The sequence below is a fragment of the Podarcis tiliguerta genome (genome assembly GCF_965153285.1).
Source record: "Podarcis tiliguerta genome assembly, chromosome: 7".
Classification (NCBI taxonomy): domain Eukaryota; kingdom Metazoa; phylum Chordata; class Lepidosauria; order Squamata; family Lacertidae; genus Podarcis; species Podarcis tiliguerta.
The window spans coordinates 35873702-35945790 of NC_139540.1; the positions used below are offsets into that span (position 1 = coordinate 35873702).

At 41.8% G+C, this 72089-nt stretch overlaps 1 protein-coding gene and 1 long non-coding RNA gene across 5 annotated transcripts; one reads left to right on the plus strand and one right to left on the minus strand.

Annotated features, from left to right (window-relative positions):
* The first annotated feature begins 8395 nt into the window (after positions 1-8395).
* Positions 8396-52267, plus strand: CA8 (carbonic anhydrase 8). 3 transcript variants are annotated; one of them, XM_083451380.1, is made up of 9 exons: positions 8398-8647; positions 11533-11724; positions 15447-15571; positions 39168-39263; positions 43791-43853; positions 44134-44182; positions 44838-44950; positions 48228-48395; positions 50324-52267. In XM_083451380.1, the coding sequence occupies exons 1-8, from the start codon at positions 8572-8574 to the stop codon at positions 48360-48362; spliced, it is 849 nt and encodes a 282-aa protein (XP_083307506.1). In that variant the 5' UTR covers positions 8398-8571; the 3' UTR covers positions 48363-48395; positions 50324-52267. The 3 variants fall into 3 exon arrangements, with proteins under 3 accessions (XP_083307508.1, XP_083307506.1, XP_083307507.1); XM_083451381.1 differs by having other exon boundaries at positions 8400-8647; positions 51906-52267; XM_083451382.1 differs by lacking the exons at positions 44134-44182; positions 44838-44950 and having other exon boundaries at positions 8396-8647.
* LOC310682531 lies at positions 9165-50390 on the minus strand. 2 transcript variants are annotated; one of them, XR_014513945.1, is made up of 4 exons: positions 50300-50390; positions 46656-46820; positions 35388-35528; positions 9165-9284 (listed from the first exon to the last, which is right to left on the minus strand). It is a non-coding gene; the product is annotated as an uncharacterized lncRNA (long non-coding RNA). The 2 variants fall into 2 exon arrangements; XR_014513946.1 differs by lacking the exon at positions 9165-9284 and adding an exon at positions 28902-31748.
* Positions 52268-72089: the final 19822 nt, after the last annotated feature.

Consider the following 72089-nt stretch of genomic DNA (forward strand, 5'->3'; position numbering starts at 1 on the left):
GGCTGGATGGCTACGTGGGAGCCGGTTGAAGTTAAATCCTTCGAAGACAGAGGTCCTGTGGCTGGGACGGGACGATATGGGATTGAGGGGGCAACTCCCATCTCTTGCGGGGGTGCAATTAGTGCCAGCACCGTCCATTAAGAGTTTGGGTGTAATCTTCGACACCTCCCTTTCAATGGAGGCGCAGATTGCAGCTACAACAAAGGCGGCATTTTTCCATCTCCGCCAAGCTAAGCAGTTGGCTCCTTACCTCTCTCGCCCTGACCTAGCCACTGTGATCCACGCGACGGTCACCTCCAGACTGGATTATTGTAACTCGCTCTACGTGGGGCTGCCCTTGAGACTGACCCAGAAACTCCAGCGGGTGCAGAATGCTGCAGCGAGACTCCTTACGGGGTCTTCGCTGCGAGATCACATTCACCCGGTGCTATACCAGCTGCACTGGCTCCCGGTGGAGTACAGGATCAGGTTTAAGGTGCTGGTTTTAACCTTTAAAGCCCTATACGGCCTAGGACCCTCGTACCTACGGGACCGCCTCTCCTGGTATGCCCCACAGAGAAACTTACGGTCTTCAAATAAAAACATCTTGAAGGTCCCAGGCCACAGAGAAGTTAGGCTGGCCTCAACTAGAGCCAGGGCTTTTTCGGCCGTGGCTCCGATCTGGTGGAACACTCTGTCACAAGAGACCAGGGCCCTGCGGGACTTAACATCTTTCCGCAGGGCCTGCAAGACAGAACTGTTCCACCAGGCCTTTGGCCAGGGCACAGCCTGACTCCCTCCATTGGCAATCTTCGCAGCGCTCTGGCCCAATGGTTGCCAGTGGCTTGAATTAATTAATTTTATAATGAATGATTTTAAAGTGTTGTTTGTGCTGTTTTACTGTTGTTAGCCGCCCTGAGCCCGGCTCCGGCTGGGGAGGGCGGGATATAAATAAAATTTATTATTATTATTATTATTATTGGTCTGTAAGGTGCCCCTGGAAAAGAAATCTGCCAAATTGTAGGCAGATAGGTCCACAAGCATTTGAACTCAGTTTATTTGGGGTTAAGAGGAACTCAAAGAAATTCACAGTCTGGGTGAAGTCATCCCTCCTTGACTACAAGCCAGGGCTATTAGTTGCAAAGGAGTTCCCCCTCCTGCCTGCTAGTTCTTGTGTTTTCCTTAAACTCCAGATGTAGGTATTAATTTTGCAAAGTTGCTTCCTCCTCCACCCCATCCACACTCTGGTCTTTTCCTCACACAATAAGCTTATAATCTTAGAGACATAGTTTCCCTTTTAGTAGACAGTTGTCTGTAGCTTTTTGAAAAAACAAAAACAAAAAACGGATTGTCTAAATCACCACAAAGTGCTTCAGGACTTTTCCTGCTTCAACTAGTGAAAAAGCATAAAGATCCTGCTTTGTCTTGGGCCAGCCCAAAATCCCTCTGCCTCAGTGCAGGATTTATTTGAATCCTCTACACATCCCTAGTAAACAACATACCCTTGGATCTCCTCAGGCTTCTCCTTGATAGATAGTTGTAAAACACCCCGTTTCCTCCATCTTTGCTTTCAGAAACTGCAAATTGTATTTCTCCAGCTTCCACTCAAGCAGCTAAGGTGTGCTTGGTAGCTATAAGCTAAAAGAAACCCACTATTGCTTGTTTAGCCAAGCTTTTTGTAGTTGTCAGTTCCCCATGAACTGACTCTTTTAGCCAGTCAGATCTGCAGAAAGCCCAGAGAAAAGGTAATAGCCTCACTTCAGATGGCCATAGTAATCAAAGTCTTGAGCCTGGCTGAGAACAATGTGACCCTAGTGGACAGACAGTGTATAGCAGGAAGATCATCAGCCCTCGTCCTTGTCCCCATTTGCATTTTAAGCCACCTGTCTTACATTCCAGCCCTCCCGCCCCGCCTGCCTGCCTATGACTGGGGCAAAGCTGCATTTAGAGACATGGGTCTGCCACTGTCATGTGTCCCCTAACAACAACTCAGGGTGGGGGAGGGCAAGTACCGACAAAAATAAAGCAGGTCATTCACATGCCTATTCATTCCTAGAAATACAGTAACAGATTCGTGGTATCGTGTTCTGCACTGCTCACACAGATGCTAACAACAATTAAACTATGTTTCCATTAGTAGGTATCTTTGCTTTGTTTTACAGATAAAGAAATTTTACAGACTAACTCTTCACCCATTCGTAATCTTGGCTAGCCTGGCAAAGTCTATCAGCACTATGATTACCCCACCCTCCATTAAAGTTTGTTTGGGTTTTTTTAAAGAAAATATGTGTATGTGTGTGTGTGTGTGTGTGTGAGAGAGAGAGAGAGAGAGAGAGAGAGAGAACGCAGCAGAAAGAACACTGCTTCAGTGAACATTGCCATTTGTTATATTTGTGGCACATGGCTCTTTCTGCCTTTATAGGGGTGATTTTCGGCATTGCCCTTCAGAAAGATAAGATTTCATTTCAAATTTGTCAACAAGAAGGTTTAATGTCACTTTGGAACTCTGTTCATTAGAGTTTTTTATATTACTTATAAATGCTGAGTACATTAATGTTTTGGAATATAACATCTCATAATCACACAGGCAAATGAAAAGAACCCAAGTACTCTCAGTACTTGCAGTTGCTCTAAATTTAAAGCCAGTTAACAAGCTAGAACATGAACAATTAATTATAAATGTTAGCAATAATATCCAGCACTTTAGTATTTTAGAGTGCTCAGAGGTACCCAACTAAAATGGAATTTTAACTGCTATACCAATTTACATTACACTGTTAAAAATCCAAGAATTGAGGACTGAAGTATGAAGAAATGGTGTGCCAGACCAGCTGCAGGATATTCTGCCTCCCTGTTCTACAATCTTCTGTTTAGCATTTTGAGTTGTGCAAAAGCAATTTGTGTTTCACTGATGAAGCAGATGGTCCTCTATAAAGATGATCAGGTTCAGAAGTAACACTAAAACATGAATAGGAAACCTGTGGCTTTTCAGAAGTTGGTTTATTACAGCTGCCATCATCATTGACTATTGGGAATAACAAGAATGAGAGTCTGTTAACACTTGGGACGGGCGGACTTGGTTAATCTTTAGTAATATGGGGCCCCAAAAAGGTAAAGTACCCCTGACAGTTAAGTCCAGTCATGAACAACTCTGGGGTTGCGGCGCTTATCTTGCTTTACTGGCCGAGGGAGCTGACGTTTATCCGCGGTTTTTCCAGGCCATGTGGCCAGCATGACTAAGCCGCTTCTGGCGAAACCAGAGCAGCGCACGAAAATGCCGTTTACCTTTCCGCTGGAGTGGTACCTATTTATCTCCTTGCACTTTGACGTGCTTTCGAACTGCTAGGTTGGCAGGAGCTGGGACAGAGCAATGGGAGCTCATCCTGTTGTGGGGATTCGAACTGCTGACCTTCTGATTGGCAAGCCCAAGGCTCAGTGGTTTAGACCACAGCGCCACCCGCGTCCCTAATATGGGGCCCTATGTGAGGCCAAAATTTGGTGCCCGCAAATGGATCTTCTCAGTTTTGTTCAGCATCCTGTGTGGGGGAACCGCCTGCACTGCCCTAAATCTGGCACTGTACCTTAAGAACCACAGGTTCCCCAGCACTGAGCTATTCCATAGTTTAATGCTATATGTATGAGCCTGCTCCCCGGTCCCATCTCCTTCAGTGTAGATGCAAAGAGGAGATGGGAAGCATCCACTTCTGTTTTAAACTAACCATTTTGTTGTTGTGTTCAAACTAAAAGCCGTGGTTAGTTTTAATTGAGGTTTATCTGAACAAGGCAGGATCTTGGTTTGGTCTTGGCTTGTTCTAGCAAACCATAGTTCAGATGAAACAACGTTTGCTAGCTTAAAATGGGAGCAGATGGTTCTGATCTCCTACACGCAGAGGAGGAAAAGAGTAGTGGGGGAAACAGATGAGATTGAGGGTCATGTACATAACATTAAACTGGCTTATCACTGCATATCACTATATGTCCAAGGGCAACTTTTGCACATTAGCAAACAGCCCGATGAGGCAGAAAATTGCTTCATTTCAGCTAGGTGGGCCTGATCAGCTTTATACATTACTGTGAAGCACATCATATCTCTATGCTCCCAAGTAACGTCTGAGGAAGCAGGCACCACTGTGAGCTAAATGTCTCCCAATGGAGAAGTGCAAGCCACAACCGGTTCTTACTCGGAAGCATGAAAAGTTGCGTCGCTTTTTGATGCTTCTGTGTTATGTCCTAATAAGCAATATTTACTTGATGGGGCATCTCACCCTTGTTCTCACTATCTGTGTTATACCCAAAGTATTTTGCTCTCTTAATATGTTCAACAAGTGGGTTTCCTTCATTAAAAATGGCCAGAGACCATGGCTGTTAAATAAGTATTATGTAAACAGACAAAACAGGAGGCAGGCTAGGCAATAATTAATTCTAATATTTGAAATTCATTATTTCTTTGGTTTTCAAAACTGCACTTATATTATGTGACCTTTTACTCCAGCCCTTGTTTGTTCACATGAATTTTTAGCTTCTCCCAGCTCACTCAGTTACTTTAGGTAATATTTAATTTCTGACACCACCACAATAAATAAAAAGACCAACTGAAGCCAAGAGTGTCCCAAATGACCTGATTAGTCTCCCTAATTCTTTCAGGAATCCCTTCTGGCTTTCAACCTGATTAAGATTAGGCAAATGATCTTTCAGGACCTCATGACGGCAGTTTTTGTTTAGAAAATCTCATTCTATTCCTTTTATTGAGTTTGAGTTATGGTAAAGGCCATAGCTTAGTGATAAAGCACATACTTTTATTGCAAAAAGATCTCCAGGCAGGACTGGTGACTCCTGTCTGAAACCCAGGGCAGGTGCTACCTCCAGACAGCATAGACAAGCTACGTGGACCAAAGGTCTGATCTGGTACAAGGCAACTTTCTGCATCCTATGTTGCTGTGCATTTTGTATCCTGCATCTTTCCTACAAAGACATCATGGATGAAATTCAGCATCATGCTATGACAGACATTCCATCTGCATCAGCATTTCAGTTTTCCAAACAGAATGATCCTCGCTCTCCTCCCCCTGTGCATTGTTCTGTGGTTTCTACTGACCCCCTGAGCCAATTAAGTGGAAGTCTCTGCACTAGTCTACTGCTTGGTTAATCTTGCTCCATATTGCCATTTCATACCCCTTGTTGTGTGTCATCCCCTTCGCTTGCTCTGCATTACAAAGTTCTTGTTTCCACTTTTGTTTTCCTCTTTGGCTAAACATTTTAGAAAGTCTTTCAACTATCTTGCCAAACTGAATTTTGTTGTAGCTTTCCCCCTCCCATAGTGTTCTTCAGATTTAGCATTGCCTTGTTAAACATGGAACTGAATTACTGCTTGTATATATGCATATTGGTAGGTCATCACACACACACTATAAAGCAATGGATGTATCCTTCATATTTGATAGTCACCAGGGTTACTAGCCTGAGTCTACTAACCAGCAATCAAATAATGTAAAGATAGCCTAGGGGTGTGTAACAGATGCCCCCTTTCCCCCTTTAGAAAAGTAGCTTTGATCGACTGGGATCATGTGGGTCAAGCAGGGAAGATTCACAACCATATGTCTATTCCAAAACTTCCCCTAGTGACTCCCTACCCTTAATGTTCAAAATGAGTGCTTTGTGCAGGCAGTAACACTTCTGAAACCTCTTGGGAGAGCAAAAAAGGGCAATTTGGAGAAGGGTGTTGAGATGATTAAACACTGTTTCCCTCACATAATTCCTCCACTCCCAACCATCTCCTCTCAGAGCTGCTTTTCTTAAAAACAAGTAAAAGTGATGGGTATCTACTATACATAAGTGTACACAATGTGTAACCCATGCTGGTGGGCAGTACAATAAAATTTCCCCTGAGTTCTGGCCCAGAGACAACCCTGAATAAGCAATGTTACCTTCTTTATTGTGGAAAACCCCTATTATATAAGGTATGCATTTCTGTTTTTGTTTTTCTGAAAAGTTAATCTTTCCCCCAAGCTTTGTTTACACAGCCTCACTGCCCTTGTGGCCATGTAGACTTATAGTTGGGCACATCCTTGTTTAAAGCAAATGTAGAAAGAGGAATAACCTTCTGGTCCCCAAAGGGTCACATTAGATTCAGCACATTGACTCACTTCAGAGTCCTGCTCGTTGATCAAAGAACAAACAACAAAGGTCCTGCAAAAAGAAGCTCGTGTTGACATTTCTGTTTCAGGGTTTGGTGTTCTTTGTCTTCTTCCTCTTTGCACCTTCCTCTAATAAAAATGTACAAGCACAAAATGTAGTTCATAATTTGTTCTCATGTTTCTGAGCACCTTCTGCAGCTGTGTATAATGTGTCTACAATTTTCACTGCCAAGATGCACGCTAAGGGAAATTTTGGAAGTCACTCAGGACACCATGCATCACTGCTACGAAACAGCCATGTTGAAATCCATTTTTAAATGATGTTTGTGGCATGTGTAAAGAACTACAGGCAGGGCTTTTTGAAGGGTTCAGCTGGGCTTGTTCAGTACATCGGATTGTGTATGGAAAGCAATGTTGATCTGTTCCACAATAGGATGACGAATCAGTGGCTTCAGGATAGGCCCACTACCTGCATAGCTTGATGTGAAGAGGCCCTGCAGCACTATATTTTATTTATTATTGCTACTAGGAACTTCTCCTAAATTTCCAGTTTGGTTCCAAGGCATGCACAGCCTAATATATGGTTATTAAGGTGTTTTCTTATAAAATTAACCCGGGAAGTCATCCTGCTCTCCACAGTGATCATTATAGGCTGGAGGTTTAGGATAATTGATACCTAAGTAAAGTCCTGTCTAATTGGACATGCATATGAGTGTGGCAGGGGACGCGGGTGGCGCTGTGGGTAAAACCTCAGCGCCTAGGACTTGCCGATCGCATGGTCGGCGGTTCGAATCCCCGTGGCGGGGTGTGCTCCTGTCGTTCGGTCCCAGTGCCTGCCAACCTAGCAGTTCGAAAGCACCTCCGGGTGCAAGTAGATAAATAGGGACCGCTTACCAGTGGGAAGGTAAATGGCATTCCGTGTGCTGCACTGGCTCGCCAGATGCAGCTTGTCATGCTGGCCACGTGACCCGGAAGTGTCTGCGGACAGCGCTGGCTCCCGGCCTATAGAGTGAGATGAGTGCACAACCCTAGAGTCTGGCAAGACTGGCCCGTACGGGCAGGGGTACCTTTACCTTTACCTATGAGTGTGGCAATTGAGTTATAAGACAATGAGCATTTGTCTTGTTCATTCATCCTGATATGCTTGTAGGGCCTTTACACATGTCTTCCCACTAGTCGTTCATTCACCCCACACTTTTTAGTGCATTTTCACATCACTTTCGAAATGGCAAAAGTCATGTTTTTTAAAAAATGAATTTGTTGCAGCAGGGTTTTAATCTGTTTTTATTACACAAACATAAACTTCAGATATGTACTTGAACTCCTCCCTCAAAACAATGAGAGTCTGGAATGCTTAGTAATAGCATTCTAGGGCATGAAAAGAAGAGTCTTCCTTTCTTAAAATGCAAGTGAGTCTAACTCAAGACAGATTGCTAGAGGCTCTCCAGCATACAGAGTAAACTTGCTACTCTGGAGTCATGTGGTCAGTGCTTTGGTCATTGTGCCCCGGGATTTTGCAACATATCTTTCACCAGCCTTTCCACATAGCAATACAGTGGTACCTCGGGTTACATATGCTTCAGGTTACACACTCCGCTAACCCAGAAATAGTGCTTCAGGTTAAGAACTTTGCTTCAGGATAAGAACAGAAATCCGGCTCCGGTGGCACGGTGGCATCAGGAGGCCCCATTAGCTAAAGTGGTGCTTCAGGTTAAAAACAGTTTCAGGTTAAGAATGGACCTCCGGAATTAATTAGGTACTTAACCTGAGGTACCACTGCACTTTGTTCTTTGAACAGATGCATTCTAACATGGGACAGTTCCTGCTCAAATGTTGTCGGCTTAGCTACAAGTCTAGACACAGCTGGACACAGACGTCACAGTTCTCCAGTGAGTTGGTTTCAAACAGGGAAGTTGTGGCCCTTCAGATGTTGTTGGCTACAACTCCCATCCTCCGTCTCCATTGGCCATGCAGGCAGGGGCTGATGTGAGTTGTACTCCAACAACATTTGGGTCCTTTTAGAGGCTCCTGGAGGCAAACAAATCCCTTCACCTTGTAGAGCATCTATCTTTCTTCACAGCCTAATTGTTTGCCTTAAATGCCTGGATTTGATTGCTCCACCTACCCACCCATCCCTGTACTGTATTATATTTTATTAACCCATATCATACACTGACTAATAATGCCATCACATTTCAGGATTCTCTAGAAACGTATATAAAAGTGACAGGGGCCAAACAAACATCAACCAAGCTTCCTGACTCTCGTATGTGTTTGTCACACGCAGTCATAGACAAACTGTTCTCCAGTGCAAGTCTCCAGCTCCTGCTTTGCGCGCGCAAGCACACACACACACACACAGAGCCTGGCTGCCTGCGGAGAACAGACTTCCGCAAGGCAGCCTTCCAGAGACAGCCAGAGTGCTCAGAGGGACGGAGCTGCTGGAGAGCGCCTGGGAATGGCTGACAGCTACATTGAGGAATCAGATCTCTTTCCTGAGAAAGAGGAGACTCTGGAGTGGGGTTATGAAGAAGGTAAGGAGGTTGGGGCTTGAAACTGTGAGCTGCTAGGTGGGCTGAGCGAGTGAAGCCTTTTCATTGTGTGCCTGAGTGTGCATGTGTGTGAGAGAAAACTTAAATATAAAGTTCACATTTACTCTTGTCACCAATACGCCTTGGAAATACTGTTTGAAGATCAGGTGTCATTTTAGCACATTGAAAAAGGGTGTGTGTGCAAACTATCGAGTTAAGAAAAGCATGTTATTTAATTTTAGGTTAAAAAAAAAACAACCAACACAAAACAGAAACTCTAGAACTGCTTCAGCAGTAAGCCCTTCTCTTTCCGAAGGCAAAGATGCAGCATTTCCACAAATAAGTTGCACATTCCCTCGCTGTGTTTGAAAGTCAAACACCGTAGCTCTGACAGCGCCACTGGCTGTACACACAAAAAGCTGGGTTGCTTTTGTTGCTTTTTACTGTCCAGTGAGCACTGACTGAAGGAAATCAAAAGGGATTTCTAATCTCCTCTCACATTTGATAATCCAAGCTGAATTTAATAACATTGGTACAGAAATGTTGATGGCTAGGACTCACAAATGGCAGCAATGTGTAGATGAGGCACACAGTCACAGTTGTATATGCGTTGTGTAAATGATGGTCTTGTGACAGAAGGCTAAGAAAAACAAAAATTGCTGGTTAGATGTGTTAGCCCACTAGCGGGGGATCCTAAAAGTTAGCAGCTGGGTAATACCTCTTTAGTAAAGCCAACTAAACCTTCACGAAGTAGTGGGTGAACTTTCAAGCTTACAGCGTGTGTGTGTGTGTATATTACCTGCAATGTTGCTTGGATATGGTGAAAAGATCCAATCTACAGTTTCTATGAGGAAATGAAGATGTTATGAAAACTTAATGAGACTAGATTGTGTTAAGTGAAATCAAGATCTTGGGTGCAAGAATATACTGACAATTTCTTCAATCCGAAGAAGCATTCTGGTGAACACAGATACTTGCTTATTTGCTTCAAGATGTTTTATTTGAAACTGATTTTGTCTCAGCAAAGTTTCTCTTCAAAAGCAGAACAGGGTTTCCATGATTTGGGCTTAACTGAATCAGATGCTGGTTGAAAAGACATTGCTGTCCAGTTCAGATGGGTCAGTGGTCATGGCAAGCATTTTACATTTGCTTCTTGGACTATAGAAACGTTAATTTCTTTTATCAAATATATTTTGTCCCCTAATGAAACTTCTTTGGCATGTCTCACAGCCACCTGGACCAAATTAAATGTGCCCTTTCATTTAACGTGCATGTTTTAAAAAATATGAATGGCAGGAGCTGGGCTGGGCTGGGGGATGATAACTATCAGGACTGCAATTGATAGGTAGGGGAGAAAAACCTGATGAAAATTGCTCTTTGAAGTATCTGTTTTCACAGCAAATGTAAATTTCCTCCTAATGCAAACAGCAGCTTTCAATGAGTGTTTTCCCATCAGGACTACAGCAGGGGAGGAGAGTGTTAAGATCCACCTCCCTATCTGTTGTGGATCTTATTACATTTAGCACCCTAACGGTTTTAAAATATAGGCGCAGTAAATGTAAAGATTCACTTAACTAGTAGTGGCTAGGGTGGTGCTGCAGAACCACCCTCCTAACACTGTCATTACTGCCATTTATTTGGATGATGCAGGGATGCAGGGGACAAGGTGTCAGGGCTGTGTTGGCACTGATGGAGTAAATCCTGCACTCCTGCAAATGTGCCCACAAAGCTCCGAATGTCACCACTACCCTGCCCCACCAGTGACACTAGGGTCAGGAGGCCAACAATGCTCCCTGCTATGAGGACCAATTCTGCATTTAATATCATATAGATAGAGATAGAGATATATAGGTAAAGGAACCCTGCCAGTTAAGTCCAGTCACGAATCACTCTGGGGTTGCGGCGCTCATCTCGCTTTGCTTGCCGAGGGAGACGACGTTTGTCCGCAGACAGTTTTTCAGGGTCATGTGGCCAGCATGACTAAGCCACTTCTGGCGAAACCAGAACATATGGAAATGCCATTTACCTTCCTGCCGGAGCGGTATCTACTTGCACTTTGATGTGCTTTCGAATTGCTAGATTGGCAGGATCTGTGACCGAGCCATGGGAGCTCACCCATTGGCGGAGCTTCATGCTCTGGCACCGGGAGGCAGAGGTAGGGTGTGCGGCCGCAGGGGCGTGGTGCCCAGCATGGGAGGCGGGCAGCCACGACAGCACCCTACCGGGATTGCGCTGCCAAGGGCAGTGCACTCCCCCCACACTCCTTTTCCTCCACCAGTGAGCTCACCCCGTCGCAGGGATTTGAACCACGACCTTCCGATTGGCAAGCCCTAGGCTCAGTGGTTTAGACCACAGCACAACCCGTGTCCCCTAATATCATATATAGTTTGGCCCTGAGCCTAGGACTTGCTGATCAGAAGGTCGGCGGTTTGAATCCCCGTGACGGGGTGAGCTCCCGTTGCTCGGTCCCTGCTCCTGCCCACCTAGCAGTTCGAAAGCACATCAAAGTGCAAGTAGATAAATAGGTACCGCTCCGGCAGGAAGGTAAACGGCGTTTCCATGTGCTGCTCTGTTCGCCAGAAGCGGCTTACTCATGCTGGCCACATGACCTGGAAGCTGTACGCCGGCTCCCTTGGCCAATAAAGTGAGATGAGCGCTGCAACCCCAGAGTCGTCCACGACTGGACCTAATGGTCAGGGCTCCCTTTACCTTTACTATTTTGTACTTTGGACATATAGAAGGAACATGATGATTTGGGTGAATCCTTTTAAGAAACTTGCATCAGCATAAGGAAGTAGATGGAATATATTTTAGGGCTCATGATTCGAAGAGCATATAGAAATACTTTATTTTTTAATTTCAAACAAGTATGATTTCTTTTGTCCTAGGAGTTGAGTGGGGATTAGTCTTTCCTGATGCTAATGGAGAATATCAGTCTCCTATTAACCTGAATTCAAGAGAAGCAAAATATGACCCCTTGCTGTTGGAAGTATGTTTATCACCAAACTATGTTGTGTGCCGTGACTGTGAGGTCATCAATGATGGACACTCAGTTCAGATCCTCTTAAAGTCCAAATCAGGTATGCTTTCCTATTCTTTATTGTTTGCTTTGGGATATGTCCAAACCATCATTGCTGTCACTTATCAATTATGCTATCCTTATCAACAACAAAAAGCAGACAGTTTCATACACATTAGCTCAATATTCTCACAAGCACCCTGTAAGGTCGGTATTATTATCCCCATATTACAGGTGTGAAGACTGAGGCTGAGAATGGCTTGCCTAAGGCCACCTAGCAAGTCTACAGCTGAGGTGAGCATTGAACAAAGGACTGACTGACATGCTTCACACTCTTAGCTACTTCAGACACAGGCTCCCGTTTCATTTCATTTTTCCCCTTCCTTGTGAAAGTCATAAACCCCTGACATACCCTTCTTTTTTCTTTATTGAAAAACTCTCAGAGAAAACTCTGTGGATGCTTGTTTGTAACATAAAAATAGTCAGTTACAAGTCATAAGACTGCAAAGAAGGTCCCAGAAGCGTTCAAGCAAGGAGTGCAATGCTTCAAGCATATGTGTTTTCAGCCACTTTCTGGCTGCCTTCTTCAGACACATAAAATAGGGAGAAATAATGCTAGAATTGGCTTCTAACCAACAGAATTGTAGCAGCGATGGAAACTGGCTTGGCAAAAATGGGCAACGCTTAAGATGCCCTCTCCATGTTCTTGGGTCTTCGCGTGCATGTCCCTTTCCCAAATTTAAAATTGTCTCTATGGTTGTTTTTTTTTTACTTCTATTAAAAAGAAAACTCCCCAACTTGCCACTATATGCTGACATAAGACACCAGCATCAAGAGTTAGTAATAGGAAGAAAGCCTTTTATTTATCATATTCTTGGCAGTCTCTAAATGCTACGAAACAGCTGGGAGACCACAAGGAAAGTTCTCACTGTGTCTCTAGCTGGCTGGTCAGCAGGAAATATTTGTCAATGGACCCGTACCGGATCCATTGCAACTCTTAGGTTGGGAAGAACACAGGAAGGTGGCTCAGTCCTTTGGTCTATCCAGCTCAGTATTGTCTGCACTTATCAGAAGCAGTTATCCAGATTTTCAGGCAGGGGGCATTCAAGGATTGAACCCAATACCTTCTGCATAGCTCTACCTACTGCTGAGCTATGGCCCTTGCCCACCTGCAGTCCCTACCTGCAGGCTCACAATTGAATAGACTTGATACCAAGGGGAAAAGGAATGGGAGGGAAGAGGAAAACCTTTGGCGCAGCTGCTCCTTCAGTGGCCAATGGATAAAGCCAGTTCAGTCTCTCTTCCCCTTGCCAATTTTCTTCCTGAGAGGCAGAGGGTGCTGATGTTACAAGAGCCCTTTATCCCACAGTTGAAAGCCTTTCCCTTCCTGCTTTTGCTGGTGGGGGTATTTGAGGGAGGCTCCCTTTCTGCTGCTCTTCTTAGAGCCCCTTAAAATATTCTGCAGAAGTGACAGGAGAGGAAGTACAATTGACTTGTGCTTCATCTGCCTGCACTTGCAGGCCATGTCCAAATTGGAGAAAAGCATCTAACTTGTATGGGAAAATATCTTCAAATTCAGGGCAGAATGCACATTCTCAGGGATGCACACAGATTTCCCCCCAGCAATATTATCTGGAAGCATAGCAGATCCTCCTTCTCTTACCTTATGTAGAAAATGTCTAAAATGGTCCATGGTATTTCAATATAAGGAAGAGGGCTTTAAAAATCACTAACTTTTTCACTGCTGCTAGTATCTCATGGGAAAAAACCTAACATTTCAAACATATTCCCCACTGAAAATGTCCTTACTGCACCTCTAGAACTGATCATTCATGTACAGTATATATCTACTTTTTCAGCAGAGAGCAAACCATGAATAGATAATAGAGGTAGTTCACTTTTAATAGCAAAAGAGATGTGTTATATGGTGAAAGGTGGAAATGTGCATATTTTGTCAATATATTCCTTGCATGTTCTGGAGGAGTAGCCTTATTACAGTGAAGCAGACAAGGAGTTTTATAGCACCTAAAAGACTATCTGATTGGCTGCAACATACCGTATTTTTCGCTCTATAAGACGCACCAGACCATAAGACGCACCTAGTTTTTGGAGGAGGAAAACAAGAAAAAAAATATTCTGAATCACAGAAGCTAAAACAAGAGGGATTGCTGCACAGCGAAAGCAGGGATCCCCTTTGCTGTTCTGGCTTCTGGGATAGCTGTGCAGCCTGCATTCACTCTATAAGATGCACACACATTTCCCCTTACTTTTTAGGAGGGAAAAAGTGAGTCTTATAGAGCAAAAAATACGGTAAGTATTTGACAATGAAAGCCGGTATTCAGCAGTTCCTGCTGCAATAAACGAGTTAGTCTTTGAGATGCTATAGAACTTCCCTTACCAGTTTGGAACTTTGCATTCAGTTTTCAAAGGGAGAAAAACTATGAAGAGGAAGCTGACTGTCAGCCTTAAAGGTAGTAGTTTTATATACAGGATCCAAGACAGTCTCGTGTTTTGCCACAGACTCTACCAGTTTCCGTAACCAGGGGAACACAGGATCACTAATTGCTCATGTAATGGCTTTTCTATAGACCATCCTCTGAGTCCCAGCTCTGAATCTACCGGAAGCCGTCCTGGAAGAAGTGCTTCTAACATGGGACTCATAAAATACCCATTAGAATTGAGAGAAGTTCTTCATAGCCCTATCCCTACTGAGTCTACAGGCATGTGGAAAAATAATGTCTTTTGAAAAGTCAGCCTTGGGAGATATTTCTTACTTTCTCTGCTCTGAAAGGACTGGATCAACTCTCTGCAGAACGTCATGGTTACTTTTCTATTATCATCCATTCGTATCCCTTCCTTCTGCATATCTCATTACAATCTGTGTCAGTCAAACCTGGGTCACTTTGGTGCTTTTATGTAGACATGTAAAGAAACCCACAGTGTTCTTGGCAATATTCCAAATATATAATGCTGTGACTTGTAGATCCAGGCCATATCACTGTAGATCATTCACTCAGTTTTCTAGTTCTCGTAGAAATTATATGCAGATATATATTTTGATTTTCTTCCTCTGGGCTCTGACATTTGGATATCCTGGGTTCGTGAACGATTAGCAAGTTTATACTTCTTTTTAAAAGCGAGGCCATAGAATAATAGATAGTTTATTTCATGCATAAGATGATATTGCTGAGGATTCAAGCTTATCTTATCTATCTATGTCTTTCAGTTAGGACAACCTGTTAGTTTGTTAGCCGTTATGGGCCCAATTCAGATGAGCATGGATGCAGCACCCATGTTCAGAGGGACCCTGCCAGGCTCAATAGACACACGTTTTCTCCCAACATGCTGGATGGGGAAAACAGGGCTCCATTAATCTCTTTAATGCATACAGGTGCTGTGCCTGCACTTGACTAGACTGGGCCCAAATATGACTCAAATGGTTGAGAATTTGTTTTGTTTTTTCATGTTAAGCTTCCTCACAACAAACGTAAGTTACATAGTATGCACAGAACTCCATCAGCTAGTAAAGATGCAGGCCTGATGTATGGATATGTACACATTCACGCCTAGAAGGGATAAATACAGACAAGCAAATTTATCTTCATGAAAACTGCTCTGCCTCATCAAATTAAGAACGCAACAAGAAGTGTGCAGCCATGGAGCACAGTTTGTCACATGTGACCTCTCTCTCATTCTCACTAACTATTGTTCTGTTGGCTGAGAAAATCTTCAGAAAACGGCAGGCTATTTATGTCACCTGCTATTATTTGTGTTCTTTTGCAGCGTTAGCAGGAGGACCCTTGCCTCGGGGGCATGAATTTGAACTGCACGATGTCCGGTTTCATTGGGGGAGAGAAAATCAGCGTGGCTCTGAACACACTGTTAATTTCAAAGCTTTCCCCATGGAGGTAAGAGTGGTCTTGCCCTTATCTAGCCTTACACTTTTCCTTTGAATTTGAAACCAATGTCTTAAAAACCTGTTGGTTTGATTTTAACCCTGCAGCTTATTGATTTATAGTCACTTTTAAAGGCTGTCATCTTAAGTATGCATTGGGAACTTATAATTAACATGTATAGCATTGTGCCTCTGGTGCAAATTCTACTGCATGATTAATCGGTCATAAAGTTAACCTTCAGCACTATTAACTTCTGCATTAATAATATTCTAACAACCTCTGCTAAACTTAGCATTTCCTTGACTACTAGCTGGAACATGGGCAGAGGCACACCTGGCTTCCTGTTTTTTTATGGACAAATAAATGTAAACCAAGCCAAAATCACTACTTAAAAGGAAGGTCTTGAATGGTACTGATCCACAGTGGGTTTCCAGTTTTTAGTGAAATGCAACTTTTAAAAACAGGTATAGGGTTACTGCAATCCGCAATGTGAGCCATGCGCAGTAGTCCAACTCCATGCGTGCATTTATGGTGCTAGCTGGTGATATTCAAGTGTTTCCTCATGCTATGCAGTTAATCTTTTTATATTATAAAAGCTCTTTCAGTGCATATTTGTTTGGCTTTAAATATTTTCATGCTATTTATCTTAATCCCCTTAGAAGCTTGAAAACAAATTTCCTTGCCATTTTAATTCTTTGTGGGATTTGTTACGAAGCACTGAGCTGCTGCGATAAAGGCTTGTTTTTAAGTACTATGCCAAAAGGATTTTGGGCCCACTTCAGACATTAGCTCTGCTCTGTCACTAAAAGGGAAACATTAAAACAGTTGAAAATCTGCACAAAACCTTGAGCAGTTAATTGAGAAAATTAAAAGTAGGAAGAGCCAGTTCTGTTCCTTTAGAAAGTCAGGAATTTCATCATCATTTGTTCTGAAAATGAGCATAAATCACAGTGCAGAGGTCTACTCAGGTATAAAGCCCATTGAGGTCTAGGTAAGTGTGCCTACTCAGAAGTAAGTTTTATAGAATTCAGTGGTGCTTACTTCCAGGTATGTGGTGTTAAGATCACATCCTTGATGTATGAGCTCCCTGGGAGCCAGTGTGGTGTAGTGGTTAAGAGCGGTAGACTCGTAATCTGGTGAACTGGGTTTGCTTCCCCGCTCCTCCACATGCAGCTGCTGGGTCACCTTGGGCTAGTCACACTTCTCTGATGTTTCTCAGCCTCACTCACCTCACAGAGTGTTTGTTGTGGGGGAGGAAGGGAAATGAGATTGTTAGCTGCTTTGAGACTCCTTAAGGGGAGTGACAGGCAGGATATCAAGTCCAAACTCCTCCTCCTCCTCCTCCTCTTCTTCTAAACATGCATTTTAGGGGAAAACTTTCTATTGGAACTAAGGAAGTTAAACACAAATTGAATCTTTGTATGATTGTTGTGCAACAATCTGAAAGCACAAGGCAGGCATTCTCTTACAGAGTCAAGTTCAGAACTGTTTTGTCTGCTCTCAAGCCACGGGTTGCTTCCGGGTGACCTGTTTATTGAGCTTCATTCTGATTTGCTTGTGTGGAAGCTACACAACTTCCCATCAATCGTTATCCCACATTTACTAGTCGTGTATGTTCCATTGTTTTCCTTACCACAGACAGTGAGTTTTTAAAAAAACAAGCGGATCTGATGAGCAATAGCACTTTAATCTACTGTAATTGCACAAAACTGAATTTGCTGGTATTCAGCTGAATCTTTCATGCAAAATGTTTATAGTCTGGAGGCAATCCCAGCGAGAGGCAGGGAAAGACAACCTGGAGGTGATATTGCAGCAGGAAAAAGTAGGGATGAGTAATCACCCCTGCCTCCTCCTCCTCCCCTGAAAATCATTCCTTTCCATACAAAACAGCCCTCATGGTTTAAAAACAAGCATAGTTTGGCTTTATGTGTATGTTGGGTTGCTGCTCCCAACCAGATCCTATGCATCCGGTTATTAATATGGAAACAAGTCTCATAAAAACTTGGGACCAATTTACCTAAGGAACCACCTTGCCTCATCAATCCCTGCCCAGTAACTGCACTCCTCAGATGGGGCATTGCTGAGAGTGTCACATGTCCCAATGGTATGCTTAGTTTATACTAGACACTGGACATTTAATGTTGCAGCTGCAGCCCTCTGCAATCAATTCATATCTGAAAACAGCCTCAATGCTAACTTCCTCCAACTCTTCTCAGTTTAGTCTCAGTCTGAGGGCCTGTTGAAGCTTGCTGGTTTTCATAAAGATTACACGAATGAAATAGGCCTGCCTCACTCCCCCTTTTGAAAATCAAAAGCCCTGTCCTGATTTTTAAAAGTAGGATGAAATTCCAATGGGATCAATGGGAGAGGATGCTATTTATTTTGGCCCAAACGTTCTGAATCTTATGGAGCACATGGGATCTTGCCTCAAATTGGCTGTGATGCCAATACTGCTTCTCAACTGGTGGTGGAGGTGGCGGTGCTGGCAGTGCAGGCAGCAGTGGCAAGATGGCATTTCCCATTTTGGCTCAAGTGGTGAAACAGGATGCCCTGCTGATCTTAATGGGCACCAGCCCCCATTGCCTAATAATATGAAAGAGGAAATGTGCCCTTTAAAAACTGCATGCAGAAGGTGGAGTAGCACGATTGGCTTTGGATCTCTGCAACCTATGTACACAGATGAAATTGCATGTTATCATCACCCACCTCTGGGTGTAGACAGTAAATATACAGTGGTACCTTGGGATGTGAACAGGATCCATTCCAGAGCCCTGTTCGCATCCTGAAGCGAACACAACCCGCGTCCCGCTGCTTCTGCACATGCATGCGCAGCAAAACCCAGAAGTAACACGCTTCATTACTTCAGGGTCGCCACGGAGCGCAACCTAAAAATACTTAACTTGAAGGACATTTATCCCGAGGTATGACTGTACTCATAATATACATGTAGGTGTGTACTCATTAATTTCATAACTTGTGAACCTCAGGTCTTCATGTATCTCTGTCTCCTCTAGTTGTACAAAAATTAAAAAGAACATTAGCTTAATTTACACAATTATAGGCCCTAAAATTCCTAGCTAATACAGCATAATGTTAAAATACATTTCTAAAATACTTTTTTTTTGCCTTCAAAACCTGGAATATATTTTAAAGACTGACAATGAATAATCTGGATAAAGTTTTAAGGAGAAAGCTAATCATGTGGTACAAAAAGAGATTTAGCTAAATCTGTGAACAGCTTTAAGATGGGAACCACAGGCTTTAGCTACTGAACGATGTTAGATATCTAAATCTACTGAAGCCAATGGAGCAAATGACAAAAGATTCTAGCTTTGCATATTCACTTGCTTTTTCATTTTAGTTTCTGCCAGAAAGCTCCAGAATACCAAAAATATATCCGTATAGAAACATTGAGAAGAATGTTATTATTATTTTTTCCAAAACTTGGAGGAGCTCAATACTGCCAAGTTCCATGTTATTTTTCATTTTTAAAATGAGAATAAAACAACATCCTGTATCTTTAAGTGAAACAATGTAATTTCATTCTTCCTGCATATTTGGGAAACTGGTACTCAAGGTTAGGACTTTTTGGTTCATGGCTTAACAGATTAGCTAACTAGAGGTTTCCAGTATGACCTCTGGAAACTGACATGCTCAAAATTAATTATTGCATTGTCTATTGACCAACTCTCCTTATGAAATTCAGAAGTTGTTCTTGGTTGTATTTGTTAACCTTCAGTAAAATCTTCACAAAAATGCTCTGGACAGCTGCAGCCAGGCATGGTAGACCAGGGGTAGGCTGAAGGTAGATTGGAATCTCCTGGTAGACCTCTGGATGCCTTGCAGTGGATAGTCAAGGGTATCTGCTTCCCAGGTGCTTACTCATAGCCACAACTAAAAAAGCTCAGCCCTCTCCCACAAAAATTAGCATGCTGAGAAAGAATGCTTTACTCCTTTGCCCCACCATGGTCCCAATCAAAACTAGGACCCCCAGTGCCTGCTAGTTGCTTCAGAAGGAAAGCTTCCATTCAATGAAGGCTTTCCCCCTGGAAAAATAGCAAAAGCTTGGTGTCCAAATTCAGATTAGAACTGGGTGGGGGGCAAAGGGTTAAAGCTCCCCTCCTTCCCAGGCCATTGTCCCTTTCCCATCCCACCCTCCACCCCTGTTGAAAGGTATTTTTAGAGTCACTAATGTAAGGGCTCACGACACACTTAATACCCCATCTTGTTTGACCCTTAGAGCAGGCATAGAGAACAGAGCAACAGCAGATGTTTCACAGTCTTCCGTTCACAGTTGTTAAATGCATTCAATGTTTTCCTAGTAGCAGATTGTAGAGAATGGTAAATTTGTATGCTTTATAAAATTGAAGTCTTATCCTTAACCTTCTGTCACAGAATGAAAAGTGTGTGTGTGTGGGAAGCAGTTGATACCACCTTTAAATACAAAGAAGAGGCATGAGAGCGTAGCAGTTATTTTATTATCTGTTGATAAGGTCTTCAGAATATTGGGTTTGTTTGATCAGGTTTTATTTGATGCAAGTGGTACATTCGCAGGGCCTGAGATGGACTTTGGTTTCCGGTAATTGAGTAATGAGGGTACTGACTACTGCAGCTGCTAATTAACTAAGACATATTAACGACACATATTACTTGCAGATAGAACACTTAACAACTTGGCGCTGCACTGCTGTCAGGGGCTGACCTGGGGCATGTTCAAAAACTGGTCTCCTTTCCTGGGAAATGTTGCTGGAAAAGCTAGGGTGGCCTCAAAAGCTAAGTCATCATCCAAAGAAGAGGACAAGGAGTATACAGATATGTATAACATGCATATATATATCTATATATCTATATGCTAATTTATATGCATCGATACTAATTTAAAATACTTCAAATAATATTTTAAATAGCAATATAATAGCATAGTGAAAAAGGCCATGAATTAGGAACCCATCTGCACTATACATTTAAAGCAGTATTATACCACTCAAAGCAGTATTGAACCCTATGGAAGTAAGCAGATCACAGAAGAGCTGAAAGTGAAAAGACTTATCATTTTAAGGCTCCAGGTTCTCCATATTTTCCAGAGCTATTTCTTTGCATAGATATAGACAGATGCTGCAAACCTACAGAGGCACACAGAACAAACAACAGATCCTTCTAACTGATCTACGGCTACTTTTGAAACAATAACATTAGAATTTCGATCGGGAGTGGTGTGTTTTTCTTTCGATCTGTTCTGCACATAAAATTTAAGACGAGAGAGTGAGAGTGACGCAATTTAAATCTAACAACAATATTGCCACAGCTAGGCTGCTGAAATAGTACAGGGAACTGCAGAGCAGAGATTTATGGTGGTACCCTCACTGCCCCTCTTTCCCCTCTTCTCAACTTTTTGTGGCACCTCGGATTTCTAAGCAAAACCAGAATAAAAGGGTTTGTGTGGAGGGATTAAAAGGGGTTTGTGGATGAATGAGTCATCTATCCTTCCTTCCTCCAAGTCAGGGCAGCAGGGCAACAGGGATACGTGAATGCAGCTAGTGAAGTGTGCAGACTGGCATGAAAGCACAACCTCTCTGTGCTGCACATTCAAAGAGGAAGCCTTCGGAGGTTGGCTGCCCTTCCAGAGGGACTGATTGTTAGGAGTAGGCTTCGTATCCTATCGCCATGCTCAGTGTTATTCCTCTTACATTAGCTGAGGCAGCAATGGGTCTGAAGATAAAGAAAGCAGTGGTGTGTAGCTTCTCATAAGAAGCCACACGGCTTCTGATTGCTTTCCAGAAGTGGATAAGGTGACATGAGACGTTTCATGCTTTGCTGAAAATTAACAGTGTGCTACAAAAGTAGCCGGAACAGATCTACCTCAGGGTGCTTTATTCATTAGACCATGTTGCCTAAGTCAAAAGCATGGTCTCTAATCTCATATTCATGAAAAATAAAATTTCCTCCTGCCACATAGTATGCTGGGCTGAAAATTCCTTTCCAGCATTACATGGCAGTCCCATTAGGTGTGCATTGTACAAATTAAGCCGATCCACCCTCAGGAAATGGGAGCTGAGGAAAGGAAACAGATCTTAGGTAGTGCCAAAGAACTGAGACTCTGGAAACCTGTTCCCTGACAAGGTGTCTAGTCTGGACTAGCCTGGACTAGCCTAAAACCATATTAAATCTCTGCCCTTGTGGTAAGTGCTTCTGATAATGCCATACTACTTTAAAAAAATATTTATTCTGTTTGGTTTGAGATGAGGTTACTAACATGTGCACTCTTTGATTAAAGTAAAGATATCCCACTTCTACTTTATCTTCCACAATTGTTTCCCTGCACCAGAACTTTTGTTGTTGCTGTTGCAGTTGTTAACATTGTACATAGAACTTTTCCTGAAATGTTAAGAAGAGCAAATGGATCAGGTCAGTTTATTTCTTGAAATCTTTTGAATTTCAGGCAAGCATCTTGTCTGACCATTTGCTCCAAATTTACAACAAATCTTAACTTCATTGCCTGTAAAACTGTTGCAGCTGCTCTGTGGATAGGAATGGTGTAAAATCTGTGCTCTGTGTGGTGCTTAATGGCCCATTCAATTAAGCACGAAATAATTCCAGTGGTCTCTGAGATTTCCATATCATTAACTATTCATCGTTTCCCCAAAACCAATGTTCTGAACAAACACTGATTTGGCACTATCCCATCAACAAATCCATTCTCTCAAACTGGCCAGTTCTCCTGCTCAGAGCTTTCCTGCTTTTGCCCAGTTTATCATTCCAGACATATAATCAGCTTCATCTCACCGAGTTGCTGCTATGTTTACTGCAATAACATTTCACTGTTAGTTTGAGGCTTGTCTATTGTATTTGCTTGCTATCTCTCATTTCAAGTTGTAAGCTCACTCATGCCTGGCATTTCTGGGTGTGCGCTGCTATCTTTCATAATTTGGCATGTCATGGGCTTAGATCATTATACACGGCTGGGCTTACTTTTCAAGGGGATTTACTCCCAGGTAAGTGGGACGCAGGTGGCGCTGTGGTCTAAACCACAGAGCCTAGGGCTTGCCGATCAGAAGGTCGGCGGTTCAAATCCCCGCAGTGGAGTGAGCTCCCGTTCTTTGGTCCCTGCTCCTGCCAAACTAGCAGTTCGAAAGCACATCAAAGTGCAAGTAGATAAATAGGTACCGTTCCTGCGGGAAGGTAAACGGCGTTTCCGTGCACTGCTCTGGTTCGCCAGAAGTGGCTTAGTCATGCTGGCCACATGACCCGGAAGCTGTCTGTGGACAAACGCTGGCTCTCTTGACCTATAGAGTAAGATGAGTGTGCAACGCCAGAGTCATCCGTGACTAGACCTAATGGTCAGGGGTACCTTTACCTTTACCTTTAAGTGGGTGTATAGAATTGCAGAAGACAGGAGTGCCTGGCGTGCTCTGGTCCATGGAGTCACGAAGAGTCGGACACGACTAAACGACAACAACAACAATAATAGAATTGCAGCCTAAACAGAGTGATCTTTAGCAGCAATTCGTTATAAGTCCTTTGAAAACGGATAGCTTTTATATTCAATGGGGATCCTTTTCCTGCAAAGCTTTCAGTGAGTCAGGAGGCTGAGAACTTGTGGTTCTTTAAGGCAGTTACTGGAAAGAGTTTTTGTGGGAGGGGATGGCGGCAACCTAGGGGCCACCCCGTCTCCTTACTGCATAGTTGGCACTGAAGCTCGATGCTGCCATGCCAGAGAGGAACTGGCTGTGAAGCATGCTGCTCAGTCAGCTCCAAACTGGCGAGACACTGTATGCATCTGCTTTATTGTAATGTTTAACTATTTGTGAGCTGTCCTGGGAGACAAAGTATAAATAAACCGAATAAAATGCATAGTTCTGAGGATGAGCCCCAAAGTGCTGTAGGCTGGCAGGACTGATTGCACAGTAAGCTAGCCATCAACATGAGCAGTAGAGTTTTATCAGAGTTACTTGATCCATCTCTAAGGATGGGGGGAGAAAGTGAAGCACACCGCCTTTCTTCTGCACCAATATTTTTAACTGTTTCTAATATTCTATTCTTTTGGGAAGGCTTTGTTCATGTGCACTCCTCATGACAGTTTGGGAGAAGGTTTGTATATCCTTTTTTAAAAAAAATCTATTTTTTAAAGGTATGAACAATTTTTTGTTCATACCTAACAACTCTTCAAAGGGCTCCTCCATGCCGGTGGTTGTTTGTGTGTGTGTGTGTGTGTGTGTGTGTGTGTGAGAGAGAGAGAGAGAGAGAGAGAGAGAATTTGGCAACATGTCATTAATGTGCTAATGGTGCATTAATGGTGGGATTAGACTGGACCGTCCGCACATCTTTCCGTTAAATTTTTCTGCAATGCTTCCCCAATGAGACAGCATTATTGCCGTCTGGAGGAGGAGCACCATTGTGCTACAGCACAACAAAAGTGGGACAAAAGCACACCCCGAAAAAATTTGTGATATGAAAAGTTTCAGTGTTTCAGCAGGAAGCTACGGAACATGCAACGATTGGGAACAAAGCAGCATGTCTACCCTGAAACTTTTGTGAGCCAAAAAAGTATTGAAAATAGGATTGCCTAGAATCCACAGGAATGCTCACCACTTCGGAGAGAAGTGATGGTGCAACAGAGGAGATCAGTAGTTCCAAGGCAAAGCTTTGGAGATGGAGTCAAGGTGTTGGTTCAGGACTACCAACTGTGCCCCTGAAGCTGGGATCAAACATTCAAGTCGTTTTAGTGAGGTCTTGGAGCAACTGGTTGAATTTATTGGCAGGGATACATAGTCATTGACTGGAGGCCTCACCGCTTGACATTTAAAGGGCTGGAACCTTCTTTTGTCATTCCATTCAGGTGGGGAGCTGTGTGGTTCCTATCTCAGGGCTCTCTGGAGCGCCTAAGGAATCTGTGGACCAGGCCATCAGAGTCTGGTGGCATCAATGTCACCTCATGGCTCAGAGGAAAGGAGGCAGGCTCCGGTGCCTGCAGACCCACATTGTACAAACAAGAGGGTGGATCCATTTCCTCCTCAGAGCTGCAGCTGTTGAAGGACAGTGCCTCCAAGGAGTCCTGGTCAATGGCCATGACAATGAGCACCTGTACTCATTCAGAATTTGAGCAGAAGCTTGAAATAAATGGAAGGCATGGTGCCATAATATCTTTTGAAAAATTGCCCTTGGACTCAATAAATGGCAATTCTTTGGAATCAAAGAGACACTTTGCCAGGAATCCAGCTGTAAGATGGGATGGAGTCAGTCAACCTACTACCCAGAACACTGAAATGTTCAGATCAAAAATTTGGATTGCATAGGATTTTGTTTTCATGCAGTGCCTTGAGGTTCAGAGTGGAACAAATTGTCCAGAGTTTAAAAAAGATGATTTAGTTCCACTTAATTCCTTAGGATGACATGGGCTGGAATCTCCACTGTCCAATCAAGCAAAAACAATTCAAATCCTGCTACTTTGAGATGACTATATAAGAATACTTAGATTTAATCAGGTGTTGAACCATGATTCCTTTAATTTGTTTTTCAGTTATAACCACTAACACTAAGATCCATATAATATGTAAGAAATTTCCAATGGTTTTACAGACTGGCAGTGTGATGTTATGCTGCCAGTTCAGCTGCGACACTTCAGGGAGGAACTTTGCCCAGTTGCAAGTTACATACAGCGGGCAGAACCCTACAGTTTTTCTCCACTTGCTTGTTGAAAATGCTTTGCTGCGATGCCTTTTCACTGGCACAGTACAGGCAAGTTCTGGGAAAGTTGCCATGTAATTATCTATTGCAGCTAACAGAACAAAGATTCCCGTGGCCAGCTGGGAAAACTAACTAATTTATTGCAGCTTGAACTTTTGTAGAGTCTACAATCAGATGCATCATGCATGGAGGCAGGGGTGCTCCAGTGGCTTTTGGAAAGCTGTAAGGAACTGTTGTTGGTGCTGCAGCTTCCTTCCTTGTCTCATTTCCATGCTCATCTGTGCCATGTAGTTACTTAGATGGACTGCTGCTATAGTAATGCTTGTGGCTACAGCTACACCAGTCTTCTTTTGAGGGGATCACTCATAGCCGAGTAAGATTGTCTTCCATAAACACAGTTTTAACAGTGAGTCCGTAAGTGACTGTGGAGGCCAATTCTGGATCCACACGTCCTTCCACAGTGGAGGCATAGGTTTCCAGGTGGGAGTTGATCATGGTGAGGGTTTGACAAGCATGCCTTCTCCCTTTCGCCCTGAGTTTGAGCATCTTCAAAGCCCATGACACCTTTTATAAAAGCTGTTCTCCAACTGGAGCGCTCACAGGCCAGTGTTTCCCAGTTGTTGGTGTTTATACTACATTTTTAAAGATTTGCCTTGAGAGAGTCTTTGAACCTCTTATGTTTACCACCAGCATTATGCTTACCAATTTTAAGTTGGGAGTAGAATAGTTGCTTTGGAAGATGATAATCAGGCATCTGCACAACATGGCCAGTCCAACAAAGTTGATGTTGAAGAATCATTGCTTCAGCACTGCTGATCTTTGCTTCTTTCAGTACACTGGCATTAGTTTGCATGTCTTCCCAGGTGATGTGCAAAATTTTTCAGAGACACCGTTGATGGACTCTTTTGAGGAGCTGGAGATGACATTTATTAGTGGTCCATGTTTCACAAGCATACAGTAAGGTTGGTAGTAAACAAGCATTTTGGTTTCCCTGCAAATGTCCTGGTCCTCAAACACTCTGCACTTCAGTCGGGAGAAAGCTGCACTCGCAGAGCTCAGGTGATGCTGGATTTCGGCATCAATGTCTGCCCTTGTGGAAAGATAATTGCCCAGGTAGGAGAAGTGAACAACATTTTCCAATGTTACACCAGTGCAGGAGGGATGGGGCATATGAATACACAAGAAGCTGCTTTAATCAGACCATTTGCCCAAGCCTGACGGTAGTTCAGCCTTACCATAAGCCTGACAAAGACCAACATCCTGGGTCAGCACACTGCCATCACTCCACACACCAGCACTGGTGACCACACGCATGAGGTGGTAGATGATTTTGTCTAATTAGGTTCCACCATAACCAGCAACCTCTCCATTGATGCCAAGCTGGCCAAGTGTTTTGGTAAGGCAGTTACAGCGCTGGCTCACCTCTCCAAAAGGGTATGGGAAGAATGTGATGCTAACATCCAATACTAAGATGAAAGTCTATCAGACCTGTGTGTTGAGTATGCTGCTTTATGGAAGTGAGCCATGGGCAACTAACAACTGCTGGGAGCGATGCCTCAGTGCCTTCCATATGTACAGCTTTAGGAAGATTTTGGGTATCACATGGCAGGAAAGTCTCAAATGCAGATGTGCGCTCCCAAGCCCGCATTCCCAGCATGTACATGCTCCTGTCTCAGCGACATCTACACTGGCTTAGTTATGTCCACAGAATGGAAGATGGCAGGATCCCCAAGGATGTGCTCTCTGGGGAGCTGGCTTCAAGCACCCGGCTTGTTGTCAGACCAACTCTGTTCCACAAAGATGTCTGCAAACAAGACATGAAGGGTGACAACATCAACTCTATCATGTGGGAATCCCTTGCAGGCAACTACAGTGCTTGGAGACAGATAGTCAGATTGTGTATCCACAGCAGTGACCAGAGGAGGAATGACCACTGGGACGAGTGCAGAGAGAACAAGCATTTGCCCCAGCTTCAACAAAACATGTCTCGTCTGTATTTGTCTCTATAGCCAAAGTGAGCACTGGAACTCTTCAACGATTTGACTTCATCCCCAAATGTGCACTCCTCCATTTTCTCCCGAGACAGACAGATGCCAGCTATAAGGCCTACTATTATCTACCTAGTGTCCCACAGAGAACTTTCCCAATTTTACAGCATTTCAGCTGGAGAGATAATGGACTGAACTTATGAATACAAAGCACATGGTCTACAATTAAGCTATGAGTCCATCACAGCTTAGGAGCTTTGCTGATAATTGGATTCTGTACTTCACCGAAACAAAGGGTCAGGTTACCCAATGGGCTTCAGTCACAGCCCCCTCTAATGCAACAGAACCAGTGTTGCTCCCACAGCCTGTAAAATATCTGCTGCCATGAAGAAAGGAGAACAGGAAAGACAGCCTACATTTTCCCCAGATTTGCATTTGTTCAGTTTTATTTCTCTTTGGCTAAATTTCACTTTTAAAACATGCATCTTTAGTTCTGCTGAACTCTTGCCCCTTGCCATTCTCCATTTGCTCTTTGATGCAAAATGCTTTTTTTTGTTTTGGGCAATGCCAAAATACCACTATGCTGTTTTCTTAAGCAGCCCACATACTGATTCTATGAATTTTAATTCTGTTTCTTTCCTCCTCCAGGCGGTTAATGGCTAACATATATTGTTTTAAATCACCTTTATTGAAATTGAATGCTCTAGTATCACCAAGTCAGAAGGAACTCCCGTGAAGATATGGAGCTCAGTTATCATATCAGGATCCTTAGTGGCTTTCTCAATTGATCTAGATAAGTTTTCAACTTGGTACTGATGCAGATTCTTGTAAATTACTAGATGTTATTTTTATTTATAGAAGCTCGTTTTCCAACTTTTCATTTTGCTAAAATGTTAAGTAGTTTATAATAGCTATTGATCAACAGATATAGCTTCCCACCATTGCTTCTATTAGGCTAAATAGCAAAGGTTTTTAAAATCACTGTAGCACTTGTAGGTTCAAGAGGTCATCTAGGTATTACTACTATGCTAAAGTCAACCCCTATATTTGGCTCAATAAGCCCCAAAGGTCTCCAAGAGACTTACTTACAATTAAAAACATACCATAGAAAAAATACTGTAATAGAAAACACTAACAGTTCATACAACATATAAAAAACAATACAACCCCCCCCCCAGCAATGAGAAGCTCTGACAGCACACTAACAATACAACAAAAAACAAACAAACAGTATTTCAAAGTCCGGGGGGAAAGGTAAGATTTTATTTGGCACCAAAAAGCTGTTAAAGGTAAAGGACCCCTGACAGTTAAGTCCAGTCGCAGACGACTCTGGGGTTGCAGCGCTCATCTTGCTTTACAGGCCGAGGGAGCCGGCGTTTGTCTGCAGACAGTTTTTCCAGGTCATGTGCCTAGCATGACTAAGCCGCTTCTGGCGCAAAGGAACACCAAAACCAGAGCAGTGCACAGAAACGCCGTTTACCTTCCCGCTGGAGTGGTACCTATTTATCTACATGCACTTTTGGGCATGCTTTCAAACTGCTAGGTTGGCAAGGAGCTGGGACCGAGCAATAGAAGCTCACCCCGTGCAGGGATTTGAACCCCCGACCTTCTGATTGACAAGCCCAAGAGGCTCTGTGGTTTAGACCACAGCGGCACCTGCATACCCTGTGAGGATCAAACTCACAACCCCTGGTTTACAAGACCAGTTCTCTAACCACTGAGCTATGAAGCCACCCATACATGCTGTTAGTGCCCTGCAAACCTCACTGGGGAGAGCATTCCACAGACAGGGAGCTACAGCTGAGGTGGGACCTCTGATGACTATCTAAAGGTTTAGGTAGTTTCATATCAGCACACCATTAAAGTCACTTGTTTCCAACGTATTCCCAATTCAACACCTTAACTTACAAAAAACCCAGCCTTAGTAGCTCAAATAATAATGCCTATAGTATTAGCATTTATGCATCTACTTAAAATGTATCTGTTCACCTAAGCTTTCCCTGAGGGGTGATCTAGTTATGTTGTAGTATTAATCTGATCTAGTGTTTACATGTGTTTTGTATTTGTTTTATGAATGCAATTGATTTTATGCTGTTCACTGCCACAATTTCCCCCCTTAATGTTGGCAGCACAGAATTTTAAATAAAGAAGTTAGAAAACAGAGTGTAAGGCAGGAATGGTGAACCTGTGGCCCTCCAGCTGTTGTTGGACTCTGACTCTAATAAACAAAGCTGGCTGGGGCTGATGGGAGTTGTCAGAACAACATCTGAAGAGCCACAATGTCTCTATCCCTGGTGTAATGATATCTACCACAGAATAAATTTACAAACCTATTTGTCCAGGTGTGTTTCAGATCCTCCCTATACATTAACGCACATCCAGGAATCCTAGGGAATGTAGTTCTTTAAGTTTGTTAAGGGTGCTGGCAAATGTATTTCTGTAAGGACAAAACTACAGTTCCCAGGATTCTTTGAGGAATGTCATGTGTTTTAAAAGTGCATTGGATGTTCTTTGAATTTTTGTTGTGGATCTACCCATCATTTAACCGTATGATGCAAAAGGCAGAAAAATGTTTTGGAGCATCCAGAATTTTGTCATCCTACTTCACAATGATGTATTTCTCAATAGCTGCTTCTTCCTACACCTATAGCACCTGTAGGTGTAAGTAGGCACAGCAAACTCGTCCCTCCAGATGTTTTGGGACTACAACTCCCATCATCCCTAGCTAACAGGACCAGTGGTCAGGGATGATGGGAATTGTAGTCTCAAAACATCTGGAGGGTCGAGTTTGCCTATGCCTGGTTTAAGTGTATACATCATACGGTTAAAGCACATCACTTCCCCCAAAGAACCCTGGGAACCATAGTTCCAAACACCCTTAACAAACTTCTGCTTCCAGGACTCGGGGGGGGGGGGGAAACATGTGCTTTAAATGAGCTTTAAAATGAATGCTGAAGGAAATGTGCTTCTAGGAAGAGGAAGGACCTACCATCTGAATCCCTCTACTACTCTTGGTTTCGTGCAATGGGTGCTGAGACCTCTGCTCTAAGCCTCTTCAGTCTGTCTGGACTAATGGCGTGGAATTGCCACAGACTTCCTGTGATGTGCTGGCGTCTGGTGCCCAGATACCAGTTTCTTATACTTCTAGCAAATGGTGTGAACCGACCTTTCAAAGGGGGTGGGAGAGAAACAGCTGAACTTATTGAGTCAGATTCCTACCATAGTTTCTGTTTCATGTCCTGCTCATATACCATAAATGTGATGAAACCTCCTTGAGCTTGGGCCTGAATATGTATAGCTCTGGGATTCTTAAAAAAGAGGTAAGCACCAGGACCCCCTGGAGAAGCACCCCCAACTTCTTGCCTCCTACTTGCCTTTCCTCCAGTACTCATTTTTTTCCACCCATTAGCTTCAAATTCCAGGAAAGGAAAAGGAGGAAGCAAACAAATGAGAAGCAAATGTCTACCCAGGTCTTTTAAATTTTTTTTGGCCCGGGGCTCCTTGGTGGTGGTGATAGTGGGCTGTTTGTCTTCTACCTGTGGTTCTTCTTTCCTTTTGTGTTTTTGCCAGCAGCAAATTCAATTCAATTGTCTCCATTTGAATTGCATCAATGGGGGGGGAAATCTGCACCCGTTAAAACCATTGTCAGGGACAAATGCCCACACCTAGCGAAAGGGATCGTGAGCCTTTGTCCCACACTGTGTGGTTTTCTTTGTGGTAGGCCCTCTCTGTGCACTACTCTGAGCAATCCAGTGTCAAAGCTTTTGAAAGAGGGACCTTTCTCGGCTGTACTAACTTGTCAAAAGCTCCCATGGTCTCTGGCTGCCTGCAGATCACTCTATACCAGGCCCCTGCAAAGCTTGTCTGAGGCCCAAGGAAGGAGTCTTGTTTGAACGCAGTTATAAACTCAAACAGAAAAGCAGCCGGTTCCTGGCAGGACACCCAAGGGCTTAGCCCTCTGAGGCCCAGGGCAAGTGTACCTAGGCCTGCTTTGCACTGCCAGGAGATTTCCATCTCCTGCTTGGTGAAGCTGTCCTTTGAGGTGGTAGATCAAATTCAGATTGGCCTGGAAAGGAAGCAAGCTTTTTCCTGCATTCAGGGGAGAAATGCTTCCACTTGCTTCCAGTCCAATGCAGTGTGAGAGATGAGTGGCTCATCTTTCCCTGGGTACAATCCCTAATTGCAGAGCTAAGTATCAACGTTCTTGCCTTAGTGTGCAAATTGCAATATGCTTACATTTGTTTGGGGTGCTGTAGTAAGAGGAAACGAGCTGTGGCTTTTTCATAGGGCATAGCTACATAGAAGCTTGTCACAAATGATGTACTTTTCAAGAATGACGGAAGGAAATGAGAGAGGCGGGGTTCATATTGACCTCATTGCTCTTTGGAGGATATGGTCAGCTGGGAACAGTTTGGAGGAACAAGAGAGCTACATTTCAATCTTCAGTTTGTATTCCTGGATGTCTGAGTTCAGGCACCTGAGACAGTATTTCCTGGCTGGGCTTCTTGGTGTGTATTCTGGTAACAGGGTTAAAGTGCATGCTCTGAGATCTTAATATAATATTTCTGTTCTCTGAACTCACAACCTTTGCAAGCCCCGCATTAAAAATATGAAACTTATTTTTCAAAAGCAAATACTGTCTAAATACCGTGAGCTTTGTTTTAAATGAGAAAAACTTCCCCTGAAACTTCATCAGTAGTACTGAGAGTCCATTTAAAGAACTGCTTTTCCCCAGGCCATTTTCTTTTGATATTGAAAATATGGTAATTGTTCTGGTATTCCAAAATACAGAGCACTTCTAAATGGCTCATTGGATATTGCAAGCAGGTAAGTGGGAGCAGCATTTTTAAACTTGCCATCTTTTCAGAGGGTAAATCCAGATTAAATGGAGGGGGTGGAATGCAGGCTGGCATTTTGATGCCAATGCACCCACAGAAATTCTGCCAAAATACACACAAAAAACCCTTTCATGCATGAGCAGCACTGATCCTACAATAAATCTTCATGTGGAAGCACCCATAAAAGTTTGAAGTCATAGAACTGTAGAGCTGGAAGAGTCCCCAAGGGTCATCTAGTCCAACCCCCTGCAACTAAAGCATCCGTGACAAATGGCCGTCCAACCTTAAAAGGAAGGATTAAAAACCTTCAAGGAAGGAGAGTCCATAATCTCCACAGGGAACTATGCTATTTGCATGTAATTTTTCCAAAGAAGAAACATTTCCTCCCCTTCCTACATTTCCAATTTCGTACCAACCACAACTGGGATATTTAGCTGCTTAAAATTTCATATTTCCCTCTATTTTAAACACAAACAACTATATGGCATAGAAGACCCTCTCTCAAATATTGTAACTATTTTCTGTAAATGTTTGCTGATTCAGCCAAATATTTTTTTCAGAACCCAATCCACTTCTACTTGAAATAATTCAGTAGCACAATCCCTGTGTGGCTTTTTGTGTATGTTTTTGTTCCTTAGTAACTTTGGAGCTACTGTAAATCAAAGTCTTAGATTGAGCAACTTGTACATAACCTTCACTTGTTTTTCTGGTATCTCTGGCTTGTTTGTACTGTGAGTGATGGATGACACAGCGCAACATAATGGCAAATTCCTGGAATCTGAGTCTGCTATTTGAAAAGATGCATGTTCATATTCACATCAGTTATTGATGTTTACTAGCCATATAGTCAAATCAGTGCAATATGTATATGTGTGTATTATATCTCCATGCATCCATGTTGCTCCCCGCATCTATTCAAAGATGAATGGGATGATTTCATGAACAGCTGCAACAGGTTAAATATTGCTGTGAATTTCAGAAGGGTTGTACAGCTTAATTATCTAACAGACCCACTATCTAAAAAGAGGTGTTAGGCTAAGCTGTAGTGTCTGACAACCCCTAGACCTGGTAGCGTGTCCTGTGCCCAAAGTGGCCATGTAGGCAGGGCCAGTGTGGTCACATGGGCAAGCCAAAGTTCTGGTTTTCTTCCCATTCTCATTCTATGCAAAGGTGTAGACACTACAGCCCTTAGTGCCTAATTCACCTGAAAAATGTCCAACCTTAACTATTTGAAAATGATTCATAGATGGTACCTAACTCCGAGTAGGTTGGCTATGATATATAAAGTACAATCAGATATGTGCTGGACATGTAAAGAAAAGGAGGGGGCCTTTTTTCATATGTGGTGGACATGTAAAAAAGTAAAAGAATATTGGGAAATGATTTGTAATGAGTTGGAAAAAATGTTTACAATTACCTTCCCCAAAAGACCAGAGTCCTTTTTATTAGGAATAACCCAGACAGAAATTCCAAGGTGTCAGAAAAGCTTATTTATGTATGTAACAACAGTGGTCTGTGTTTTGTTAGCCCCCAAATGGAAAAGAAGCGAGGTCCCAGACAAAGAGGATTGGCAACTTACAGGTTTAACACATAAAATAAAAGAACAAGAAGAACTTATATTTAAAGAAGAGTGGAAAACACTTACTGAATATATGGAAAATAATTGTACACAATTGAAAACGCTGGTTGCGTTAAGATAAATTCAACCGCGTAATTAATGTTTGAATGGTGTAAAAATGGAAAACTGACTTGAATAGTTATAAAATATGCAGGGATGGAAGATATATAAAATGATCTATATATATGTGTATGTGTGTGTTCCCAACCTTGGTTTAGAAGTGGTCCCTGCTGTCACAATGTCTAGTATGGGATAATGTTGCAATAACCATATATTACTCAGAAGTAAGCCCCATTAAATTCCATGGGGATCGCTCCCAGATAGGACTGGAGCCTGAACTGGAGTCTTAAAGCTGCCACACAGAACTATTAACAAAAACCCCTCTAAACTTTTATTCCTCCTGCCACCAACTTACTCACTTCTATGCCTTCTTTCCAGAATGTGAGGTGATAGTAAATGGATTAGAGTGCAGTAAAGGTAAAGGTAAAGGTACCCCTGCCCGTACGGACCAGTCTTGACAGACTCTAGGGTTGTGCGCCCATCTCACTCTGTAGGCCGGGGGCCAGCGCTGTCTGGAGACACTTCCGGGTCACGTGGCCAGCGTGACATCGCTGCTCTGGCGAGCCAGAGCCGCACACGGAAACGCTGTTTACCTTCCCGCTAGTAAGCGGTCCCTATTTATCTACTTGCACCCGGGAGTGCTTTCGAACTGCTAGGTTGGCAGGCGCTGGGACCGAACAACGGGTGCAGTAGGACAGGGTTAAAATCACCACTCATTTATGAAATCTTCCTGGGTGACCTTGGGCTATTCCCTGTCAGCCAGGGTCTCAGGGTTGCGAGGGTAAAATGTGGAAGAGGAGAGTCATGAATGCCAACGTAAGGTCCTTCAAGGACAGAAATGAAATGGCTTAATTGGAGAACATATGTCCTCAAAAATATTGCCTTACTGGCAAAATGAGGAATTAGGAAGGGGCCAAGTACTCTGCTGGAGTTAGCAGAAGACCTCTCAAGGCCACGGATGACAAGAAAGATGTAGCAGAATTAATATCAGTAGGAAGAGGACCAAATGTTCCAAGTATGATTGGATATGCACACACCCACCCAACAGAACTTTATGTGCATGAAAGGAAACCAGACTTGCTTGTTTTTAGTTGGTTCAATGCGGAATAGCTGGCCATGGGAGGGTAGCAACATGGACAAGCCAGTTACATTGGGTCTGTTCATGTATTAACTACATTTATATCACTTCCCTAAACAGGAATTCTCTGGGTGTGTCCCAAAGCAAAGCAAAACAGTTAAAACTGTAAATTAAAATCAAAGCGACAACCAGTGCCCATCTCAGTACAAGGTTACCTGCTTAAAGCAAAGCTAAGAAACAACAGGATCGATATGGTGACTAAACCAGCAGCAGGAGTGGCCCGGATGCAGATTAAACAGGGCAGTGTATACAGAGCCTTACTTATAATACTCCCCAAAAACTTGAGAGTAAGTTTTGTGTTTCAGGTTAAAAGATAAAATGTGATTGCCCTGCACAAAATAGTTAGGGTCTTTTTAATGGGGAGTACAATATTTTCTCTCATTTATGGAGCACACAAACAAACATACTTTTCTTTTAAGAATCCTAAAATAACTCCCAGATATATATTAGTTTTGGGGACTTCGGTGCGGGGGTGGGGAGGGAGTCTGCTTCAGATCCTTACCTCTCAAATGTGACCCGTCATGAAAGTCATGGTAGCTCTATCCAAGAGGTGGCAATGAGACTCAGGAAAGTGGTCACTCTAAACTTGGTTATTGTCCATTGGAGCATTGTTGCAGCTGCTGGTGGCAAAGTATATGTTGACCTTAACAAGATAACAATAGGAGTGGAACTGAGCATTGTTTTCCCAATAGGCTCAGTAGCTAAAACGTTAACTCTTTAATTCAATGAGTTCCTTCCATACATGGAGTTTCTTTTTCGCGCTGTATATATTATGCTCGTCAGGCGGCATGAGTGCCCTCTTGTGGCGATCAAGAGCAAAAGCAATCGATAAAAGGCACAATCCTAGACAATCCATTCATTGAGCATTAATCTTGATTTCTTTCCAGGAGATTAGATGCAGGTTGCTTCCAGATGGACCTGCTTATTAAGCATACATACTGATTTCTTTTTGACTATTTAATAAGCATTCATTCCAAATCATTTGCAGAGAGGTCAGATGACGGTCACGCCCACCTCTTAGGCCACATGCACACCATACATTTAAAACACTATGATACCACTAAAAGTAAAGGGACCCCTGACCATTAGGTCCAGTCGTGACCAACTCTGGGGTTGCGGCGCTCATCTCGCTTTATTGGCAGAGGGAGCCGGCGTACAGCTTCCGGGTCATGTGGCCAGCATGACTAAGCCGCTTCTGGCGAACCAGAGCAGCGCACGGAAACGCCGTTTACCTTCCCGCTGGAGCGGTACCTATTTATCTACTTGCACTTTGACATGCTTTTGAACTGCTAGGTTGGCAGGAGCAGGGACCGAGCAACGGGAGCTCAACCCGTCGCGGGGATTCGAACCGCCGACCTTCTGATCAGCAAGTCCTAGGCTCTGTGGTTTAACCCACAGCGCCACCCGCGTCCATAAACAGTCATGGCTTCCCCCAAATTATACTGGGAATTACAAATCCCAGAATTCTCTTTGGAGAGAGTTAAACCGCTCTGCACATTGCTCTGGGATGGGAATAGGGTCTTCCTAACAACTGTTAGCAACTCTCTTAACAAACTACAGCTCCCAGAATTCTTTAGGGGAAGCTGTTTAAAGTGGTATCATAGTGATTTAAATGTATGGTGTGCATGTGGCCTCATATAAATTTAATAGTTATGGGGAATTAATTCTAGAAACTGTAGTTTGTTCAAGGTGCTGGGAATTGTAGCTTTGTGTGATCAGCACCTTTAAACTGCAGTTTCTAGGATTCCCTATGACACTGAAAGTAGTATAATAGTGCTTTAAATGTGTAGTACAGATTTGACTGACATTGCATATCCTACACTTTCCAGCTCATTTTCCCATTACTTTTCTTGTCTGATTTAGGAGCAGAGGAGAAACTGGGTTTGTTCTGCAAGAGCACCAAATCAACCGTAATTGTGCAACCCAAATTTGCCATTTTGTCTTGGGGCACCCATTACACATAGACTTCAATATCCCATCTCAATAATGTGGTTTCATTTCTATTGCTTTTCCTGTAGAAGAGACTGGGGCTGAAATGTCAACATAGGATTTGGTATTTAAATGGATCATTTAACATTAGTCAAAGGTAGAATTAAGCATGCTTGTAAAATTGACAAACAATTGAAAAGAGCGAAGTATAACAGCATAATTTGCTTCTTCATATTCATCAACATGCCACTCTTTCTGAATACCAAGCTGGGTAATAAGTACCTGATGTATAATTGTATATTGTTTAATCTGAAGATTATATATATATATATATATATATATATATATATATATATATATAACAAAGGAAAGCATACTATGATTACAGGTGAAGATTTTTTCAATGTCCAGCACTTAACTAGCTGGTGGCGAGTAGGGCAAGCCGAAGACATTTTGGTGCCTGAGGTGAACCACAAAATGGCGTCCCTCTCTCTGCCAGGAAAGAAATACAGCAGGAATGGCAGGGAGGGGGGAATAATGATCTATACAGTGGTACCTCAGGTTACATACGATTCAGGTTACAGACTCCGCTAACCCAGAAATAGTACCTTGGGTTAAGAACTTTACCTCAGGATGAGAACAGAAATCGTGCTCTGGCGGCACGATGGCAGTGGGAGGCCCCATTAGCTAAAGTGGTGCTTCAGGTTAAGAACAGTTTCAGGTTAAGAACAGACCTCCAGAACGAATTAAGTTCTTAACCCGAGGTACCACTGTATTGGGATCTGTGGCCCCTGTGGCCCCTGTTGCCTAAGGTGGTTGCCTGAGGCAGTTGCCTCACCTTGCCTTTATGGGTGGATCAGCCCTGGTGGCGAGTACTTTAGAATCAGGCACTTAAATTTTGGTAGCTTGGGTTTCACTATTCATTTTTCATTTTGTAACATATACTTGATTAAGACACTTAACATACCTCTATCACATGTTAACAAGACTTGCAAAAGATTATTGCAAATTCTGAGAGTAGATGCAGTGATATCCTCTTCTTGCACACCTAGTGGGCAATTCCGGCCTCTGGTAGGCAGCAGCTGGGCTTAGTGGCACAAGGGAGCCATTCCTGCATATGGACGCTTGCCTCTCACCCTGGGCAAGGCTCAAGGGGGAGGAATGGGGCAGAGAAGATCTGCACGTTAGCTGCCAGCTACTGTCAGTGGGAATACAACTGAGAAAGCCCTAATCACTCCAGGGGTGGATCTATACTCACTCTTTAAATGTTCTTAGAACGATATTTTTTTTATATCACTTTAAAACATGAAAGCATTTGTTTTCACTTCCTTTTCTACAAGGTCTACCCACTTATTTGACGGGGCAAGCTCTGCAGCACCCTCTGGTGTCACATTCTGATAACACATCATTAACATTTTAAAGAACATTACAGTGCACCTCAGGTTACATACACTTCAGGTTACATACACTTCAGGTTACAGACTCCGCTAACCCAGAAATAATACCTCGGGTTAAGAACTTTGCTTCAGGATGAGAACAGAAATCGTGCTCCGGCGGTGCAGCAGGAGCGGGAGGCCCCATTAGCTAAAGTTGTGCTTCAGGTTAAGTACAGTTTCAGGTTAAGAACGGACTTCCAGAACGAGGTACCACTGTATATGGCTATATCAGGGGCCAGCAAACTTTTTCAGCAGGGGGCTGGTCCACTGTCCCTCAGACCTTGTGGAGGGCCAGAATATATTTTGAAAAAAATATATGAATGAATTCCTATGCCCCACAAATAACCCAGAGATGCATTTTAAATAAAAGCACACATTCTACTCATGTAAAAACACGCTGATTCCTAGACCGCCTGTGGGCTGGATTTAGAAGGTGCTTGGGCCGGATCCGGCCCCGGGGCCTTAGTTTGCCTACCCACAGGCTATATCATAACCCTTTAAAACTCAGTTTTAGCGTTAAAAACCACAAGTGTAGAGGAGTCCCAGGGCTAGGGTATCTGAAGGGTGTCCTTTTTAGAAGGCCTGCTATAGCTTCCCATTCCCTTTTGTGCTTAGGTGGGTGGCTACTAGACAAGGACTTTTCTGATGTAGCACCCCAAATTCCAAAAGAGCAATCTGGCGCAAATTCCTCTTTTTCAGGTGCAGTGGGGAAATAATATTTTCCCGTAAGGAGCGTGCTGATTTATTATGGCTTCTACAGTGTTTGCTTGGGTTGTTTTTTTTTTTAGTATGCTTGATGATGCTATATTACTGTTCTTGTGTAATAGTTTTAAATTTTGCTTTGTGAACCATTTTGGAAATTCCTCGGCTAAGATAGGACAAAAATATTGTAACTCCCTCTCTGTTTCTCTCTCTAGCTCCATCTAGTTCACTGGAACTCCACAATGTACCACAACATTGATGAAGCAGTGGGAAAGAAGAACGGCATAGCCATTATTGCTTTATTTGTGCAGGTAACTTTCTACTGTCTTTGTCATAATCATAATCACCATTAAATTCATTAGTTGCTTTTTTTTTGCCACAGGCAGCTCATGACCATTTATCATGACTATTTCTTGTAAATGGTGTGTTCAAAAAATGTCATAATGTGTGCAGTAGAATATTTTGAAATACTGGGTTTAAGAGAAGAAAAAGGCATTCTGAACATAGTCAAACTTAGGTTATAAATTGTCCCTGGAAATGAAAATGATTATGTGGGGTTATTAGTGGGCTGGTGAGAAAATAACATTATTTTTTATTTTGTAGTGGGCATTAGAACAAGTCTATACTTTAGAAAGATCAAAATGGATCAGATTTAATGACTTGGTTAAAGAAACTTAAGATTTGCAGTGACAATATTTCAAATAAGGACAGCTGCAAATGGACTTATTTTTTATGATATGGCAGAGCTTATCTCTTTGCAGAAGAGCATGAAAATGGTTTTCAAAGTTCAGCTTTGTGGCTTATTTGAGTTTGTAGATGACATACAGCAATCAGAACAGGAATAATGCAATGAATGAAGGCAGCAATTCCCATTCTGATCTGTTTTCACCTCCATCAGCACTGTTTCCATTCCACTGCACTTTGGTTTCTGCCAAATACTGTGTTAATCATCTTGCTGTCTGCTATTTAATGTAAGTTGGATGACTTGTATAACTATTTATGTAACTTCCTTTCATTTCCACGTAAAGGAAATGCCAAAATGTTTTTTAAGTCATTAATTACGTATTGTTTGTGTACTAACAAGGATGATGTGAAGTACTACCAATCATATTCACTGAAGGGACGTCTGTTCCTGACCACAGACAAACATGCAAACTGATGCCAATTTCCCTTCCTCTTTCCATTCCCCCCCCCCAGAGTTCTCCAACATTCCTAAGTGAGAATAGTGTTTTATATTAAGATATAAATTGCCGATCTAAATTCAACTTTACACAAAATATGCTGCTTATCTATTTAGGTGCTTGGAATATATACAGAGAAAGAATGGTTTGATTATGTCAAAGTGAAAGGGATGTGGGCAGTGCTTTCCCCCCCTAAAAAAATGTTTAGGGGTACTCTCATTTTCCTACTCATATTGAAATACTGCCCCTCAATGAGGCCAAACTTAGATTCAGAAAATTTTTAGAAGTATGCGTCCCCCTAGAAAAAAGCACTGGATATGGGTGTAATGGTTGTCTGGGGTTTCTGTGAAAACAACTTTACTCCAGAAGAATTCACAAGTGTTTATTGTTTTAAGTACTAGGCAAATGCTCCTTTATGAACCACATTTGTGCACAATGACTCTAACTATGTTTATGTGGAAGTAAGCCCTACTGACTTCAATTTACTTCCAAGTAAGTATGCTTAAGGACGCGGGTGGCGCTGTGGGTTAAACCACAGAGCCTAGGACTTGCTGATCAGAAGGTTGGTGGTTCGAATCCCCGCGACGGGGTGAGCTCCCGTTGCTTGGTCCCTGCTCCTGCCAACCTAGCAGTTCGAAAGCACCTCAAAGTGCAAGTAGATAAATAGGTACCACTCTGGCGGGAAGGTAAACGGTGTTTCCGTGCGCTGCTCTGGTTCGCCAGAAGCGGCTTAGTCATGCTGGCCACATGACCCAGAAGCTGTACAGCGGCTCCCTCTGCCAATAAAGCAAGATGAGTGCCACAACCCCAGAGTCGGTCACGACTGGACCTAATGGTCAGGGGTCACTTTACCTTTAAGTATGCTTAGGATTGCAGTTTTAGCCAGAACAAATTACCTTGTATGCTATGGAAGCAGAGTTGCCAAAGAAGACTACACAAATCTTGTTCTAAGACTTTTATGCAACCCCTCTGCCCTTCACACATTTTGAGCTTCAATTCCTAGCCAGCAAGAACACATTGATGCCGGTTGATGGGAGTTGTAGTCTCAAATATCAAGGGGGCACCAGGTTGGTGAAGGCTGCCTTTTCATAACTAGTTGTGCCTTTTCAATATTGTATGGATGGGGTGGGGAAAGTTGTCCTTTATGTTTCAAATTGATTCTGGGTTAGGGTGGGGTTTTTTTTTGCTTCTATTAATTTGTCATGTTTTATAATATGATTATAAATGCCTCCAAGACTGAATGTAAAAGTGTATTGATTATGGTCCTGATGCAGAAATAGGACTGTTAAAAATAATGGAAGCAGCTCTCAGTTCACTCGGTTTTGTATCCTAGAGGACTCTTCCATAATTGCTTCTGAAGCGGCCTTCCAATTTCAGCAGAACTAACCTTGGAGTTACTCAGAAAGTTATGTAAAATTGTTAAATAAAACTCTTTAGCTTAATAATCTCTCCCCACTTTTTCAATTCAATTTAATCAAGGGGCTCCCACCCACCCCTTTTTTCTTTTTTGCGTTGCTCAGTATTTTTATTTTAATTGAAAATGTTTCTGCACTGCATCCTTAAACTGGATGGAGAGTTGGGTGCCCTTTGCTTAATGGCCTACTAGAAGAAAACCAACTTCACTCAGCGGATTTCATCCAGCTGTAGTTGTCCTGTTTCAGTCCCCAGCATCTCCAGGCAGGGCTAGGAGACATCTCTGCCTGAGCAGTGGGGTTACTCAGTATGAGACAGTTTCCTCCATTACATTGAAATATTCAAGGAATAGCTTTCTTATCAAGCAGCTGAAAAATGAGGAATATTGGTCAACACTGCACAAAATTAGAATTTCTTCTGGCCAATGAAAACAAAGGCATTCCTGGCACCATGTCTACTTTTGCCTTGACAGCCGTAAAACAATGACAGACCTATTACAATTCTCGTAAATGGATAGTGATCAAGAAGCAAGCTCTTAAAGAACTTTCTGTGTACGTTTCAAAGTTTCTTTTTGTGTCTCTGTTCTCTGATCGCTGAGATTTATTTATTGCTTAAGTGGTTACTTTTGTCTGACATTTTTCTTGTTATGGCCTATGGCTTAAAGCAAATCTGATGCTAAGCTGAACAGATGGCAATCTGCATTGGTACGTCTGCACTGGCAACACACGTATAAGGTTGTTTAACCATACAGAGCCCTCTTGCTGGGTTGGGGTGAATGTTTTGACACTTGAAATGCTTCTAAACATGTTGTTTGAATTTGGCATCTGAAACAAATTTATCTAAAGTAACAGAAATCTTCTGACAAGAGTCCCGTGTACCCTGCAATGTTGAGATGGGAGTGTCCTCCATTTACTTTATCATGAGGGGTGAGGGAAGGCTTGGCACATTTGAGTTTTCTTAGTTTCTAATTTTTATCCATCTTAAATTCAGTTCTCCACATTTGTTCAGCAAGTTCTGAATTTTTCTTTTTTAAAAATCCTGAAGGATTTCTCCTAATAACCACAGTTCTAGATGCAGTTTTGACCAACATACACATTTTTGCAAGCCATTTCCCCTAACATAATGCATTTCTGTAAGTTATTTTCAGCAACGCATTCATTTTTATTTACATTTCCCCCTGATTTACACATGTTCATAAGTGTTGTTGGGCTGGAGAATCACACTGCAAAATTCTGATAAGTGCAACTGCTGACGAATGTCTTTGATATGGTTCTCATATTATTATTTTTTGAAAGTGCAAATTGGACAAATTCAGTTTTAAATGTGAACTGATTGAAGTTCTCCTCCAACCCTACTCATGAGTTATGGAAGCCCCATATGTACACAGGACCCCCCGCAACATGACTGAAGTGACTGAAGGGCTGGTTTCCTGGCCTTCTCCGGATATATGGTATAAGGCAGCTTTCAGTGAAACCATACTGACCTCTTCAGTCACAATGAACCAGCTCTCTGTAAAGACTTCTAGCTCTCAAAAACCCGAGTGAGGTGTATGGTGTTGGCATGCACATTATCCTCATGGTTCATAGCATATGGTCTTCAGCTACCTGTGTAGTAGTTAGTTGTGCTAGTTGTGTAGTAGGTTATATCAGATTTGAACTGGGGCTCAAACTCTGCAGTGAGGCTCCCTAAGGTAATCTTGGGCTAGTCACCTAAGGTGGTTGTGAGGATAAGATGGGGGGCGTGGGGAGGATATATATATATATATATATATATATATATATATATATATATAGGCCACCTTGAACTGCTCAGAGGAAGGGCAGGATACAGTGCCCTCTTTGTAATGTGCAGATCCACTCAGAACAAGAGGAGCCAAAGATCTGAACTTTATCCGTGTACTTTTGGGAGATGAGCAAACGATAACCTTGCTCTCTATGTCACGCAATGATGCTTGATTATGACATAACATATGATAATTACTGAAACATTAAGGCAAAAATAGGCAAGTTGGCTTATCCTGAAGTTTGATAGCTTGGTACTCTTGTTTTTATCTTGTCCACTCTATTTACCTTTTTGTCAATTACTTCATTCTGCATCTTTGCTTGAACGTCATGCAAAAGGTCATCCAATTTGGTGGAAATGAATACAGAACTGACTTCACTTGTTGAGAACTTTGAAACCTGTGTTTCATCAGAGGAGGGAATACTGTGTGTTTATCTTTATTTATTGTGCGTTATGTTTCAGATAGGAAAGGAGCATTCAGGCCTGAAGGCTGTTACTGAAATTCTGCAAGACATCCAATATAAGGTAAAGCTGTTAATTCTGCTTTCTAAAAATGTTTTGAAATGAACTAAGTATGATAGCTGCAGGCTACATTTGAGTTCTCTGATTTATTAAGTAGCTTAGCTATATCCAACATAGGCGGCATCATTTTGTAAAAATAGAAACACTTAAAAAAAAAAGAGAGAGAGAGTTTGATAAATAATTTATCTTATAATTTGGTATTTTTATTAGATAGTCAATTGTTTCAAAATCTGCTCTCTCTTAAAAACAAGAGAGACAAGACTGATTTCTGTTGAATTTTCAGGGAAAGTCCAAGACAATACCGTGTTTTAATCCCAACACATTATTACCAGGTAAGTGCTTATTTGTATGCCACAAAACCATGCATGCACAAAAGACTATAGAGGCCAAGAGTGGTGCTGCCAGTGCCTGCAGCCAGACCCTGAAAGCTTTGAAGGAGGCAAACCCACGTCTGTACCATGGCTGCTCTAGGCATGTTTCCTCTTTAGAAGGTAGTTACCTGACCATGGAATGCACCTTGCACAATGATGGCAACAAGTGAGAAGCACAGACTGACCCTCATATTTGACCTGCTCAGACTGCCTGGATTTGGGGAAATCTGGGCTTTACTGAGGAAAGCCCTTGTTCTGGTGTTGCGCAGAGAGACACATAAACTGAGAAGGGGCATGCTAGTGAAATCCCTTGCTGGTAGTCCATGACGAGAGGAGAGTATCTCATGCCAGTAGGGATTGCAGCCCATCTTAGACCCTTCTTAGGAAAAGCATTCAGATGCAGTTTACTGCAGTCTGATGTTCCATTCAACATCTCTCTGCAGGGATGTAGTTTGGGGATGAAGTGCCTGCAGCAAAAGCTTGTTTTCCAACATGCCCCCTGCCGGCTGCACCTGGCACAGCTCTAGACTGAAGATAGGATTGTGCCCTTGATTTTAAAAAGAAAGATGGAGCATAATGGCATGTTTTCAAACCAATCTCCTCCATTTAATTTCAGACCCCCTCCTACGAGATTACTGGGTGTACGAAGGCTCTCTCACGGTTCCCCCCTGCAGCGAAGGTGTTACATGGATCTTATTTAGATATCCTTTAACTGTATCCCAACTTCAGGTAATGGCTGTGCTTATAATGACCTTAGAATGTAATTCCGAGCGAAAGGTTATAGCGTGCAAAATATATTGCAGGGCAGGATACCTGCTTCATCTTGAAGATCTCATTAGATCAGTTGGAGCATGGCTTTTAAAATAAAGGTTAAATCTTTTGTGTCACTGAAAGCAATAGAAAGGTCAGAAATGGAAAAAAGAACTCTGTTGACTTTTATTCTATGCGCCAAATATATATATATATGTGGGAAAGACAAAAAAAAGATCACAGAGTAAAAAAGAAATGTAGCCCCTTGTCATTGTTTGCCTTTAAATAATTACTGCTAGTTGTTTGAATAAAGGCACACAATAGCTCTGTTTGTGCAGTGAGGGTTCCTGTGGGTACTGAACATGCCCGTCTGCTTATGTCTGACCGCCCCCCCCCCCCCTGCAGACACAGGGCTCCTGTTCTATTGGGGATGCATTATGCAACATAGTATTGACAAAATAACAGTGCATTAGCGGTAGATTTCTTCAGCTTTACTTTGTTCTGAAACTTCCGCAATGCTACCACGTTAATGGTATCCAGAGGGGCTGTAGCGCAACAAAACCAAAATTAAACCAGGATATTTGTGGTATAAAAAGCTATGGGATTTCAGCAGGGTGCTACAAGAGATGAGCTAATGTGAAACGAAGCAGACCACCCCAAAACGTTTGCTGGCATGTGTGTGTGAGAGACTGCTTCTACATTAAGCATTTAACTTCCAATGGTATCCTGCAAACTTTGGGTGGGTGCAGCAGAAGCCCCCATGGGAGTGGTCAGTGTGGTCACTGGACTAAGGGGACTAGGCTAGTCCCCTAAATGTCCTCCTGGTGTCTCCTTCCCAAAGCCCGGCAAGCTTCTGCCTGGCTTAGGGAGGCAGGCGCAAGTCTCTGATAGGTCCAAGAGCTGTCCTGCCATCTTCCCAAAGCCCATCTGGCTTCTGGAAGGAGGCGGGTTCAGTCATCCTGTCAGAGCCCTGGCAGCTCCTTCACAAAGCCTGGGAAGCTTCTGCCTGGCTTAGGGAGGGAGGCATGATGCTCACGTGCACGACGTCAGGACGTCAGAACATCCCACGCATGACACTGACCCCCCATGTCCCTTGCAAGCTAGCACCTCTGGCCCTAACTGTTCCCCTATGAAAAATTTTACCGCATGCCACTCATGGTGGAGTCCCCTCATCAGAAGAACCCAGTGAAGGGGCACCTCTGCCAGATCCTCCCCTTGCTAACCACCTTAGGATTTCTCTGCCGATTTATGTTCTGTTATGGTTGTTCGGAGTAAACAGTTGTTAAGTATATCTGGTATTCACTTCTTCTACTGAGGTAAGGACTGAGAAGTGCTTTCCACTGAATGATGTTTAGTCTCTCCCTTATCAAAAACATCATTAAAATAAAGCTTTTGTTACAAGTGAGAGGCATTCTATTCAACATGCATTTATTTGAAGGTCTCCTAGTACTACTCAGAAGTACTGCAACTGTGATGGAGCTTTTTTCTCATCTCATTTTTGTTTGCTTTATCTCTCCAAGACTCCAAAGATTGAAACTTTTGAAGTGTGTTGGAGAAATCACTTTTTCCTAAACTGCAATGACATCAAACTATCTTAGTGAAGTTTCAGTTCAGGTTTCATTTGAAGCATGTTACCTCTCTGTAAGATACTCAAGATCTTACTGTTCTTCTGTAAGATACTTACGTTTTCAGGGAAACTTATTTTTTTTCTTAATCCACTTAAATAGACATAAAATCAATGAACATCTTCACAATCTGAACTTTTCCTTTTAAGTATCTCCCAAGAACCTCCATCATCTTCCTTCCTTTCATCTCTTCTATGAAAGCTGCTCCATTCTGCCTTTCAAAGCTAAATCCACAATATGGATTTCAAAAGCACTACTCTGAGGAACAATAATCTTAGCAACCCAAGCTGTTCATCAAATAAACAAGCGTATTGAAAGAAGTCAGTTTTGAAGTAGATGGCAACCACAATTATAGTTATCTTCTGAAATGTCATTGTCCTTGCACTGTACCAATGTGAAGATAAATCTTGAGTTGAATCTGATCCTACACTGACTTGCACACAGAGAAGCCTCCTGTCCCCATTCTTAAACCTTGGCAATATTTTCTAGGAGGAGTAAAATTTGTCATCTGGGTAAGGGCAAGAACAGATTGTTGTTGTTGTTTTTAAAGCATGGGGGGGTGAACGTACCGCCTGTGGAATATATGATACACCTAATAGAAATGCTATCTATTTTAGGAGTGATTTTTTCCCTTAATTTTGGGTTCAAAAAAATAGGGGTTGTCTTATATGTGGTGACTTCTTATACATGGAAAAATACGGTACAGTCGTACCTTGGTTGTTGAACAGAATACATTCCAGAAGTCCATTTGACTTCTGAAAACGTTCGACAACCAAGGCGCAGCTTCTGATTGGCTGCAGGAGCTTCCTGTACCCAATCGGAAGCTGTGGAAGCCGCATCAGATGTTCAGGTTCCAAAGAACGTTTGCAAACCGGAACACTCACTTCTGGGTTTGTGGAGTTCAGGAACCAAAACGTTCGAGTTGCAAGGCATTCGAAATCCAAGGTACTCCTGTACTTGTTTAGCTTATAACCCACATTTTCATAAAAATATATCAAGAAGGTGTAAACCTAATAAGAATAAAATCAGAAAAAAACTGCATTAAAATATAATTGAAAACATTAATAAGAACCAAGTGGTTAAAAAGAGAAAATTCATATTGCAGAGGTTTGTCTAAGCAATATATATTTAACATCTCAGCTATTGTGTGGATCCCAAAGCAAATGGCTCATTATGTAGTGGGAGCTTTGGGAGAAAGAAGCTTATGGAAGAGCTTAGTAGCAAATCACACGCTTTGTATTCCGAAATCTACTTTGGGATCTACTTTGGGTTTTTTTTAGAACCCGGAGATTTGCCAACCACAGTCTGGTGCAAAAGACACAAGGCACATGAAGAATTCTGGGCCTAGGAATTTGTACCAGCACTGAACTGATGTCACAGTCCTTCCATATGAAAACTCACTTGTAAACAAAACCCTGTTTTCTACAGGATTTGGAGTAGGAATGTGTAGGGATTATAATAAAATTCCTGAATTTATAAGGTTTTCTAAAAAAGAAAAAAAAAAAAAAGCCATAGCACAAATAGTGGAATGGTGGGATATAGTTTAGAGAGAGAGAAAAATAAACAGTATTAACATTTCCTTACAATGGAGCTGATGTATAAAACAGCAACTGTTTTCTTGTTTTTATTAGATAGAAGAGTTTCGAAGACTGAGGACACATGTTAAAGGGGCAGAACTGCTAGAAGGCAGCGATGGAACACTAGGAGATAACTTTAGACCCACACAGCCACTAAGTGACAGAGTCATAAGGGCTGCCTTCCAGTAGCAAAGACAAATAATGGAAATAATCATAATGTAGGTAAGTAAAAACAAAATAGAAAGGGTCATGTGGGAGTGGAGACCAAATGCAAAGGGGGCAGAACTCTTTAAGGTTTGTGTCCAACTTAGATTTTGGGCAGGTGTAGTTTGCCTCCATCCTTACAGGACAAGCTGCACCTGTCAAAATTCACTCTTCCACACAACTGTTGAAGGCCTACAGATAGAGGAGTGCTGTCTCCCTTATCATGAGCAGAGAAGATAAGAGTCATGCATGTCATAGAAATAGCAGTGTTTCTTGCATTGGCACTCAAGTTAAATGTGAGTCCCACATCTGAAAACTTTGCAGATGACTGCATAAGCCAAGGAACCACTGCCCTCTCTTCCTGAATTTCTGCTTGTTCTCCTGTTGTGTGCCTACCCTTCACCATATTGGAATTTCAATTATATAGTACTCTTCTGCAGTTCCACAATATAATTACGTTGTTTTTGGAAGGAGTGATTTCAAATGCATCTGGATTCCTGCATAGAAATTACTTGAGGGGGAAGTCACAGACATACTCATGTAAATTTTATTTGTGAGAGAATAAATAATGTCCTAAGGCCACTGCCAGTAATTCAAATATCAGTAGCACCAAAGTTATTTGAGAAGATGACTTTGAATTTTAAGCATGCAAGAGTTACTTCTAAAAAAATATTGATCTGAAATGTCAAAGCTCTTTCAATACACTTAACAACATCTAAAAAGAATTCTTGGGAACAGCTTTGTCAACCTGCCCCTAACTTATAAGATAATACTTAGATCCAAAACAATATAAGTGGGTATTCACTGTAAGGTTGAGCCAATTAAATAATTTAGGAATTTAGAATCAAAAGAATGTTTTGCCACACATTATTTTATCCCACACAGCAATTTAGTATCCTTCGGATCCTGTTAATCTTTGGTTCCCTTCATCCCAGACTGACCACAATAAGCACCACATTGACAGGCACATTGTGGTCAGCTTCCCAAACCAGGTAGCGATTAAATAATACAGGACACAGGTATGGGTGGAAACAGGCCACAATATTTATTGGCCAAAGTGAGGTAAACAGGGGTTGGCATGGCATTGGGTCAGGATTCATTAACCCCCTAAGATCTGAAGCTGGGGAATGCTGTGTGAGTTGACCAGCATACAGGGGCCCAATGTGGTGCACATAATGTGACTGGAATCCTGCTGGTAACCTGAGATGAATGGCACTGGCTTTGGCCTGGACAGAGCTCAGGTGGAGAGCTGGTGTGCCCAACTCAAGACCACTTAAGAGGGCCTTGAGATCCTACTCAATGCCATTTAAGCCCAAGTTATGACTAACAGCTATGTAGACGATGCCTAACAGTGACCTGCTATCCATTGAAAGAAAGGGGAAAACCTCTTAACTGAAGGCTAATTATGGTTGAAGAGGAAGATTACTTTCCAGCTCTGCAAAGTACCAACCGCTCAATGGAAGACTTTAAAACCAAAGGCCAGTGTGTGTGTGTGGGGGGGGGGGGGGGGGCTAGGAAAACCCACCTCCAGCCCCAAGGTGAGAGAGGACTAGAATGGCCCCAAGATCTCACTGGGCCGTGCAAGAGGAGGAAGCCCCACAAGATCCCAGGGAGTATTGGTCCTTCCCCTGGCCATGGCTGTGTCACAATGCTGAGAAACTGGTAAAAAGTGTGCACCAATAGTAATCAATACAATATTAAAGTATTCATGTTGTGTCATGACTGAGCTCTTCATAGTGATCTTGAGTTAGGGGATCCTGCCCTGGGGATCCTGTGTCCCCTAGACTTACCTAAACAGATCATCAGTGGGCAGTACACCCCCAAGGCAGCACTTTCGAGGAGGGCACGCTGCTGCACTCTGTTCTCAAGAGCAGTCAACCAAATCTTTCCAACAAGGATTCTGAATCAACACACCGACTCACCTATTACTGTTTGTTCGCCTGTAGGCTCTCCAGTAAAGATGACTGGATGTGGAACATTAGGCCATTCATCAATGTCACAGAGCTAGGATGCAATCTGGAACACACTGTTCCTTTCAACCTCAGCTTAGACAGCCTTCAGATTGCACTGAACTCTGATGAATTTTATCCTTTATCGGAGTAACTTCTGTTACCTGTGAAGCTGTTCTAAGTTTGGCAGACCTTTGGTACCCTTCTACACTACCTGCTCAGTTCCAATTACAAATTTCCACCAGCTGCTGGTAATCTCAAGCACCTGAGGCAGTCGTCCATGGCCTAGCCCAGGATCTAGAAGTTGTCCACTGCATCTGGAATAGGACATCTTGTGCCTGGTTGAATACATGATTATTACTGGAGGAGAGCTGAAGGAAAATGTATCTTGGAATCTGTTCCATATAGGAAAAGTCCAAGTAGTTATTGTATCCTTCTCTAGTGTTGTTTCCTTTATGTTACTGTCTATTTTGCTTCTGCAATCAAAGAATGGAAGAATAGACCTGAAGGTAATTTGAGGCATCTACAAGGCGTCACTACACCCCAGAAAAACATTTGCCATTTTTTTTGTCACACATAGCTAACCCATTCTAGGGCCCAACTGCACTATACATTTAAAGCAGTACTGTACCACTTTATGGCTTTCCCCAAAGAATCCTCGAAACTGTAAGGTTGCTAAGGGTTCTAAGAGTTGCTGGGAAACCCCTATTCCCCTCAGAGAGCAACAATCCCCAGAAGTCCCTGGGGAAGAGGGGTTGATTGTTACTGTATTTTTCCATGTATAACACGACCCCATGTATAAGACTACAGTATTTTTGGGAGCCCAAAATTAAAAAAATTAAAAATTAAGGAAGTTGTTGAATATAAGATGAACCCCAATCTATTACTAAAGATTTTAAGAAAAAAGGTTGTCTTATACATGGAAAAATACAGTAGACCACTTTGAAATTTCAGCTCTGTGAGGGGAACGGGAATCTCCAACAACTCTCACCACCCGTAATAAACTACAGTCATGACTGTTTAGGTGGTATAATATAATACATCTTTTAAAGTATTTTGCAGATGGGACCCTAACATCCTCTTGAAAATAAGAGTTGAAAAGTGCATAGTAAAACCTGTGTAATGCTGGTAAATATATGACTCCCTCTGTCTCCTACACATTTTGATTTACGATTCATATGCTTTGATAAACAATTATACATGATACAGTATATCCCTGTGAAATAAGATTGAATTAAATAAGTTGATTTCTGCTGGCTTGATGTTTTCTAAGAGTCCTTGATGTTTCGCGTCGATATGTATTTATTCTATCCTGATTACTAGAAGCCTTTGTGGATTTCTGAGCCATACTAAGGAGTGGCCTGAGGGAGAGAAACATAACGTTTTAGAATTCTGTCCTTTTCCAATATGTTAACTCAGTAGCTGGAATGGTCTTCCATAAGTCATTCTTCTCTCTTTCCTGTTTTTTATTTAATAATGTAAACATAAGCCTATTTGAAAGTATGAATATTAATTTATTGAAAGTAATGAAGAAATAACAATGCGGGAAAGTCAGTATTTCTTTATTTTCGGAATCTAGAGATCAGACGGTCTCTACCAAGGGGATCAGATGTGCTCCTGCCAATATGAAGAGGCCTGACGGGAAAGATAAGAGACAGAGAATAAAGAATTCTCTAACACGAAGAAGAGAAAAATGGGACTTGGGAAGTAACAAATCTCACTCTCAGAATATTGAAAAAACATGAGCCCCTTTGAACTTGCTTCAATGTAATCTGTCCACAATATGTATTAGTACTAATTATTTGAAATATTGTTTACTGATCAGCACGCACTATACAAGAAGAGTATGCATCTTTATGTCAACCAAATCATAATTACATTTAAGCAGTATTGCAAATGATGAGTACTGTCTTTCCCTCGATTAAACTTATTAATAACAAATTCATTGGTTTTCCAGAAAATTCATGGGTTTTCAGCCAATAGTTTCACAACTACATTTTTGGAAGCTGTAGAATAATCTCCAGTTAAAAGTAAAACAGACAATACAGTGGTACCTCAGGTTAAGTACTTAATTCGTTCCGGAGGTCCGGTTCTTAACCTGAAACTGTTCTTAACCTGAAGCACCACTTTAGCTAATGGGGCCTCCTGCTACTGCCGCTCTGCCACTGCACGATGTCTGTTCTCATCCTGAAGCGAAGTTCTTAACCTGAAGCACTATTTCTGGGTTAGCGGAGTCTGTAACCTGAAGCATATGTAACCTGAAGCGTATGTAACCTGAGGTACCACTGTATATGTAATATATTGATGGAACCCTGAGCTTCCAATATTCTGTAAGCTTTTTCTGGCAGGGTTATGCTAATATCTAATTCAAATTAATGTCATTCAAGTCAGGACATCACACAGGCCTTTAATATTTATTTATTTATTGTATTTATATGTTACCTTTTCTCTAAAGGTGCATACATACACAGTTTTCTTCCCCTTCTGTTATATTCTCACAACAACCTTTTGAGGTGGTTACAAAGAAAGAACAGAGCAGGCCTAATATCACCCAAGAGTGGGAATTTGAACCCGGGTCTTCTCTGTCCTAGTCGAACACTCTAATCATTGCACCACACTGGTTCTCGTCAAATATAACATGTGCTATAATATAGGTGGAACATAAATAAACAAACCAACAAAAATAAATAAATAACATGAATATATGAAAAAGGGATATAAATCTATATCCAAAATCAACACCTAATGTCGGGATGTGTTTATTTGATAATTTCCAATAAAACCTTTTCCTAAAGCATTTTTAATTTTCATATTAAGTTTGTTTTTATATCGAGACTTTTACCTTTAAGGAAAACTATAGGTCACACATTTCTTTTCAATTAACCTAATTTATAATTAACACAAAAAGCTGTTTGTGTCGCCTCCTGTTCAACACAGCTATAATAAATGCAATAAAACACGCTTTCACGTGGTTCCTTATAGTTATGTTTCATTTCTTTAATACAGTGGGTATATTTCACATGCTGGTACAGCTTAATTTCATTTCTGAACGAATATTCTGCTTGAACAAGTGAAAAGGGTATAATGTGTAAATTCAATTAAAGAGTAATTAGCTACTCAATCACTCTTACATCACACTTGGGACTGGCTAAGAAAGAAAAAAGCCACTGTTCACAAGTATATGGGAGAGCAGTGTGTTAATTAGTTTAGTGCTAATTGAAGCTGAGAAAGTATGTGACTGCCATGAGATAGATTTTAGCAAAAGCTGTCATAACAACAGTGCTTCAGTTTATTTCTGCATATTGTAACATGGAACTTTCACAGTAAGCCACAGCCCAAATTAAACTATGTGTTTTCATCTTCTCTGAGGAGTGCTTGCTTGGTGTGTGTGTGTGTGTGTGTGTGTGTGTGTGTGTGTGTGTAAACTGTGCTCTCTTAAATCAGTACTGTACTAATTTTCTCATTTAGTCAATAGCCAAACAATGAGCCAAAGATTCCTGTAATTGTATCATTCTATTATTTACAAGAGATGAGCCTGAGTCAGAAGGTGACTTGTGATTTATGCAACTGAGATCCAACACAGCTCAGAATTTTAACTTCTATTAATATGACCCTTAATACAGTTCATTCTTATTATTTATTAGACTTATTAGCTGCCTGTTATCTAAAAGGTTTCAAAGCAACTTGTAATATACCATGGCGAGGGGGAATAATATATAATATCAACATTTTCATGCAGCACCGACAATTCATTCACAAACACCACATATCTACCCCCTATAACAGTCACACAAAGCTTTGGAAGCTAACAGCAGAACAAAACCAGCTTAGTCCCTCAAAGGCCTGGGAAGTGGTTAAATGGTTCTTTATCTCATTGTTTGACTGGTAATTCTTTGAGGACCGCAGGTGTGATTCTGCTTGGTGTGATTCTGCTTAGTCAAGTGCCTAGCAATGGCCTGTGATGCAATCACCTATTTGGCTACATGGGTAGAGGGGAAAAATCACCCACACTGAAAGGTGGTTTGCACTTTCAAAGCAAATTTTGCCAATCATCTGTTGGGTGGCTACATAGGTGCAGTTGCACCCAGTTGTACCTTGTCAAAATATTATAGTATAGACTTGTTTTGGACATTGTTATGGAAAACTGATACATGAGTCATTTAGCTGGGGAAACCCAGCCAGATGGGTGGGGTATAAATACCGTAATAAAATTATTATTATGATTATAGCTGAAGTGCTGTTAGTAAAGTCTGAAGCCAGTATGTAAACTATGCCAAAACTGATATATTATCAATATTCTAGCTCAGGGCCTGGCGAAAGTACCCACAGCTGATTATTCAGAGCATGGAGAAGACTGCGATAGTAATGTAGAAAGTACAATGTAAGTTTGATATAGAAGAATAATTTATAAATCTAAGAGCTTGATCCAGTCCATGTCCTACAGTTGTAGGGAGGAAGAAATCAACAGTAGGGGAATATCACACATGGAAAAGCTACGAGCACGAGTGGGAAGTAATTGGTTAGTGATGGATCATTCTGTAGGTTTGGATATAACACAGGACACGGGAAGTTATAATTAGAGGCTAGCAGAAAAAAGCAAAACTAGACTTCTGATCATGGAAGCAATCACGAACTTCTAGAATGTGAGCTACTGAAGAGATCCTGTAAGGTACAGAGAGGAACTGGTGGGGTAACAACCATCAGACATACTCAAATGAATACTTGTGAGATGCTCAGGAAAAAGAGTTTAGGCAATCAGCGAGCTCACAGGTGACCTTGAAGGCAGTGCAAGCAAGTGTGAAACATCTATTCAGTAAAAGCGAGAGCTGCAGTAAAAGTCAGTGAAGAACAAACATCTTCACAGTTCTGATGATAAAAAATAGCAATTAGCAAAAACTCTGTGCAAGACTGAAAATAAAAGACATCAGTTGACAAGACATCTGTGGAAATCTGACTACATGTGCAAAATGCAAGGCTGCTTTCTCCATAATGCTAATTAACCATTCCATAATCATTAGAGTTTGGTGCAGCTTTGCAATTATAAGCTAGGATGGTTTTTTGTGTGTGTGCAGCAACTAAGAAAATCTGCAACAACAGCTTCAGCTTCCAAATAATTCAGAAGTAAAGTTAACACGTCAAATCAAAGCCTTATACCAGTTCGACTATGTAGACTATGTGTGCCATGAAAGGCTGACTTTTTTTCAGCTATTCAGTCCACCCCACCTCTACCCCACTGCTGTTTTGAACGTGCTGCTGGAGGAGAGAGATTCAAGAAGCATGGAGCCCTGCAAAGGAGAGGAGGGGAAGGGGAAGTTCTACTGTGTAAATGGAAGTCTGCTTCAGGTGTGGAACAGCAGTGTTGGAGGCAGCAAAGTCCCACTTCATTCTGGGACTTACTCCCAAGAGTAACTTCTTGTGGAAGGAGAGCATGCTGCTTAAGATCTCTGTGCATTTGCTCTTACATACTTATAGTATTCTTGGCGCAAAATTAATATCAGTAAAGAACACTATTAAACAGACTGATATAATCTATAGTTGAAGCTGGGAAGTTGCCAATAAATTATGGATGGCTATTCCTGACTCACCCCAGGAATGATAGATCATTTGCTTTCGGAGCTGTGGGGATCTCATTGCCCTCTATGTGCACATCAAAAGGAACTAAATGTATCATATTCAATGGGAACTTTAAACAACTGGACTCCTATTAGCTTTTTCCTTTTTAGTTCAGGAAGGGAAACTTGGTATTATAGTTGTATACAGAGGATTTGTTCAAAGCAAAAACTGTGGGAATTTCCAAAGTTCTGTGCACCATTCAAGACATTGCTGTTTTCTGTTTCTGTACAAAACATAAGGCTTTTAGGTTACATTTGGAAAGAAGGTACGTAACTGATTGAAAGTAATAAAATCCACTGTGCACAGAGTGGGGCAACTCGATGAAAATGTCAGGGATAAGTGAGACTTGTTCTAACTAGTTCCACTCCATTAGCATTAGTGGATTTTCTCCTGATTTACACTGCTGAGAGAGAGAAGAGTCAGACCCACCATACTATTGAAGAATATATCGAGAAACCTCCACCCCTGCTGTCATGAAACTCCTTTCAGTTTTCACTGTCTCCCTGGCTGGACATAAACAGTCTTTCAGGCTCACTGTGGAATTTCAGTAACATAATTGTTCCATTCTCTTTTCAGAGAGGGGGAAGACAATGCCCCCACAGTGCCTTTGGATGAGAAATGGAAACGTTTGAGGCTGCAGCTTCAGTCTCGCCACAAAGCCTGCTTTGTCTGCCTTCATCTAATTCAGCCTTGATAGACAGCTATGACAGTTGCCCTGTCCACACGGTCCAGTGAAATTCTGGGAATGAGCTTTATATTACAAGGAGAAAACACATTAAAACTCCCAACTAGCTAGTCTTAACTTTTTATTGCTCATGACAACCAGGTTTTGCACTGCACTACTCTATAGTAGTCTGCAACTCCCAGCATGTTTGGTGGGAAAATGATGAGTGTAAACAACACACCTCAAAGGGATTGTATAAATAATGGCAGCTCTCAACATCTTTTTTTTAGTATTTATTCTCCTCTCTTGCATCATTCTAGTATAAAAGGCGCAGATGCTCCATCATCATCATCATCATCATCATCATCTTCATTATCAGCAGCCCACCTTTTCTCCTGACAGGACCCCCATTAATGGAAGGCAACTTGGACTCATTGACGTGATCTAAATGGAAGCCCCTTCTGCAAACAGAGCAAAAGTGACAGATCCAAACCACTGACTGCTTTTATATCCAGTGAAAAGTGATGCTGCAAAAAAGCTCTAACCACCACAAAGAGATTGAAAATGCTGGCTAGGCAAAAACCTTATAGCAGGCCATATTTGCCCAGATTTGTCCCCCCCAGAGAGAGCCAATGGGGTGCCTTTTAGAAGCTGGTCTTCAACTTTCAACATCCCAGACCATAGCTGGGACTGATGGGAGTTGTAGTTCAACAGTATCTGGTGAGTACCATAGTGGCTATCCTTAGTCTACTCTGCCTGACAGTGGCTTTCCTGAGTCTCAGACTAAAATCTTTCCCAGCACCTGTAGCCTATTCCTTTTAACCAGAGATGCCAGGAATTGAACCTGGAAACTTTTGCAGCTGAATCACTGAACTAGGGTCCTTTCTCAAATGAGAACAAAATTTATTTGCAGTTTAGATCTTGACTTATATATCTGGGTACATAGTTCAGTTCACTGCTATTTTTTACCACACTGCACAGATTTGACTGTACAACTGCAAAATATTAGTGCAGAACTTACACCTCCTCTTTTGAAGCAGCTAGGCTATTGGGTAGGGGATGAAGTCAAAGGCCTGGATATAGTGGCCAAAGCTGTATCAGCAACAACAATGCAACCCTCTACATATTTACACAGACACAAGACTACAGTCGTACCTTGGTTTTCAAACAGCTTCGTTCTCGAATGTTTTGGCTTCTGAACATCACATTCCCAGAAGTGACTGTTCTGGTTTGTGAACTATTTTTGGAAGTCAAACATCTGATGTGGCTTCTGCAGCTTCCAATTGAGTGCAGGAAGCGCCTGTAGATAATCAGAAACTGTGTCTTGGTTTTCAAACATTCTTGGATGTCGGATTCCATTCAAGAAGCAAGGTACAACTGTACTGAGTTCAATGGGAATTAACTCCCAGGCAAGAGCATATAAGATTGTAGCCAAAAACATTATAGGAGTTGGCCAGAGATATCCCCTTCATCACAGGGAATATTAAGATTATATTATTGAGATTGGAAACCATATAAATCATATTTTTGTGATTGTGAAACAAAGGGATAGCTGGTAAGACCAGGTTATTATGAAATGCAAAAATAATAAAAATATCCTGAGGCTCACCATTCATGAAGACATCTGTAATGGTTATATATCTCCCACCTTTGCAATAGTCATTGATGCTAAACATCATATAACCTGCAAGTATGACATGTGCATTCAGTAACACACATCAAGCTCTCTTCCTGTGCAAACAGTCCTATTTATTTAATGCAGCAGAGCTGCTTGGTATAATAGTGTAAATGTAAACACCAGAGTCCAGATGAAACAGAGTTGCAGCAAATGCAACTATATATCTAGCAGTTATTTGGATTCTAGCACTGACTAGTAAACACACACACACAGGGTCAGGTCCAGAGATCTGTGAACAGTTCCTCTTCCGGAATGGGTGCTCTCAGCTCCTGCAAATGGAAGGAGGAAAATAATTTCTGCTGATTCCCTTGCACTGTCTGAAAATTTGCACATACCCTATTGGAGAAAAGCATGGGAGGTGATGTGTATGTGTGGGTGGGTTTTTACAGGATGAGAGGGGAATAAACTAAAACAGCCCCTCCCCTTCCACTCACGGTAGTCTATACTGGATAGACCCATTCTATGAATGGAAGGAAAATTTACATGAAAATAAGGACTCTTCCATCTGCTATATACACTTTTACATTTATATTTATGTAGAAACATGTCACAGTATAAGGATGGCAGCATTTTTCTTTATTTCTGCTGTGTTCTTTGAAATGTAGTTCTGAAGACAGATCCAAAGCACCCCACCCCCCAGCTATGCTTTGGGCAACCAGAGGTTTTTTACATTTGGAGTAATCTTACCTAATCAAGTTTTCGTGACACCACTTCCATTTAATCTTAAAACCTATTACAAAAATTGAAGACTGGGGCTTTTATCCAGCAACATCTTTCTCTGTCCCTGACCCCATCCCTTTGTTTTGTTTCCATTTAACATGAAGCCTGACAAAGAGTTCCGACTTTTCAGTTAATCCCAATAAAAGGTGTTTAGGAAGTTTATTGTGGTAATAAATCAAGACGGAATAAGGTAGCCACAGTGACAAAGTCATGCAAATGTAAGAAAATTCTGTTGCATTTTCCACAAACGTAGAAAGCTTGCCTTGTACCAGGGTTGAGCTAAGCCTAAGATTGTAGGCTCAGGCTCTTTGGCATCTTAGGCCAACACCATCATTTGCTCCATCATACTTTCAACTGGGTTTGCCAGGCATTGAACCCAGGACCAATGAGCTGTTGTTGTTTTTGGAGTATTTATGCTGCCTACTAACTGAAGTTCTTGAGGTAGCTTATAATGTAGTTTAAACGCAATATAACCGGCAATGATACAATAGTCACTGGAGTTGGGCAAAGGTTTCTATAAGTTCCACCTTAGGCTTTAGATGTTCCAGCTGCCACTCTGCACCTGAATCTCAGGGCCTGGAATAGAGTGTTGAAGAAGCCTGGTGATAGCTCTCCATAGGCCAAAGTTTCCCTCCCTGGCTGCTGCTGATGTCTCCCATAGCCTCTGAACCTGGGGGCAGATGCAGGGGGTTCTGGGGCAACAAAGATGTTAGAAGTTCCCATCTCAGTCCTTAGATGTCCTGTCTGCCATTCTGTTGCAGGATTTTTGGCCTCAGCAGGTCAACAAGGAAATAAATCAAGCTCAGACATGGCTGCCTAAGCAGCTGCATGTTAATTCTTCGCAGGCTCCTCTCCTGTAGGGGCCTCTTTAAGCATCCAAATGCCCCATTATTATTTTCTCATTTTTAAAAAAGAGACAATTTGTGCTCCTGAAACCTTCAGGATATTCTTGTAAATAGGCTAGGACATTATTCTTTTAATATAAATATGGTCATTTCAATTCAGGAAGGAAGATCCATAGACAGGGCTAGGCTGCCAGGGTTACAATTGATGCAGAGGCAAATGTCTATCTGGATATGTATCTGGGTAGCACAAGATTCATAAGGGTCCAGCATTTGTTGACTCAAGAAAATGTAACTTGATTCAGGACAGATGGCAGGGAACAAGGCTTTTTTCTTTAAAAGGGGGCATTTTTTAAGGAAACATTGAGAACAGTTATCTCAGATAGCAGACCATGTGTGTAGCATCCTGGGGGTTGGGGAAGGGTACTCACCATGTGAGGAAACCTTGCAATGAGTCTGCCCAAATACTAGGAAGCAGCATGAATCAAGATAACATCAAAAACTATATTTATTAGTACAGAGTAATATTCAGCATAGGAGCCTGGACTTACAGGGAAGACTAAGGTTCTAACCAGTTCCCTCTTAACTATGGAGGGAACCACACCCATTGTAGGGTTGTCATATGTCCACATTTTCGTCAACATAACCGAAAAATCTCAGCTTTGGGAATTTTCTTTAAAAAGCGCTGGATTTTCAGTACTTGAAATATGGCAACCCAAGTTACAGACCAAGCATGCTTCTTAAAGAGGCAGGCCATTTACCAGCTGAACTGTGGTGACATTTAACTAGCCATTTTTATGCTAACTTCACATTTTTAGTAAGCAAACCATGGCCTTTATTCTAGAAATGAATTTGGTTTTTTCATGTGGAGGAACATTTGAAGAATTCTTTTAACTGGTAGGTTTTGTTTTTGTTTTTTATGAGGATATTTTTTACCTGAAGGGCTGGAAATAAACAATCTGTCAGGGCCCTGTTAAAATCACTTGATTTGATGTGGATGTGCATCCTTGTCCCAGGAGCTTCTCATTATCATGCATGACTAGCACTGGATCCGGGCCAATGTGCTCAAAATTAATGCTTGGGTAGTGATTGTGGGTTGTTGTATTTTAAATACACATGTTGATCAACTACCTTTTCTCACTGTGCAACTTTTAGCATTGGAAATTACAGTGTTAAGGTAATAACTGAAACTACAATAAACACAGGAAAGGAGCACAGGAAAGGAAAATAATGGTTTCTTTAAAGGGGAGACGTTACGTCATTTATTCTGCAACATATTCTCCATCTCATAGCCAAGATACTCTAGCGCAGTCTTAGATAAGAAGCATGTTTTATTTGGGGAATAAATATCTGTTTAAATTATTTAACATAATTCTATACTACCCTCCCTTAAAATAAATAAACGAGTTCCAGGGTAGTTTACAGGCAATGTAATCCAATCTCCATAAGATCAATACATGAAAACCACAATATTGGCAGGATCTAAAACAAAAGACTAAGAGCTTTTTATTCATAAACAGCAAGTGTGTTGGTAAATAAGTAGGTCTTTTAACAGGAACCTGGCATGTGAGAATCCCACATGTGCAATTTTAATTTATTTGTTTTTCACATAGCTATACTACTGTTTTGGAAAACATTGAGGGCACAAGGAGAAGGGGACGACAGAGGACAAGTTGGCTGGACATTGTTCTCGAAGCTACCAGCATGAGTTTGACCAAACTGCGGGAGGCAGTGGAAGACAGGAGTGCCTGGTGTGCTCTGGTCCATGGGGTCACGAAGAGTCGTACACGACTAAACAACAACAACATACTACTGTTGTCCTGTCCATGCCACTAAGCGTTCTTGCCTCTCACCTCAATAATTCCTCTTTCACCCTCCACTACCTTTTCCTGTTCAGAGCCTGCATGCTGATATTTCTGAGTCTGAGCCATGGACATTTAGGCTATTTCTTTTTCACAGGAAGTATGCAAGAGCAAACATTAACAGCCCTTAGTTATCATGTTTCAAATTGGGCACAATGGAAGCTTGTGCTTTGTTGGGTGTGGTGCTTTAAAAAAATAGATACAGAGGTATTGTAGAACAGTTATATTTAGCTTGCACAAGACCTCTATATTAAAACCCTCTATACCTGGGTTCTGAGGGGACTGCATCAAAGGAAAAAACCCCTCTATAGCTTCAAATGTATCAAGGTGCATGTTTACTTTCATACAACTAAATATAGGGCACACTCTCCAGCACATCCAGTTTTTATAATGATGGAAGATTTAAATTTTGGAGCACAACATGACTGCTGGAAGATAAAAAATATGTTACTTATTTCCACAGTTAAAGAAATCAGATTCCTGTTTCATGTCTCCTGGACCCTGTGGTTCTTTTAAGCCTTTCATACACATGGAAGAAGGCATCCGAAAGGATGCTTGTGTTGGATTAAGCCACTTCTTCAGCTAAATATCCATGAAACGGGGTATATATAGAAGCCAATCACCAGCAGAGAATATATTTTATGAGAGTTTCATAAACCCGGCCTTCTTCAGTGCATTCCTTTGCTGTGATATCTTTACACCCACACACCCACACCCACCCACATACCCTGTAATTACTGTGAGTGGATGAGTGACTTTAAAAGAACATAGAAAGTTTCCTAATCCTTGACTCACAGCAGTGGATTTAAGATTCACAGAAATGGAAGCTGAAAAGACATACTGATTCCTCTTCTGTTTAAAGGTGATACTCAATTATTTGAGAACAAACAACCCAGACAGCTAATGCATTTGATTCCTGTTGACATTAATGGAAGTCAGTGGGAGCAGGATCCAATGGGAAGGTTTCTACACAAACCTGGTTACAGCAACCAAAGGGTATAGATGTGCAGAAAAACATGTGCTGCTTCTGTTCAGCTCAGTAGTGCTTGCGATATGTTCCTGAGATTATTTGAGGAATTGGAACCAAGCTTCTACTTTCTGTCATCACCATTTGCTATGCATGCAGGAGCATGCAGGTGTACGGACTTCAAACATGACCTTAGACACACACTCATGAGAGGCGGGAACTTTTGCAGGAGAAGCAGTCAAGTGCTGTTCTAAAGTGGGCCTACCTAACCCTTATTTAGTACCCCAAACATATAATCACACAAGCCTTATTTAAAAAGTGAGATTTTTCATTACAAGAAAGAAAGCATTTATTAAAGGAGTGGCAACCAATGTGGAACAGCATATAGAAATACATGGAAATCATGAGTGCCTAACACACTCACCATTTATTTAAATGAAATACTCTAATCTACAAGAAAAGAGAGTGAGTGAGCATAATGTGAGTTCTGAACTCTGAAAATAGGGACAGGAGCAAGGTTATACCTTTCTCAGCTTGTATTAGAGTGATCCTGCACTTGGATGAATAAAAACAACCAGGACCCAAAGTTAGATTTCTGTAGTTGTGAGAGTTAAATTCTCCTTCTAAACCTGCAGGCAATAGAGCCTTTACCCATTTATTGGTCTGATGTCCAGGGAAGCATTAAAGTTGTTCTTGAGAGTGGTGTGGAGAAAGTGGAAGATTGTTAGAGGCACAATGTGATTAACTGAAGCCTTAAATGGGATTTTAGATCTCATAGCTATGCATGTAAAATGGGAGGGGGAGAGTTTAATTCATACATTGCAGGTGATGTGATATTGCACCTGCAAAGAGGCTTCCAGTGGTCTGTGCAGACCAACCACATCATGTGCTTGCAGCAGCCTTGTGAACTAGCTAGTCCTTGCTTATTTAGTCAGTGTTTGACCATGGCACCTGCTGGAGATCCATCCCAACATTTACCTTCCCCCATGGTCTGAAGAAAAGTGCTATGGGTACACCTTACACCACCTTGTCCTGGTCATTAGAAGTAAGCCATCAGCCTCCTTCTTTGTCCCAGAACTTGCTTTAGCCCTTGGCATGGGAGTAGGTGAGTGCAGGGAAGGACCCTCCATGGCAGCCTCAACCAGCCTCTGAACAATATCCACCTGCTGCTTTCTTTTATGCTCAAGACATGTAGCAGAATAGAACCATTTGCTCATTCAATTGGTCATGTATAAATTGTTCTTAAGGAGCTCTTCACTAACCTTCTGGTCGGCTTAAAATACATAAAACTGGCCTGAGGGAAGGGAGCCCACACTTTCCTTAGCAAATCATTAGTTGCATTTTTACTCGGCTTTCTGCTTTGCAACTTATTTTTGGGTGGAATAAATTGGTGTTTGTTGCAAATTGTCTTTTCTTATGCAAATTACTCAAAAAAAAAAAAGTTGTCTGGCTGGATGTATAGAAATGTAGCAAATGAACAGTCAACCAAACAAACTCCAAAGACCTATTCTCATTTTTGACAAGTATGGGTCTATTACAAACACAGAGAATACACCACATTTACTGTAACAGCACTGTAAAATGAAATGTGTTGGAGAGGACACACAAGACTCTTCTTGCCAAGGACAACTCCATTAAGCTTAACTGTGCATTTATATCGTGTGTTGGTTTCAGTGAGATATAAGTATGCCTATCTTGCTCTGGATAGTGTCTGTTGTCTTCAGTAGAAGAGAGCAGGCATAACTGAAAGGTTGGTGCCAAAAGTGATTAGTAGATCATATCCATAACTCATCTTAACACAATAATACTACTGACTGTTGACGTGTCCCATGGGTCAGGGGGCTGGTGGGCAATGCATGTAATGTGTACACAGATACTCAGAGGCGCATGGAGAATCAAGCCTGCTATCTTGGCATTTGACTGCTCCAGGTGTGAGACGTATATTTTAGAAAAGAATGTCCGTGACTCTCCCAAATGCCATCTGTTAGATACAAAAGAGAGATCTGTTCTATTTCATTGCAGTGTGTACTGCTGGTATCTTTTTGGATTATTTCTTCTAGCTCTGAATTTCCAGTCACCCCTCGTACCCCGCTCTTTGTCTGGCCCATTGCCAACTGACTCCAGTTATAGAGGCTGGCAAGGCTGCCCCAAACTCTTTCTCTGCCTGATGCAAAATACAAGTTTCCTACTTCCCACCCTTCAATTTCATGTACAGCAGTCAGGCAGACTTGACAGATGACATACTTCAGTAGAGGGAATGACCAGGGAGCTCAAGGAAATGGCTGGAGTGGTGGTTGCTGCTTCCCCCCTGCACCTGCTACCTGAGGAGATTGCCTCTCTCTGCCTAATGGTGTGGTCAATCCTGGAGGTGCTCAACATTCCTGGAAACCACCGGCTATTTCCTTGAAGGCCAGATTTCTTACTTTCTCTGGTCCACTTCCACCTGGTTTGGGGACTATAGCTACCAAGGACGCTGCCAATTAATTAATGAATTATTTCATTTATTTATTCAATGCAATAGCGTGCATTTTTCAAAAATGCAAATTGCTTGTGCAAGGCCCCTTGATCCAGATTGGGACACAAAATCTTCCTCCCCATGGTTCCTACCCAGATTGGGGGACCCTGGTCCTGTAATTTGCATGGAGAAAATACCTCCCACTGAAGTAAACAAGATGATGATGTTGTTTTCTCATGCACTGACTGGATTGGGGTGTTGAGCTGAATCATAACCACTGCAGGGATGTGGTAAATGCTTTAAAAATATTTTGTAACTACTTTGCCAAGCTGGCAAAATTAAATTACGAAACAAGCTCCCTACACTGATTTCTCACTCTGGATCAGGCCCTTTGCGTTCGCCATTTGTGTGTGAAAGAAAAACAACCTGTGCATTTAAAGACACAGAGACATAGCTAACTAAACATGTGATTTGGCCCTAAGACGGTGCCACCTTCATCCTCTGAAGAAATTACCTACTTAGATGATGTAACTCGTTTCAAAATTATGTTCACATATGACATAAGACTGCTCATGTCAGTAAAAGTATATATACAATTCAAGCCCATAAAAGTCTTATATGTTTTAAAGAAGATATACTTGCCACTTTTGCCTCCCCCATTATCTTTAAAACATATAAATATATATACAAATATATATACTTTTACTGACATGAGCAGTCTCACTGCTGACCTGCACCTGGCAATGACAATATTACATATAAGAAAATATCTGAGACTCTTTTCCAATTTAGAATGCAGATTTCTTGGTTACTCAGTTGCTAATAGAGGTTGACCCAAGAACTTGCCAATGTTGTTTCTCTCTATGAAACAGCAGCATGCAATATCAGACCTGTGGAGTGATAGTGCCATCAGCTGTCCTGAAACTACATAGCAAACAAACACTTGCATATCTGCTAAAAGCATTCCTATGTGTTGTAGGGCAGCTGTCCTTCTGGCGCTTTGGGTTGCTTGTGAAATCTCTGTTTCCCATGCACACAGCAAAGCCAATGTTAAAGAAAAGGTAACACAAATGCATTTAGAGCATTAGGTCAGCAAACAGAAAGACAGGCATTTCCATATGTTGCCACCAGAGGATGTACAAAGCACACACATTGCTGGACCAACATCTAAACAAAAATTAAGCCTGATCTCCCAGAGGTACTATATTTCTAAAGGGATGAAAAATGTCTAAAATAGTCCATATGAACATGCTGGGGAGAGATATTTACTAAGTTAATTTACTAATGCATTTATCCCACAGTTTCTGTTAGCCAAAGAGTAAATAAGTATTAGTTAAGCTGTTTTGATGAGATACACTGCTAATGGAGATCAGAAGCAGTCCACCTTTAACTATATTCCTGGTAAACAGAGCAGTCATATTGTTCTAATACAGAAGACAGATGAAAAAGCTGTAGCAAATTAAGAAGACATGTGAATAAAGAGATATGTACAGGATAACGTATTTATTTTCCTCTGCCATTCCTTTCCTTCTCCTTTTGTTGTTTGTTACTCTTCTCTCTTCCTTCCATTGGCCCCTTTCTTGTGGAAACACCAGTGTGGAAACTTAGGGTGATACCCAACATTGTGCCAGCAAATGGGGCAGGATTTTCCCCTTCCTGCTCCTGCAGCTGCCTGTGTGCCCTAAAACCTGCTCTAAAGGGTTCCTCAGCTAGGGGTGGATGAATCTGTCAATTCTGGCTTCTCTCAGGTCCTCATTTTTCCATTCTTTAGTTCTCTAAATGTCCACATCCTTTTATAATTGTTTTTAAGAAAACCTTCTCACAAAATGTGTTAGCATTTCAGGTCCCTTCTTCACTTCAACCAGTACTTCAACCAGGGCCATGTCATTTTAAGCAGCCATGGCTCCCCTCCCCACAAGAACCCTGAGAACTTTACTTCCTTAAGGGCTCTGAGAGCTGTTAGGGTACTCCTATTCCACTCCCAGAGATACAATTCTCAAATTGGTTTAACAACCAATTCCTCTTCCCAAAGAACTCTGGGAACTGAAGCTGTTAACCTTTTTCACACGTTTGTTGTTGTTCAGTCATTTAGTTGTGTCCGACTCTTCGTGACCCCATGGACCAGAGCATGCCAGGCACTTCTGTCTTCCACTGCCTTCCACAGTTTGGTCAGACTCATGTTGGTAGCTTCGATAACACTGTCCATCCGTCCCCTTCTCCTTGTGCCCTCAATCTTTCCCAACATCAGGGTCTTTTCCAGGGTCTTCTACACATATTTTTATGCAATTTCCCCATTCATACCCAAGTTTGCCAGGAAACTTGCCCTAACATATTACAGTGGACACTCGGGTTGTGAACGTGATCCATGCGGGAAGCACATTCGCAACCCGCACAAGCAAGTTGCGATTCGGCGCTTCTGCACATGCACAAGCACCAAAACCCAGAAGTAACCCATTCCAGTACTTCTGGGTTCAGCAAGGTGCGCAACCCGAAACTGTGCAACCCGAAGCGTCTGTAACCCAAGGTATGACTGTACATTATCAAAATAATAAATACATGTTTTATACACACCTCAACCTAGTACATGCATTTTTGGACACTATTTGACCAGAGAACTGTGTTGCAGAATTTGGAGAAGTGAAAATTTCAAAGGATGGCTGTGCTTTGTTCTCAGGTAGCTTTGCCTTTAAATGCAAACTGGACCAAATTCCTCCCCAATCCCTACACTCCACCTTCCACCCTTCACAGTAGATGTTAGTTGTACAGCGAAGGGCTGCAGAAGCAGGATGACACCTAGAGACTGTAAGAACTCAAGGAGAGAGTCTCTTTTTAAAACAGTGTACACTCTTTCCCCTCTGGTCCCTCCAATGTGTGTGCATGCAAACAGTGTTGAAAGAACTGTATAATACTAGATCGTAAAAAAATGACTCGCCAATCTCTGCAAAATGGCTTTTTGAAAAGAGCAAGTGTGTTTATTGTAGATTTCACGGTAATAGTTAAAACATGTATCTCACACTATGGGGATAGCTAATGTCCTCCAGATTTCTGGACTACAGTACAAGTTCCATCAGGCAGCATGACTAACTGGAGTTGTAATGCAACAACTTCTGAAGGGAACCATATTGGATATCACTATCTCTACAAAGAGAAACATCAAAAAATATTGAATGGGCTGCTCCTGTGTCAGCAAGGTAGACTTCCTTTGAAAAGCTACATATTACCTCTTAAGATGGACAATTTTTCTTAAGAGAACTGAATGTTTTATGTAGAGGTTGCTATGTAGAGGTTATTGTGGAAACATATAATTTCTTCTCTTATTTTACCATATGTACCTCTTGTGTGTTTTGTTCAGTATGACTGAATGAAGACATATTACTGTTGCGCTGCATGATCTAAGAGGTGTCATCAGTTGCAGTACCACTGAAGATGATAGGTCATGTTCTTGCATCATCGGTTGTTTCACTAGTGCCCCTAAAGCAGATCACCAAAAACAACTTGTTGTTTGAGTATTTGGTTTCCATTCCAAACCCTATTGCAGAATGAATAAAAGACACAAAAACACCACTCGGCCACCTCAAAAGTAAGCTATGTGCAGTGAAAACACTGTATCCAACCCATTAAAAACCACAATTTTCCCCTCTGCTCTTTGAATAAATTTTGAATGCAGATTATTTTCTTATTAGTTGCTGGAGAAGGGTTGGGAGAAACACAAGACACTTTTTTTTTTTTGCCCAGCTGAGCTTCAAACACTCCTCATATTTAATTTGGAAAGGTGAAGATATGGTGTCAATGACATTATGATCAGTCTAGAAGACAATCTTACTCGGCTATGAGTGATTGCCGAAAAAGAAGAAAGAATATCAGTCTCAAATCTGCTTCATCACAGCCATCATGGCAGAGCTGGAGAAACAGTTGCCCTCTAGATGTTGCTAGGCTACATCTACCATCATCCCCACTATTGACCATGCTGGATGCGGCTGATGGGAATTGGAGTCCAACAGCATCTGGAGGGCTGCAGGGTCCCCATGCTTGCACTATGTTTATCATATATTCTATGCAGTTCTCTGACTTCCCTGTCCTTAGAGTAGATCTATGCAGCCACTGCTTTAGTTTTGTTGTTGGAGACTTACATAAATGTGAGAAACTGTTCCACTCAGTGTTGTGAGTAACGTGGCTGAGAGACATGAAGTGAGTCTGTGTATTGAGGTATACTGAGGGTGAAGGACAGATCATAAAAAGGGAAATCAATGTGGCAATTCACATGTTGGAGTGAATGTGTGTAAAAGAAAAGAACTGGGTTGTGACTGCTGCCCGGCAATGTTTTGGAAAGAAATCAACAATATATTTTTCAGCTAATAGAGGCACAATTCATGGTCCTTTCTGTATGTTGTGATGCAAACACAGAGAAAGTTATGGAGGGACTGTGAGGCTTTCTACAACAGAGACTCCTCATCTTGTAAACAGTTAATAAAGTATATCTTATGTTTATCTTATGTTATCCTGTATTCTGCATGCTATTAATCTAAGAATAATACATGATACCAGAAGTGGTCAGGTGCGAGTTAGACAGACTGCACTGAGCAACAAGGAAGGTGGAAAAGATACAAAAGACCAGGAATAGAGGATGCTAAAGAAAAATAGATGGAACAACCCAGAACTCCAACACCTCTTTCTCGCTCCAGAAATGCAGCAGAAAGCTGGAAAAGGTTCAGACAAGAATTTGACCTCTTTATGAAAGCAAATGGAGCTACAAAGAAAGACGGTGAGCAGAAAGTAGCTATTTTTCTAAATATTGCTGGGTCAGAAGCATTAGATGTATTTAACAGTTTGCAACTGAGTGAAGAACAACAAACGAATTATGAGACTGCATTACTTACAGAGATTTCAGGAATATTGCACTCCTAAATTAAATGAAACCTTTGAGAGATACCAGTTTCATATGAGAGCACAGAAGGATAGGGAAACATTTGAATCTTTTATTACACATCTTAGACTGTTAAGCAAGACATGTAATTTTGGAGGACTTGCAGATTCACTCATTAGGGAGCAAGTTGCCATTGGAATTCAGGCTTCAGACCTAAGAAAAAGATTTCTTGAAGAATCTGACTTAACTTTGGAAAAAGAAATCAGAATTTGCCACACACAGGGCCAGGTCCTTGAAGAAAATGCAACTGTGTATGGAATCAGACAATATTCGAACCAAAGGGGCAAAGATGGACTATTCCAGTGTGAACTTTTGTTTGGGAGAAAGCTAAGAACCAGACTGCCTGGTTACTTGGACACAGACTTGAGGCACAAAGATTATGTAAATTCATGGAGGGGGGAAGAGAATTCCAGACAGAAATTCTATTATGATAGAGGCTCCAGTGACCTCAAATCTTTGCAGCAGAGTGACGGTATATGTATATACAATGGAAAAATGTGGGCATAGAAGGCTGTGGTCACTTGAGAAATAGCTTCTTGGTCTTATGAGGCGATGACTGAAGGAGGCCAAACACACAGGAGAAACAGAAGAGATTTTCAACTGATTCGTAAACAGGAGCAAAAAACAGTGTTGGCTGCAGATACAGCAAAATCAGCAGAGCTTGGTGGTGATCAAAGGCATCAGGCAGCAGAAGTGACCAACTGCAAGCAAGAAGCTGAAATATTAACTATACCTCATAGATCTACAAGGCTGAGGAAGCCAACCTAGAGGCTAATAGAGAACTGTTGACTAACACATTCCTTTTTGGAGGAAGTGGGTGTCAAGGAGGGGATCACTTTCCCAAGTCCTCCCTCCAGGCTACTAATCAATCACATGCAGGCACCAAACGGGTTATCAGGCTTTGCTGGCTTCTTCTCTGGCACCAGCTATAGAACATCAAACAGCAAGTCTAATACAGTGTGTGTTCTCTCCCTCCCCCTACAGGTTAATTCAAAGATTTATAGGGGCTAGGGAATGCTGGTAGCCAGTCAGCCCCAACACATGCTCCCACTTTGGGGACTAATTGTTACCACTTGCCTGAGGGGCCCCACCCAGTGATACTTACTCACAGGATCACTACTTCATGATAGTGGGTTCCTCACTTTAAGTGGGTTTTGCCTAAGTGCATCACATGAGATGAGAAAGGAGGGGCCTCTGGGTAGCAGAATGATTCAGCAACAGAGAAGCTCTGGCTTTCTATAACAGAGACTCCTCATCTTGTAAACAGTTAATAAGTCTTACATTTAAACAGTCTTACATTTATGGACATCCTGTACTCTGCAAGTTATTACTCTAACAATAACACAGGGATTTTGTCTATTGTGATTAAAACTGCAAAGATCATGGAGGCCAGAACTGAACCATGTTATTGAAATAATCAAACAACTTCCAAAAAGTGTTTCTGACAAATTACTAAATTAAAGACATACTTATGATATCATCAGGAACATCATATTTTATTTTGTAACATCTACACGGTTTGCCCCATTCATAAGTCTGCTTAATCATAATAATTGGAACTGCCCAATGCAATTAGCCCGAAGTGAAAGTGTTGCCATTATATTAGGCTGTTTAACTTTGAATGTCCCTGCATGAATAGGTAAACACCGAACAATTCAGTGGGTTGGAAAGCTAGAGGTTTCAGGTGAAACAAAGTAGGCTTTGGCAAAGGGAGCTGCTTTCTTGCAGCAAATGAATGGCCTTTATACTAAAATGAACTTTCACAGATTTTACTTATTCACTTTCAATTCCTAACTAATCAGCTTGATCAATGTAAGTAATGCATTTTATCATTTATCATCATCATCATTAAGCCCACTTTTGGTGCTTGTATTGTATTTTTGTTTTAACAATATTTTAGTTAACTATTCTGAGTTGCTAGATAAAAAGATAAGCTATGTAGAAGCAAGCAAGCAAGCAAACCAAACAAAAAAGCAACAGCCTTTTTAGAGGCCTCTTATGTTACAATCTTATATAAACTTACCTGGGAGGAAGTCCC

What these genes read in the sequence shown, in the direction of transcription:
- CA8 (XM_083451380.1), top strand. Translation starts at nt 8,572, where the DNA reads ATGGCTGACAGCTACATTGAGGAATCAGATCTCTTTCCTGAGAAAGAG. An exon ending in GGAGTGGGGTTATGAAGAAG is followed by an intron (nt 8,648 to 11,532) that starts GTAAGGAGGTTG and finishes CTTTTGTCCTAG; the next exon opens with GAGTTGAGTGGGGATTAGTC. An exon ending in TCAAAGCTTTCCCCATGGAG is followed by an intron (nt 15,572 to 39,167) that starts GTAAGAGTGGTC and finishes TTCTCTCTCTAG; the next exon opens with CTCCATCTAGTTCACTGGAA.